Source organism: Strongylocentrotus purpuratus, unplaced genomic scaffold, assembly GCF_000002235.5.
Source record: "Strongylocentrotus purpuratus isolate Spur 01 unplaced genomic scaffold, Spur_5.0 spur5_contig_832, whole genome shotgun sequence".
NCBI lineage: Eukaryota > Metazoa > Echinodermata > Echinoidea > Camarodonta > Strongylocentrotidae > Strongylocentrotus > Strongylocentrotus purpuratus.
Window position 1 is genome coordinate 57,090 of NW_022145538.1, and position 60,948 is coordinate 118,037.

Genomic DNA, 60,948 nt, shown 5'->3' on the forward strand with positions numbered 1-60,948 from the left:
TGTATATTGTACGTGACCAAACGATTAACAAAAATGAGCCCCAAGCGTTTTATTACCTCTTTGTGATTTACAGATTCTTACTTTTGCCAAATTTATAATCTTTCGTATGTCCGAAGAATTTTGTCATGATATTTTCCAGGGTACATGTATGGTTCTGCCAATTGCGTGTAATTGTTTCTTTATATCTTTACTTCTGCGTTTCGTTTTTCAATGTTTTTCTCTTCATGAATCTTATTTGTTGTGTTTGCATTCAATAGCCTAATTACATTATATCCCATTTAAGCTTTATTATTGTTATTGAGTAGGGAACGCTACTGTACCTAGCACTTGGTTTGGGATAACCGTCTTTGGAAAAAAAGTATTGTTTAATCCTTACAAATCTAATTTAGATTTTAGTTGAATCGGTTGATAATAATGTTATCAATTTCTAGTCATCTCGACCAAAATTGAGGACCTAACATTCAATGAATGATTATATTTTTCTATTTCATGTATCATTGTGCCTTTCCTCAAGCTCTCACTTTGTCATAAACACTACAAACAAGATTAATCCTAAACTGATTAAGGAATATCATGTAATGGCAGAAACTGAAGAAGTGTACAAATACCATCTGGAATTTTCGATGTAGTATGTCTGTGTCATTAAATTAAGGTCAACGGGAGTATTGTGTCATGAGTCAATGCTAATTGTACAAGGATACATGGATACATACAGAACACTTTGGGATGTACTTGATAGATATTGCTTGGTAATTTTTTTTCCAGTGTTACTTTTTTCCTTCATATTTGAATATTTTTACCGTTATCGATTACATTTAACATCACGTCAGCTTCAGTAATCTGTGTTAGATATGTAAATTGTTTCCACCCCATACAATGTTACTAATCGGTGAATCAATTGTAAGTTATACCATTCTTTGAATGATATTTGATTAGTTGTATATATTATGTAAATGGCGTAATGACTTCTCGATTTAGTTCAATTAATGGAATCGTTAAATTCTACTGAACATGTTCATTAATTTGACTTTTGAGTTTAGAAATAACATAACAATAATTGTGACCCCGAGGAAGAACAAATCAACTTCATCGGTTGATCCCTCGATTTTGATTTTCATTTCATTTTTTTATTTTTTCTATAGAATAGTCCATGTAAAATATTTGCGTGTTTTGTTTCTTTATGTGTTATGATGTAAATTGTTTGTATTTGATATTTTATGATCGTAAATAAAACCAACCTATAACTGATTGTCGTTCGTCTTGATATTCATAGCATGAGATACTAGTTAGCAATCGCTATGTCAGAGAAAAAACAGCTATTGTTGGAAACATTGCTTGCCTTGATCTATTTGCACACTATCCCCTTTGTCCATAAGTAAACACTTATGTTTGCAACTATATAAACCATTGTCTTTCTTTTTTGCTTTACGTTCCGACAATTTTCCCAAATTCTAAATAATTTCACCGCTCCTTGTTTATTATCGCTTTGTCTCTGTTTCTCCCCTCTGTTTCTCCCCTCTCTTCCTCTCTTCTGTATGTCTGACTGTGTATGTAGGCTATGCATGTAGACGATCAGTTTTGCAAACATTGTAACCATGGCGTCTTTTCTGCATTCATCAAATTGCGAATGTTGAATACATTTACACTTTTTTGAGAATCGAAGATATTCATGGCTCGGAAAGTTTTTCTGTGGTTAACAGCTAAACGAATTAACCATCAGTATGTTATATATTTCGAAATCAATTTGAGAGAGAACAGTGTATTACACACGATGTGGCGGCCTCCATGGCTTGACGTACCATATGTTGAACCAATTACAAGAAGGTGTTAACAGAAAGGTGTTTAGCAATTAAATGAAAAGCAATTACCACAACAATCTTCCATTGAGACAAATTTCATTGGGATAAAATCTACACAGACTCGTGCATGTGACGGGTGTAGGGGTAAAACTTATGACCTTTGATTGGTTAAAGGGAGACTGTCGTCACAATAATCAGAAATCCATCAGATCTGATGGTGTAATTGACAAACGGACAATGACCAGAAAATGTGAGAAGCTTTAAAAACGAAGTTCAAAGCCAAGTCTTTGATAAATAATGTCTGTATTAAGCTTTCCGGTTAAAACAACGGTAACAAACGTATATAGACATATCATTTTGATTTGTTAAAGAAATCTTTTATTCTCGAAATCTATAATATGAATTATATATATTTGGAATCATTAACTTGTGCTTACACGTACGTATGTTTTTTTCTTTCTGACGGATTTGTTTTGCTTGAGAATATTTTGCAAGAGTTTGAATGTTATAAGGATGTTTCAACATTGAATGTGACGTACCTCAGAACAGGTCACCAAACAGTCATACAAATCAGTATATTTGTATACCGGAGTAGCTATGGAAAGCCACTTGTGTTTAGGCGTTCATATAAGAGCGAGTCAATCACAACATACATTACGACGCCATCGGTTGCTAACATCACCGCAACAAATCATGGCAAACAGTAAAGATGTAGTTTCTGCGTATGGATAACTTCTCCGCCAATTCGTGACAGACCAATCGTGAAAGAATTCGTTGCTCAAGTTCCGAGAAACATATTGCGTGTATATGGTATTGGAGATTTTAAGCTATGGTGATCAGCAGGGAACCTTATGGCAGAGAATAAGTGTACACATATTTATTCCGTTTTAAGTTATAGAATAATCCTGTCGGGAATTATAGATACAAAATCAATTAGAAATGTATATCCATGAACATTTGCTCTCTCCTTCAGACTCCCCCACCTCCTTTCCCTTTCTCTCTGTCTCTCTCTATGTCTTTGAATATTCATGTTTCTTTCTTTCTCTCTCTCTCTCTCTCTTTCTCTTTCTCTCTCTCTCTCTCTCTCTCTCCCTCCCCTCTCTCTCTTTCTCGCCATGGCCCCGTTTCTGCACCTACCCCTCTCTCTCCGTTATATTACTAAGTTGATAATAGGGACTTTTAGATTTGCGTGGACTGATACGTGTGACGTCCATTCAAGGCAGTGCATTAAAAGGACGTCGATCGTAGCATAGACCTATTGTCTTCGTGCGAATCTAAAAGTCCCTAGTGGTGCTGTGCCTCATGCGAAGTGTGCATGGGTGCGTGCGTGAGTGCGTGTGCGTGTGTGTGCGTGCGTGTGTATGTGTGTGTGGTGCGTGCGTGTGTGTTTGCTTTAGCTGATAATACGTGGCGCAGTTAGTATCAAACGGCAAACCCGATTTCGCAGTTTACAGCCAAAATAAAACGTAAAGTATAAACAATATGGTCAAGATTTTCCTCGTTTCTGTCTTGTGAGAATGAAAAATTTGTTACAGCTTACTAATTAATATGATATGTTTTAATATATGTTCTTAACGGAGAGTAATTAAATGACAATAAAAACATATTTGAGTAGGATTGAATATCTTGTTTGATTCCCCTTTACCCCTGCCATCAGGCCTAGTAGCAATAAATGTGTTCAGGTCGCAAGTGTGGCATACTTCTTGTTACATTAGATTGGTTCAATCCAGTACAAATCTTGATTCTGTTGATCGCACCCTTGCCTCATAAAATTGAATCATCTCTTTATTTAATGAAAGATGGTGACATGGCTTCCGTAACCGCTGAGCGATAATATTATCAATTTGCAAAAATGTATCTATTCACTTTTACAAGACAGGTAGCTGGTATCAGAACTAATTCATTTAAATGATTAGGAGCTATCTCTCTCACGTTTCAACACCTAAGTTGTGACGTGTTTTGTTTATCTCGCAGTATGAACGTGGTGGATTCATGTACGTGCCGGATCAATTACTAACATTTCAAATAAAATAATACGGGACAAGATACGTACGTTTGTAAGTGTTGATAAAACATGATGCTAGATTCTTATGTGTGTTACCTTATGTAATGTATATTGGTTGGAGTTGGATTACGAGTATTTCAAAGTTGAACCTAAAGAGAAATCTAGAGCAAATCCCCTCTTTGTCTTTATTCATACAAAATGAGGAGGGATGCCAAGTTCAGGAGATTACAAAATGTAGAATGGAAGAGGAGGGAGAAGGGATGTAGAGCAAAAGAGAAAGAAAGAAAGAAAGAAAGAACGAGAAACAGTAAGAGTAAGAGAGACAGGCAGACAGAGAGGGGGTGAGAGAGAGGCTGAGAAAGAGACAGAGACAGGGACCCCACTGACACGCACACACACAGAGAAATAGAAAAAATATGAATAGGTACAGACGTAAAAGGGAGAGAGTGAATCAAAGAGAGAGAGAGTGAGAGAGAGAGAGAGAGAGAGAGAGAGAGAGAGAAACAGACGGAGAGTGGAATGGAGCGAAAAAAGGAGAGGAGAGAGATACAGAAAGGGGGGGGGGGCAAATGACGGACAAATATCCCTTACAGGCTCCTGATATCATATAGAGCAAGATGGAGCGAAGCAGACAGCCTGTTCACTTGCTGACATACTTGATGAAAAGCGTAGAAAAGAAGTGTACAAAAATGGGAGACCTGAAAAGGGAAGGAAAAAAAAAAACTCCTCGCGACCTGCGTTTTGGGGTTTTGGCCTCGCAATTCATCGCCCAGGGAGGCCTTACTCTTTCCCGCTGAGAATGAATTTTGAGGAAAAATGTTTGATGAAAACTTGGGGTGCCCTTTTTGACTGCTCAATAGTAAATGGAACAAAATACATATGAACTAACACGATAATAGATAGCCGTGTCACCTAAACTTTGTGCAAATTAATGTCATGGCTTGTCTAACCTGTCAAACCTTTCTGAATAATGGTAATATCTCATCCTGTATAAAGTTCCATTTTACATTATTCACTGTTTTTCAAGATTTGCCATGGTATTTATCAAAATCTTTACCAAATATATCCAAAATATATTACAACATTAAATTTTTGAAGATAGTAAAACAAGATTTGATGTTCAATATTCTCTTCGTTCTAGGTAGCTCAACTTTACTCTTTGCAACAACATAAATAAAATGTCCCATCATTTCCCCCAATCGAATATTATTAACAAACGAAATTACGATTTGACGATATAAAGGTGATAAAAAAAAAATGAATATACTGATATCTTTTCTAGTTCAAGCTTATTTGTGAATCTGTTTTAAGTGAACATTTGACGCCTCTGATGCCCTCCATACGAAAAAGCTATAAAAAAACTCGTTTGGAAACAATTATTGATCTAATACTTAGAATAACAATATGATATGAGCATCATTTCGATTCGCACAGTGCCAACGACAACATAATATATGCTGTTACCATAGAAACACTATGCGTACCCCACTGTTTGAATTTAAAATGCTTTAAAAGGACATACAGATTAGCATTTGAAAGTGCCTCAAAATCTAAATCCATATTCCTTTCTCCCCACTGTTGTTGATATGATACGAATACGATGATCGGCCTATATCTTTACACATTATATTGTTCTAGGCCTTCTCTAAAAAAAGGAAGACGCGGCTGCTTACTTAGTATATATATATTCAGCCATTTTCTCATGTGTGGTAATGTTCAGACGACACAAATTCACCGATTTATTCCTTTTCAAAATGGAGCCGTTTTACATTGTTTAAATCTATTATTGTGTCTACGCATGGGCATCTTTGCCAAAATGTGAACATAGTCATACATGATGCCTTTACTCGCTAATGAGTGCAAGCATTTGTGGGGTCATTTCTAAGTCAACGGGGTCAAAGGTCAAGGGTATTGATTTAAATATATGCAAATGCGTCAACGACTGCGGTTAACCGTAAGGTCAATGTTATTTTTTAGCGTTATTTTTCTTGGCAAAGGTTAAAAAGACATGGGGGAAAGGGTCAGAGTACGTTGTGGTCACAGGCACCAATCCGTTTTAATTTGAGGACGAGGGAAGGTGTGTGTGTGGGGGGGGGGGGGGGGGGGGCGTCGCCGGGATAAGTAAACGAGTAAAAGCAATAGACAGTGTTATTGATACTAACTTTTGACAATTATTTCTGCATCGAAAAAAGCTTTGGGATAACGAAGGCAGAAATATTGTATACATTAATATTCTACAGAATTTGATCACTAACCATAGAAAAGTTTAAAGGGCAATCTAACACTTTTAATAAATTGATTCGTATGAAAGCGGAAAAGTAACAGAAACAAATGTGCAAAAGTTTGAAATGAATCTGACCAATAGTAAGGAAGTTAAGAATGTTTGAAATATGAGATCACTAAGTCTATGCGAATCTCAAATTGGTAGTCAGTGGATTGTGACGTAAGACGTGGATAACTCTCCAATTTGGCGTATACAAAAGTATCTTTAATTCCTGTTTTTTCTCGTAAATTCCTTCTACCTTGGGGCACTACTCAAAAGATATTTATAGATAGTAAATTAATATATGCCCTCTAAAAAGAATAAACCCTCCTCAGCAGTGAATTTTTGAAAAATTTAAATTGTTGGCACTTTATATGTTGGAACAGATGGGAAAGTAGTCTGGCACTACATTGACATTACCTCGTCAGCCAATTTGAAGTGCCCATACATATAGTGATTACAACTTTCACAAATTCATAATTTTCTCAATCTTATATTTAGTCAGATATAATTGAAACTCACATCAGTTTGCTTCTCTGATTTTCTGCTATCTTTTAGAGAAGTTGGATTATTGTAATATTGTACAAGTATCTACACCTCAAAAATGGTGTTGGGATAAAGGTTCCCCGTGTTTATACTCATTAGGGTAAATTCAATTTCTACATGCGATTTTAGAGTTTGTCTTGTTGATACCCTGCGCTCGGCTCGGCTCGGGCAGTCAGTTCATTTGCTGCCCTGGCCTGGACTGGGCATGCTAGTGGTAGTAAATTTAATAAAAAGATGTAAAGACTCATAAAAACTTACCTCTGTAAGGTCCAAGATTACTTGTGAAATCTACTTTCTCACTCAGGAACAATTGGTACGGGACTGAGTAGCGTCCAAATAATAGAAAAAAGGTCCACCTTCAAGACTGGAAAATGTAGATAAGTCCAATTAGGGCTCCAACTGGTCCACACGACGCTCGTTCGATAGACTGAATTTGAACTGTCGCGTCTCGCTCTGATATTGGTCTAGAGAGGTATTACGGTGTCGGGTCAGACTTGAACTCGATCAGCTCACTCCTCATCTGAATACCCCCTCCAATGATCTCTCTCTCTCTCTCTCTCTCTGTCTCTCTCTCTCTCTCTCTCTCTCCTTTCTATGCTTTCTCTCCTTCTGTCTATATTTATCTCTATCTCAATTTCCATATATCTTTACCCATCCCCCCTCTCTCTCTCTCTTTTACTATCTCCCCTCCTCCTCCTCCTATTTCGATATATTTTTAGTCTCTCACTCCATATATCTCTTTATCTCTCTCTCTCTCACTCTCTCTCTCTCTTTCTTTCTCTATCTCTTCATTTTCAACTCACTAGTTCTTCCTCTCTTTTCTATGTTTCTGTCTCTCCCTCTCCATTTTGTTTACTTTCACACTTTTCATTCTCTCTGTCCCCTCTCTTCGAATTTCCATTCTGTCTGTCTCCGAAAGAATTCTTAAAAATCATTTGAATATTCCAGGGCCCCTAGGAAGAACAGTATTGAGGCTGGTGAGGCTCCCATGGGTAAACAAAATTGTTATCATTATCATTATTATTATCATTAGCATTAGCATTAGCTTTTCCCTTATCATTATCATTATTATTATTATTATTATTATCATTATTATCATTATCATTAACAATATCATTATTGTTGTAATAATTGTAATTATTATTATCATTATTTTCATTGTCTCGACTACATAACATTCTTTTTTCACAAATTCTTCTCCTTTTCTTTCGATTTTTTTCCAAACGTAATTTTAAAGACCCTTTCGGAAAAAAAAAGGAAATAGATTGATCATCCATCACAGAACGCTTTTAGGCCTTAGATTACAATAATATAAATTATATTCTATTTTAGTGTCTGTCAGAGGAGTAACAGCTCTCTCAAATCTCGAAATCTATAGCTTTCAAAATCGGAAGTTGTCGACCTAAAAACTAGCTATCGACTTGATGACATCATCTTAATATATGGAGGACGCATATTAAAAATGATTTTGCATCAATTGAGCACGACTCATCGCCTCAGCTATAGATAGCCGGCAAATTCGACCATGTTGTCCCGTAATTTGGAGAGGTATACGGAAAATGAGGTTTTAATTTGCTTTTGTGCAATACTGAAAAGGACAATAATTATGTATTGACTTCTTTATATGTGTATGTTACGTTCATTCAGCTTTTCATAGGCATACAGCCGTATTTTCATCGAATAGGGTATATGTTTCATCAGTTCTTTGCACTAAACAATCATTTGGACTTTGAATTCAAAATCTCAACAGCCGACGTTTGTGCATTTCTTAGCAACACCAGTAAGACAATTCTGGGAGAATTTTATTTTATTTTTAATGATAAACATTATATTAAAAAACATAGAATATGCATGGACCAAAGCATAAGCAAAAAGGAGATTAGATATAATATATAATTTCAAAGCATGAAATATTAAGAACTGTTCAAATGATGACCCACTTAAAACATAGGGGTGGAGGAGACAGTCAGAGAAAATAAACAAAATAATGTGAAGGGGTGTGATGGAGGGGCATGTGGACAGATTTATGAAAGATAAAGAAGGCAAGAAACGAAATTCCTTTAAAACATGAGTAAAAGATGTATTACTACAAAAAAGAGTTTGGCAGTTGAGTAGTCAGAATATTTTAGTTTATTCGATTTATTCATATACATAAATTTACATTATCATAATACAATAACTCAACATTGACATGATTTACAATGCCATTGCTACATTAAGTATAGTCAGCATGTTTGAAACATCCTGTGTAAAGTTTATGAAGTACATCACAATGCCAATTTTAAGGATGCCACACATATTTGTCAACATTAATGGAACAAGCGAAATGAAGCTAAATAGAGAGAGATGTAGAAAAGAGAAAGAGAGAGAAAAAGTCAGAGAAATAAAAAGTGGAAAATAGGAATAGAGGAAGAAAGAGGGAGAGAGAGAGAGAGAGAGAGAGAAAGAGGGGAGAGAGATAGACAGAGAGACAGAGAGACAGGCAGACAGAGACAGAAGGATGGAGTAAGAAACAGGCAAAGTTGAGAGATATGAAAGGGAGGGCTAACTCTAAGAATAATGTATTGAACAATGATCAAATCATTTCGAATGCAAATGCAAGCTGCTATTAAACGAATATCCTTTCGTGGATGTAAGAAAGCGCCATATCTTTTGAACGAAAACATATCGGAACCAATGTGAAGCGATGCAAAGGGTGAAACTTCCCCCTCTCTATACCCAAACATAATCCTAATCTTATACCAATCGATAGCCCAATTATACCCGCCAACTCTGTGTAGTAAACAATCCTGGCACGAATCAATGTTAATTGTCGTTCCCGTTAACGCTTCTATGTAAACCTTGTTTGGTATGAGAATAAACAACTTCGCCGGCGGTGAGGATAATACGTCCACTCTCAAAGGTAATTTTAAGTTCTTTATGATGAAAGAAACTGTCCATGAGTCCTTCTAATATAATTTACATAATTTATGTCATATATACATGTACATAGACTGTATGTCAATAGTATTCTTTTTAATTGATAGTAAAACAATTACATTAAAAACAATACTATCTGCACACTACATGAAAACAAATAGTATTCGCGTAATAATTTGATACAATGTATATTAAACACTTTAAGAATGGAATACTGCTAGATTATTTTATGCTCTGCGAAGTTTGGCAGAATAAGAAAATTTGCTGTAAAAACCACATCCCCTAAAACGGGCGTAAAGATAGAGATAAAGTCAAATGCCCATGTATATATATGCGACACGATTATTGCTCTAACCTGCGCCCTCATTTTACTCGGCCTCATTATTCAGACATAAAACTTCTTTTCTTCAAATTCTCCCAGCAGATTTGTTTTTATTCAAATATTTAGAGAGACTTAGAGAGGGACTTTCTTTAAGCAATAATTGTTTTATTGCTATTAGCACAATTCAAGACATGACAGGGAGATCTTATTACAATTTCTGAATAATCGCTTCGATTCCGTTTCATTTTACAATGAAAAGTACTAAAATAGCTTAAATCATAACGTTTATTTTACTAGTAGATCATAATCTTTCTCCAAAACAAACAAAGATATAAGACCAGAAATTGTTATAAAAAATAAAGAAAAGACTACGTTAATGTAATTCAAGGACATTATTGTGGTATTTTCGTGATATCTTCTTCTATACTTTCGTATGAATCCCTGCTAGTTTGTTTCTTCCAATGCCTACCTCTCTATCCTCCCACCCTGGCTAATTACGGTATTACATTATAAATTAGATCCTTCTTTCGAGTACTGGTAACTCCCTTGGGAATAATGACTTATTGTCAAAGCTTTTTTTTGTAGTGATAGTCGTCAGTGTGATCGAAGTTATTGATTACAAGTAATCCCCGTATATTCTTTGCACACACCGGATTCAGTCAGCAGCTCCAATAAGAGGGTAGAAGAGCAGCAGTGGGGGGCAATACCTCACCCCATCCCTACCCCATTCTATATAGGATGTAGTGCCATGAAGAGAGGCCATATGTCCAGATGCGTTTCAAACAGGATTAGTTTGTGCGTACGTGCGTGTAAGACCATGGAGTTACAACGTTTTAGGATTTTATAGCTCCACCTGTAAAGCCATGTCCAATGAAATTGTGTATTTAACGTTTCTTCAAATCTCACATCATTAAAATCTGCTAGATCATGTGTGTGCCCTTTCCAAGTTTAACACCTACTGTTACACGATTTCAGACAATGTTAGAAGACATCATGTCCACTAATATCAGTATGAAGGCCCCTTCGGGAAAGCGGGGGGGGGGGGGGGGTGGGGTGGGGGGAGGCAGCCTTGTAAAAAAAACAGATCCTGTACACTATATACACAAGAGAATGTGACACAACTGAGTTCGTGTGCCCTTCTCACTTTGCTTTAAAAAAACAGAGTCATATAAGAAAGGAAATCATGTAGTTTTTTCATTTATATTGTATAATTTTTAATTTTTTTAGGGGGGGGGGAGTGGTTTAGGGATTTACCAGGGTCTCTAACCACCTGTACCGCATCAAATAAACAAACTCATAAGTGGTTTATAAAACCTTTACACTTCATCTGGTATACAAGAATGATGGGGTTGCCCTTAATCATTTCGTATGAAATAAACTCGAATAAACGCTAAATATTCTAAGGTAGATATCACATTTCAAGATGCGCTCTATCTTTGGGTTGTTGTGTGCACATCTGTCCAGGTGTTGTAAACATTCAATCATATATATGATAATCACACACTGTGAGATGTCAAGACGTTACATTTTGACGCAGTAGGTTTATGATTGTGTTCCCTAAATTTATTGACAATTCAATCCTAGTATTTACAATGCCTGTTTGATAGGAGGTCCGGCTCAGGAGGTCCTCGTTTCCAATGGCGTCAAATTTGGACGCAGTAGTTCGCCCCACGACAATCGGAAGGTCGGAAGGGTTACCATGCGATATGGGGGTAAAATAAGTGAGCAAGGTATAAGATAATGGTGTACCCAGGGAGTTAGGGCTTCAACCTAATATCTTATTGGGTGTACCAGAAACATAACATAGAAGTAACAGTATCCCTAAGCAAGCTGAGCTGGGTTTACGAGTTGGTCCATGGGTTGATGCACACCTGAAGGGGAAAGTTGAGTTCTGGTAAAAACAAGGGATAATTTGTGAGAGTTCTCATTCCTCTTATTCCAACCATGATGGAAGAAATTTCCTTTTCACACCCGACATAAGAAAGACCCAGGCTCCTACAGAAGATATATATCTCAGCTACTGGACCCGATGGTACTAGGCAGACTCAGTAATGTAGCCTACATGTGCTCAAGAGAAGAAGATGAGCTGTTTTTGTTAAGGTTTCATAAAGTGATGAAATATTTACATACATTCTGCTATTAAATATTAATGTTTTTATATCTGAGACTAATTATGTTCAGAAGTGGTTCAACGATTTGAATTAATCCGAGTTAATCCGAGTTATTCTGTCATTTATCACTTATCTCTTATCCATCCCTTTGAGAGATATAGTCTGAATAATATGTATCATTCTTGATATAACCATGCAAACATCATAGAGACTAGGAAAGTATTATTTGGATCTGAGAAAACATCTTCACGTGTTTAATGTGTTAAGCAGGGCTCCCACTTAGCCGAGTTGTATTAGCGAGTTATGGCGAGTTGTGGTGAGTTGCCTTAAAGAGGCACTCGCAATAACTCGCTAATAATTCGGTATGGCTTAGCATAACTCTTTACAACATTCCACGACTCTCCTCGAAGTCGCGAGCAGTTCCAAAATTTGGAACATGTTCAAAAAGTTTCCCCGATTCGTTGCAATTCGAGGTGAACTCGCCTACACTCGTAATATACACGCATTACTTGTAACAAGCTCGCGCTGCACTCTTCATAAGGTGGCGAGTTGCTACGAGTATATTACGAGTGTTAACAGGTTCACCTCGATCTACAACGAATCAGCGAAATTTTTGAACATGTTCAAAATGTTCACTGATTCGTTGTTACTCGAGGTGAATTAATTGTTACTCGAGGTGAACTCGCTTACACTCGTAATACACTCGCATCACTCGTAACAAGCTCGCGCTGCACTCTTCATAAGGTGACAATTTGCTACGAGTTATGAAAAGTGCAGCGCGAGCTTGTTACGAGTAATGCGAGAATATTACGAGTGTAGGCGAGTTCACCTCGAATTACAACGAATCGGGGATTTTTTTTTTAACATGTTCCAAATTTTGGAACTGCTCGCGACTTCGAGGAGAGTCGTGAAATGTTGTAAAGAGTTAAAGCAGGGCTCCCACTTAGCCGAGTTGGAACCTCGAGTTGTGGCGAGCTGGCGCGATCTTATGGCAAGCCGTTTTATTATTAATTGATATCAAGAAATCAATTCCTGATATCAAGAAATAATTTTACATTGTAAAGCAATGGTAATTCTTGATATCAAGAATTCGATTTCGTGATGAATTCAATTTCGTGATATCAAGAATTGAATTCTTGATATCAAGAAATATGTTTTAATGATAAAACTGCTTGCCATAAGATCGCGCCAGCTCGCCACAACTCGAGGTTCCAACTCGGCTAAGCCATACCGAATTGTTCGCGAGTTATTGCGAGTGCCTCTTTGAGGCAACACACCACAATTCGCCATAACTCGCTAATATAACTCGGCTAAGTGGGAGCCCTGCTTTACTCATTTTTTTTCGGTGTATGGTGGCGCTCTTGAAGAGTAAGTAGGTCTGTTTTCATCAGCTCGAGATTACCAAATAACCCACTATTTTAACTATCCCGATCGCAAATTATCCAGCTAATTTGCGTCTTAATCAGTCCGCAGTTGCAATTAGCGGGATATTTGGTCCAGATAATCATCCCAAGATACATTGTATCTTGTGCTAGTTTGTAAAATATCCCGCTATTTGGCAAAATACACCGCTAATTTTGTCCGGTGCGTTTTCACCAGCCCGAAGACTCGCACTATGTCTATGCGCGAACGCTGAGCAAAATATCTCGAGCTAATTTTTCGAGCTCGAGTTTCGAGGTCGAGCTAAGCGATTTGTAATTTCGGGCTTATTTCCCAAATCCAAAATAGCGGGCTATTTGGCAATCTAGAGCTGATGAGGACATACCTACTGATAGCCGATGTAGTCAACAGCCAAGCTTGTGACATAGTTTGATATAATTTCTTGGAGGGAGAGGAAGGGGGGGGGGGGCGGGAGGGGCTGGGGGCTGATACTATTTCTGAGTTTGCTGAGTTTATTTCAATGCTAACAAAATTATAGTGACATTTACCACTTTTGTATGTACGGAGATGTAGTCTCTCATATTAAAGGTCCCTGGTAACTTTAGTAGATATTAATAGATCTTGTCTGCATTAAAACCCTATTGTCATTTTGTGATGCAGTGCTGACACTATCTTGACCATACTTGTTATCATTCAGCCAGATCTAGCTCATTGTATCATAGAACTCGAATACTATCGAATGAACCATATAAGAGACAACTTATTTAATAATTAAAATAATTAGGCATGAGGGGATGAGTGCTATCGTGTGATCTTATTGTCAATACGTCCCTCTCTAAAGAGATCACGAAATTACTCTGGGTTTATAAATCTAATCATAAATTTGGTATGAATTGGAGACATAAAATAAAATGTTCCTTTAATGGGGGGGGGGGGGGAAGGGAATTAAAATGGAAATTAAAAAGAAGAGAGTTAATCTTGTCGTTTGTTCACCCAAACTACACCTCAAACATGTCAATATCCTTCACGTCAGAGATGAAGAATCTCCACTAGATCGGGGTTGAAGACTGTCTGTGATTCGTTTTTGTTTTATTCCTCTCTTTCCCAATCTTATTGATTTCCATCTCTCAACTCCAAGTCAGCGATGATTGATTACGGTACTTTCATCCAAGTTCATTTTCACTTAGAAACAATATGTGACTAACATTATTATTATAGGAGTTCTCACAATGGGGTAATAAATATTGTCAATATTTCTTTATCCCTTTTGTCTTTTACAAGTAGTCCTACAAATTGTTTATATATTGTCTGTTGGAAGCGAGTAGACGACCCTAAACGTGCTAGCGTGACGGTAAGAGGAATATGAGAAATTAAAAGTGTGGATATATCAAGCATAGATGTAATTCAGGCCCTGTGAGGGGAAGAGGGCTAAAAATGAGAGGAGTAGGCGGGCAGGGGGTCCATTTTTGGGCGACCTAAATCTTGACCTTTACATCATAACCTTTATCTAACAGTTTCAGGCAGCCGACAGAGTTTATTTGTACAGCCCGATCAGCGATGAGGTTATAACGCGCCATATATCACAGACATGATCCGCTAGAAGAATACCGCCAGAATTATGGAAAGGATCTCAAACATCTGACAAAAGAAGAGGAAAATGAAAGCAATTTCTTTGGAAAATGTTTAGGTGAGCTATGTAAAGCTTGAATATTTCGAATTTTAAAAGAACTTATCACACCAGACATCAGACTGCAACTTCACAAAATGAACCTTTCACTTGGGGATGTTAAGGAAAAAATAAAAATAAAATAAAATTGAAGCTAGAATTTAACGATAAAATTAGTTAACTCATATAAAGAAACGAAACAAGCATTTGTGTAACATTGGCCCTGTGCGGGGGGAGGTGAGAGTGCACTGGTATTTCTAGGTGGATGAAAATTAGGTGGATAGGATCTTGGCTGAAGTCACGCCATCATCTATCTATTCATGTTCTAATCCACTTTTTGTTCTCTACTTCTCCCTCTTAAGATTCCATGAAAGGAGTGGGGCGTGCCTCTCATCATCTTTAGAAGGTTTATGTCACTCTTTAACCATGCATTTTAAGGTCATTACGAGACATGTTTAGATGTATCTGGGTCAATTAATGTCTCTTTATTACTGACCCCTTTAATGATACATGTGTACTTACTTAATTTGCTTGTGTTTTAGTTATACACATTTTTTTAATGACAATTTTGAATAAGTTGTATTCCTATTCATAATTAGAAGATATAAAATGGTCTACATTCTGGAATGATGGTAAATAAAATAAGTACCTATTAAAACTCTTCTAAATTGCTGCTATCATCGTGGACCTAATGAAAAAGCATCACACTTGACTAGAGTAGACATACAGTTCATCATGACTTTCTGACATTTACTTACCTCCAATTTTGCACCAAGTTCTTAATGAATTCAGGATGTATATAGTCTACCCCTTGTGAGGAATGGGGCTGACGATGAGTTTTGTGTAGAAGTGGGGCATTTTGCATGTGTGCGTGTGTGTGTGTGTGTGTGGGGGGGGGGGGGTGGGCTGGAGTCCGACCTTAACCATGGTTTTGGCGCCATCAATGGGAGGGAGTCATATGACTGCTTGGTATTACCTTAAGGAGGGTGGAGTATTGGTGCAAATATACTGTACGTGCGCCATCGAATCGCGAAAAAAAATGGCAAAATTAGCTCCCTTCCCCCCCCCCCCCCCAAAAAAAAAGAAAAGAAAAAAGAAAAGGGAGAGGCATCGTGTGAACATTTTTTGTTAGGAACCCTACCTATTATTCACTCAGGCGCTGTTTTTGTTCTTTTACATTTTCATCCAGCCTCTTAGACAGGTGCCCCTCCCACACTTGGAACCCTCAGTGACTGCCCCACCCCCACCCTACACCCCAGGGGGGAGGGGGTACAAGATTCTGATTTAAGGCATTAGGTGTCAGTGTGGACGATCTCACCTCAGACCAGACCACCCAGGGCAGCCAGTCAACTCTAGACACCATAACGTCAACAATCTGTGTACCTGATCTCCCTCCAGTGGGGTTGCTCCCGTGCCAGCCAGCCAGCCAGCCGACCAGCCTGCCTGAGAGGAGGAGGCAGGGTGGATAGCAGGTGACGACACAAGGCGGGCGCCATCTCAATCCCTTCAGTAAACCAGGGGACCTAGTTAGCCCAGCTGCTCCCCCGCTAGCTATACCAGGAATCTTCGACTGAGGGAGGGAGGGAGGGGAGGGAGGGGACAGACAGAGTTCGCAAGTGGGAAGGGCTAGATGACACGGTCACCGTGAAATCAGATGGTGAAGATGGGGGGGGGGGGGGTGGGGGAGGGTGTGAAGTTGTGAACGATTATTATGGTAAACTAGTTGCATTTGACAGCAAACGACAAGACAAGTCGATAAGTAGAAGGTAATTATAGAGATTCACTTATAAATCTTTTTATATCTTTTTTTATTAAAGCACCAGAAACGTTATACATATCATGACAATAAAAACAGATGTGTTTTTCCCTTTTGGAACATTATCTTCATGTTGAACTCAAGAAGACGAGGTTCATACAAAATGGCTTTATAAACACGCCTGTGAAATGAAAAAAGAAAAGAAAATGTGACGTTTACGGGGAGGGGGAGTGTCATTAGATAAGTAAATCTTTGTCTTTACTAGAGTTTAACTTCTGGACTTTATTTCTCCATTTTCGGCAACAAATATGACACGATCATTATTAGGATCTTTCTTTTTATTTTTGAGCGATTGAGCAAACTTTTTTTTTTACAGACTTTCAGTTTTCTTACAGTTGAAAGTGAACGTTCTTTACATGTCAAAGCGTCAACACGGAATTCGACGGGCTAGCTCAAATTGTCCCGCTAGAGGGATCATCAGGCTACAGGTGCATACAGGCTCCACTCTTCGTTTAAAAAACAAACTTGTATGTATATTGTGCAAACTTCATTTCAATGTATACACGCGCCAACCATAAAAGGGCAAGTGCAATTATCGGTTATTGACCGTCTACCATGCATTATAAAATATTGTCCAATGTCAAACAGCAAAGGTTATATCAACAAGACAATAAATTCAATTATGGTTTTAATTGGGAGAGGCGGTCCTCCGGCAATTAGGGGACCTGGGATCGGATGCGTGCCAGGAAAGGGCTATCATGACAAGAAATTAGAAATAGAAAAATAATTAGAAAGTGAGAAACAGAAATATGGCGAGGTTTGAAAAGACAGGGGATGACAATTGAATGGAGTAAACAGAGTTTGGAAATAAATGGAGGGTTGGAGCGCTAGATGAAAATAAGGGGTACATGTATAAGGAGAGAGAGAGAGAGAGAGAGAGAGAGAGAGAGAGAGAGAGAGAAAGAGAGAGAGAGTGAAAGAGAGAGAGAGAGAGAGATCTTAAAATGATGTAAACATATTAGCATAGTTAGGAGTGGAAAAGCATGTTTTTTTTATTATCTATTTTAATGTCGTGTTGTCTATGTAATGACCGAGTTTTGTTTAGATAGAATGACAACAATAATGCGAGGAGGAAACTCTAGCGGGAGTAATATGGCGAGGTTTGAAAACAGAGTTTGGAAATAAAAAGAGGATTGGAGCGTTAGAGGAAAAAAAAGGGGGTACATGAATAAATAAAGAGAGAGAGAGAGAAAGAGAGAGACAGAGACAGAGACAGAGAAAGAGAGAGAAAGAGAGAAAGAGAGAAAGAAAGAAAGAGAGAAAGAGAAAGAAAAGAGAGAGAGAGAGAGAGAGAAAGAGAGAGAGAGAGAGAAAGAGAAAAAGAGAGAAAGTACAAAGAGTAATTATCAGAGGTGAAAATGGGGCACTTCTTACACCCTCAAAAAGAGGCACTCACCAGGGATGAAAAAAGTCAGTCATGAGAATAGGAAACGGGCATTTATCGACATAAAAGGGGCCCCAATCTGATTTTGATAGGGATATTTATAGGAGGTGAAAAGGGGCATTTATGAAAAGGGGATAGGTCCCTTATTAGAAAGGAAAAGGTGCACGTATCATTGTTAAACGGGAAATTATCAGAGGTGAAATATGCATTTATCGTACCTGAAAATGGGCACCGATCAGATTTTAAAGGGGCATTTATCGGAGGTTAAGGGGGCACTTATCTGAAGTGAAAAGAAGTAACTTCTTGTACCTGAAAAGGATCATTTACCAGAGAAGGGACACTTATGAGAAGAGGGAAGGGGTCTTTTTTAATGGGGCACTTATCACAAAGGAAAAGGGGCACGTGAAAATATAAGGTGCGCCTATCCGAGTTAAAATGGGGGTAGTTATTAAAAGGAGAAGGGGAATTTGTTACAAAGGAAAAGGGGGCACTTGTCAAAGTAAAAGAGGCACCTCTCAGATTTGAAAAGGGCAATTATCAGAGGTGAAGGGGGCACTAATCAAAACTGAAAAGAGGCACTTCTCGTACCTGAAAAGGGGCACTTATACTAGCGATTAAAAAGGGCACTTATGAGAATGGAAAATGGACACTTATTGCAAAGGAAAAAGGAAACTTGTCGAAGGAAAAGGGTCACGTGTTCAAATAAAAGGGGCACTTATCAGAGTTGAAAAGGGGAAGAGGCACTTTTACAAACTAATAGGGGCACTTTTCAAAGTAAAAGTGGCACTATTCCTATGTAAAAAGGGGCACTTCTTACAAAGTTAAACGGACACTTTTCGGGTGCTTGAAAAAGTGGGGGGGGGGGGAGGGGCACTGTGCCCCCTCCCCCTCTGGGAAGGTCACCTCTGATTATACCCTTAAAAATGGCAAAATTCATTAATAATACCAAATAGATCTATTTTTTTCCTTACTGTATATTAAATAAAAGGGCGCCATCACATGTGGAAACCATGCCAACATACCTGACGCTATTGAATGAATGAGAGAAAAAGGGAGCCGAAATTTTAAACAAATTCTCTAATAACCAAGGTAAGGAACACATTTCGTGCTATTTATGACGAGGTGAAAGGTGTAATTGATTTAATTGAAATGTGATATATTTATATAGTTTTAACCTCTATCAACAGCTACATCCATCGTAATTTTGAATTTCAGCGGCTTTCAACGGTCTTTTAGTTATTTGACTCCGCCGAAGATTCGGCGTAAAGCATTGTTGAAGTGTGGTGATATGCATGTGAAGCTTGTAGACACCGGCCACCCCAAGGCAAAAGTCAAGGTTGAATAGCAGTACACCGCTGTATTTTTGTTTATAAAAGGATCTAGTCTTTTTTTCCATTTAATACATCTAGTCTTTTTTCCCCATTTAATACGATGTTGGACCTATAGCCATAGGAGAAATGCTTTGCAGTGTAAAGTAAACATATTAGACCTAATCTGTTATTGTTAATTTTTTTTGTCGTCTTCACATGACTGGCATGTCATGAGCTTAGTCGGCGCTAGTGTACTTTCGTATCCATTTTTCAACCGTAACTCCGGCGTGGAGATACTATACTAAAACGTACCAAAAATCAACTAAATCTTCATCAATCATGTCAATTGTTCAAATAATGGTCATGATTCAAAAGTCTGTTTCTTTCCTGTTTCGTGTCAATTTTCTATCTCTTTTGGAGTATTTTTCCTAAAAACAAAGACATCATAATATACACTTTCCAAAGGTTTCACGGCAAACCGCTGCACAATTACAATACAATTGCATACCGTACCAATGATCATCATCAGTTATAATGTGAATTAGATCTAGAGTACCCAGTATTCGGTCACTTAAGGGGAAATCACTAATATTTTGAATTCTTACCTCTTTCATTGGGCAATCTACCCATCAAAAGAAAAGAAATTTATTCCTCTAACAGGATTTTATAGTCACTGAAAATATAGAATAACGATAAGCAAAAGACTTCCGAAAGAAGACGGAGCATTTTTCTGCCAAGAATTCGGTCGCGCCGACTAGAATTCGGTCACGCGATTTGTGCGTGGTATCTCCGTTGCAAAGGAGCGTAGCGTATTTGCGCACTATTTTCACACAATTGCGCGATAAAGCACTGAATGTCAATGCGTTGACCGAATACTGGCTGAGCGATACCGCATGGCAAGGGTATCGTATAAATACCTCTTGCACATCGCCAAGTGCGTCATTTGCAAATTCGCTGCGATGGAGCGAACACGGAAGTGATTCTCGTCACACACATACTAAATTCATTGTGACAGCACACGTAGTTGTTTCGCAACAGACTTCTACATATGGCTATGCATGTTAGCGCATGTGCTAAGAGAACGCGAAAGTGCGGAAAGTTGTGCGACACTGACCAATTTCGAGCTAAGTTGGAGATCTTTCCGGGGCCCTAAATCTGATTTAATTTTGAGAGTTAAGAAAAATTGTTCAGCTGCCTGATTTGTGCAAGTTTCGTGGCTCATAAATTATTTTTTAAATTGTTACAGCTGTTGAAACGGCTGTCTGACCGAATACTGGGAATAGACCGAATACTGGGCGCGCTACCCTACATAAATTTAATTCATGAAGGAAGATGACGTCATCTATCATCGATTTTAGTCCAAAGTTTGGTGGCACAATTGTGCCACCAAATTTCTTACAGAAGACTCTATGGCCGGCTCCTCTCTCTAAAGAGAGGAGCCGACCCTACCCAAATAAGAGGCTAACGAACAAAATAGACCAAAATTTTCGGTCTACTCTCAACCATGCTATAACTTGATAGCTTTAACTTTTGCTCCGCAATTACGCATTGTCTTGCCTTAATACTAACATGTTCAATTTTTTGTTTTATTAGACTATACGAGGTAGCATTCTGATTTCAGTAAGTAAAAATCAATGAGGACTGAATAATCCAGCTTTTGTTCTTCTCCATTTCTTTGAATTCAGAATTGTGACATGGACCTGTCAATCCGAGGGGGGCCGACCCCTCGCCAAGCTCGTGTCTCAAGTGCAAAGGGGAAGAAGCCAAGCAAGACAAGCGGATCGTTATACGACACACCTGAAGCACCGAGGCAAGGAGCTAGACCTCCTGCTGGCAAACCACCAAGATATGAGGTAATAATTAAAAATGGTCCTCTGCTCAAGGGCCTTGTGTTAAAATTGTAATTTTTTTGAAATCTGCAGTGATGTGATGTGCCGCATGGTGTGGAGCATCACTGTTACCTTGGTATTCAATTCAATTTATTTCCACTTTAAAAACAAATGAAAACAAATACATCTGAATACGGGATCATGAAAAGCACTAATTGGCTGATTAAGATATATATTGAATATAGTATGGCACTTATTTTTGAATTTTGATATGTTACTAAGAGAATGCAGCTCTCTTCTGTGTCAGTGAGACACTATATGTAAAGTCTAATAATTGTCCTTTTTTTTTTTCTTCACCCTTGTTAATTACTTCCAGGGTGGTGTGGTGACGCAATCTCAGGTAGATCAGTACAAAAGACCAAAGAGCCGTGGTCCCAAACCAGACAAGTAAGTTCTTACTATTTCTTTCTTTTACAGTTTGCTATGTGTACTTTCTTCATTTATGTTTGATTTTTCTTTTTTAGAAAGGAAAAGTAATTGTGACACTCAGTTTAATTTTTCATCTTCAGGAGTGAAGGAGGCAGATTATGACGATGAAGAAGAAGAAGAATTACTCATTTAGGAGTACAACATCAGTCTGATCATAATTAGTACCAACTTAGTAATGAACCTATTCAAGAAAGAGTAGGCCACTGCTACATGTACCTGTGCATATGTTATGTATCATGTTACAAGTCTTAGTTTCTTGTTCATTTTACGTTTGCATCAAGTTCAATGAGCTTCTTGGCATGGGTCCATTGGTCCATACATATTGGATAGACTTTCACTCTTGCAGACCCCCTCCCCCTCCCCCTCCCCTCCCCCTCCCCCCCCCCCCCCCCCCCTCCCCTCCCCCTCCCCCTCCCCCTCCCCCTCCCCCTCCCCCTTCCTTTTTGATGAACTTTTTGATATCAATGCACTGTCTTACTCCACTTTTTGTTTACCAGTGTACCATCTCTAGACCTTGCTCGGCTTGCTGACTATGATATCACAGCATCAAAACCGATCTTGGACTACAAAGAGAAGATTTCAACTCCAGATACAGCCAGTACTGTCAGGTGAGAAGAAAGAATGAATTCTGAAAATATCTTTAACCCGCTAAAACAAGTTGTAAATAAATGCACTTCAGCACACATTGAAGAATACCGTTTTAAATAATTAAAAATGTCTGAATACTGTGGATTAGCCCAGGGCCCCATTTAACAAAACTTTTCATCAGTGACAAATGACAGTTTATGTTATAAGTTACTGAAATCTTTGCTTCTGATTGGTTATAAGCCGATTTGTCATTGATTTTTATGCCTCCGTTACGAAGTAGCCGGAGGCATTATGTTTTCGGGTTGTCCGTCCGTACGTACGTCCGTACATACGTACAGACGTACGTACGTCCCGTTCTTGTGATCGCGTTATCTGAAGAACCAATCGATGGATTCCTGCCAAACTTTCGTCATGTATGTATCTTGCAGAGCCGATGAACTGATTAGATTTTGGGGTCACGAGGTCAAAGGTCAAAGGTCACAGGGCTCATTAGGTATGCAAAAACAGCTCGTGATCGCGTTATCTGAAGAACCGATTGATGGATTCCTGCCAAACTTTGGTCATGTATGTATCTTGCAGAGCCAATGAACTGATTAGATTTTAGGGTCATGAGGTTAAAGGTCAAAGGTCACAGGGCTCATTATGTATGCATAAACAGCTTGTGATCGCGTTATCTCAAGAACCGATTGATGGATTGCTGCCAAACTTTGGTCATGTATGTATCTTGCAGAGCCGATGAACTGATTAGATTTTGGGGTCACGAGGTCAAAGGTCAAAGGTCACAGGGCTCATTAGGTATGCAAAAACAGCTCGTGATCGCGTTATCTCAAGAACCGATTGATGGATTGCTGCCAAACTTAGGTCATGTATGTTACTTGCAGAGCCGATGAACTGATTAGATTTACTGGTCATGAGGTCAAAGGTCAAAGGCCACAGCACACATTATGTATGCAATAACAGCTTGTGATCGCGTTATCTCAAGAACCGATGGATGGATTCCTGCCAAAATTAGGTCATGTATGTTACTTGCAGAGCCAATGAACTGAGTAGATTCTTGGTTCATAAGGTCAAAGGTCAAAGATCATGGGCTCATTATGTATGCAAAAATAACTTGTGAACGCATTCTCATTAGAACTGACAGATGGATTACTATTTTACTCAGGACATCTTGCAGAGCCAATGAACTGAGTAGATTTTAGGGTCATGAGGTCAAAGATCAAAGGGTCATATATATGTATATGAGAAATTGCTTGTAATCGCGATATTCTGAGAACCTGTCAATGGATTACAATTGAACTTGAATCCGAAAAATTTCTTCTGTTTTGGTTTGTAAAATTGCTCTATGACGGAGGCATCATTTTCGACTGCGCGCAGTCGAATTCCATCTAGTTTTCATTTGTCGTTGAAAAAAGGCTTTGTGAAACACCCCCAGGTTTTAGATATGATATACATAATGCTATGAGATACTGCCTCTCATAAATACTCCACTTCTATATCCTTTAGCTTTAATTTACTTGAAATAACTTCTTCCCTATTTTCCTGATTTTTCTCATTTTTCTCATTACTTGTCTTGTACAGCTGGGGATACCATGACTACAACTCTAAACCCTCTGGACGAAACAGCTCCCTCAAAGCTCCCTTTGCACTCCACCACACCCCTCAGACGCCCCTCTCTGGTCAGAGTGTGTCCTGCCGGCCAGCCAATGTTCCTAAGCTCAATATAGCAGACAAACAGAAACAAAAAGCAAAGGTAAGTTATGATGTTTCAGATTAGCTCCCCATTCTTACTATCCAGGTGAATTGTTTGATAATACATCTTTATACCAAGGGCAAAAGGAATACAGTCAAACCTGCTTTAGTGACCACTTGTCTACAAAGACCACATTTTTGTTTCCCTTGAAAATGGTTTCTCATTGAAACATGTATTTAAGGAACCTGTCTTCAAAGACCACTTTTTGTGTTTCCCTCAGGCGGTCGCTATAGACAGGTTGGACTATATGATGATGAAGGTTACAGGATAAGAATAGGAAATATTAACAAAACTAAAATACACAAGTGGGAGAGGGGGGCAGTGAAGGGGAAATGGGACAAGAAATGTAAAAGAATCTTTGAAGGGCATAAGGAATAAAAAGAGATGAAAAGGGAGACTTAAGGTGAGGAGAAGGAGCTTGTTCAAGATAGATGTACCCCCCCCCTTCATGAAGTAACACAGAGTTGGTCAAAGTCAGTAATTTTCTGAACATGTATTTTCTTGCTCATTTGATTGGTCTAATACCAAATCACTAATCACATTTCTGTTTATTTATTTGACAGCAATTAGAAAACAACAACGTTTAGGGTTCACTTTACGGGAAGACTTACCTGTTTTTTTTTCTCTCTCTCTTTCTCAATATACTTATTGTTTTTTCGATTTACATAGTTTATTTTACTTGTAATTTGTCATTTTTGTTGTTGTTGCAAACAGACAGCATGGGATGACCCTGCTGTTCCAGATAATATCCCCCCTCCCTCTGAAAGGCAGAAGAAGCAGTTCAAACAGAACCAGACTGAAGTGAAGCAGCAGTACAAACAGCAGCAATCACAAGGGGGTGCTGGAAACCAAGTGAAACAGCAAGAGCCAAAACCAGAGTAGGTTTCATCATGAATGCATCAGCTTACGTAGGGTTAGCTGTTTACAGTCATCATTTCAACATGAAGTCCCCTGCATGTTTTAAGTTAGATTTTCCCCTATATACTTGTTGAATAATCTTTCCCCACAAACTACCAGGGGAAAACACACCATTTGCAGATCCAGTGAAAACAACATCCTATTTTAGCCTTCCAAACATTTCAATCCACTTCAGTGCCTTTATTTTCCAATACATATCAATTGGAATTTTGTGGTTGGAGTAATTATGTTGGTCTGTATTAAAGACAACTTTTGATGTAACTAGTGTTATCTGTAAGTTGATGAGAGTAAATGTATCTGTAACATAGCACAACACTAATCAGTCATATCATTTGCCAACAACTTTGCATGATAACACTTTGAATAGATAGTAAAACAAAAGAAATTGTGAACCATTTAAAACATAACAATTCATATATAATAATAATAATAATAATAATATTGGATATTTATATAGCACACATATCCACCATGCATGGTGCTCAAGGCGCTCCAACTATTACCCCGGCTCTGCTAGACAGCCGATTTCAGCGCTCACAGCATTCAAGGAATTCCTTCCTACCGGTACCCATTTAACACCTGGGTGGAGAGTAGCAAATGTAGATTAATATCTTGCCAAAGGACATTAGTGCCGCAGCGGGACTCGAACCGCGGACCCTGTGATCAACAGTTTAACGACTTATCCACTAGACCACAACACCTCTATATGAACTGGCATAATTCAAATTTGATACAAAAATATTTTCTCAATGTTTTTCAGACCAGAGGTGGAGCTAGCTGAAGATGAACCTTTAAACACAAACTGGAATAATGCATCTCTAAGCACTAGACAGGAGGTCAACAAGAGGATAGCAGCAGTAAGTAATTGTATTCTTTGATCAGTTTTTTGTGATTTTTATTAAAGGCATCATTTAACAATTTTAAATATGAGATGCCTGGCCCTATGTGTTATCAGTGTCTGTGATATGGTGTTATATTGAAGCCCTAAACAAATTGCGCTTCAAAATAATCATTCCTCAAAAAAGTAAACATCTTTGAATGAACAGTTTTACCATACTCGATTTTTTCCAATAGACTGTAGTGTTATGAAAACCGTTATGAAAATGCAAAATTGGATTTTGATTTCCAATCATGAATATCTTGATAAGCAGACAAGCGATCGGCTTGTAGAAGTCAGGGGGTTACTGACTGACCTAAAGGTTTATAATTATGATTGCAGCATGAGCTAAATCCAGAATTTTGTTTCAGAATCAGAATACCGAGTCACCTTAATATACATACATTTTTCCTCTCTTTGTTTTGTTAAGAGAAGAGTTTCCATATCTTATGATCATTAAAGTGAATTTGATGTGATGTGATGTGATGAACATGGATGACTACTGCCCACTTGTTTCTTATGCAAAATGTTTGTCAACATCAATTTTTCTCCAAACAATTCTCTCACAATCCTGTGCACATATAATAAAGTGGATATACATGTACATGTATGCACATATTGGTAACTCGTTTGGGTAAGTATTGCTGTGAAAATGAGAGGGTGCAGTTTTTGAGAAGAATACACTGCATGTGTTGTTCCCTTTGGGGAATGTCATCAAAGACCTGGGCCCTGTTTCATAAAAATTGTTATCAATGACAAGTTACAATAACTGTTATAAGCTACTGAAATCGTGGCATTTGATTGGCTGAGCGCACATTTGTCATAGATATTTAGCATTTGTTACTGATGACAAGTTTTGTGAAACAGGGCCTGATTGTGATTTGTGTCTCACTTCTAGGAGTCTGTGGCAGCAGAGAGAATGAAGCAGCATATCATGGAAACAGTACTTGTAGATCAGCTATCAAGGTATTTAAAGTTCATTGTAGACTTTAACTTCATCTTAAAGGCCCACTGTACTACTTGTAGCTACTTGCTCCCTCTATATAGAAAACTTCCCCAATCGGTGCCCGTTGGTCCCCCATGATCCTTATTTTCTTATGTTAATTGAGAGCTGAGTTAATGAGATAGCCACCTGTCAGTGACCTAGCTGTGTGGTCTAATTCCTTCTGGCTGAACTAGTACAGCCGGCCTTTAAAGGTCATTGTAGACTTTAACCTCATCTTAAGTTATGAAATTCCATATCTAGAGCAACTAGCTTTTAGTAGATGAGCTTGTAGTGTATGAACTGTAGGATAATGACCTCATGGGCAAATAACCCCTCTGGCTATCTAGTTAGTCTATATTCTGAGTTAGTTGAGGGGCTTGTTGGGAGGTGGTAGCCTTTGAATAGTTTGTTACAAACTTTATCAACTTGTAGCTTTCACAATTCATTATGATTGAACCTCTGAGTTTGATTTATATTTTGTTTACGGTAAGCTATAAATAAAAAAAGTTTACATAAAGTTTCTCATTACCGGAACTAATAATCTTCCTTTAGTATTTGTCGTTTATAAATTAACCCATTCCAGAAATAATTTTCCAAGAGATTTAAAACCTGCTCCTTTCAACCCATTACCTATGGGAGCCTGGGCCCCATTTCACAAAACTTGTCATCAGTGACTAATGACAGTTTTTGTTATAAGCTACTGAAATCCTTGCTTCTGATTGGTTATCAAGCAGCTTTGTCACTGATTTTTGTCATTTGTCATTGAAAAAAAGCTTTGTGAAACAGATCCCTGTTCTGCTCTGTATCAAGGCTATGGGAATGAGGCAATTCAGTCCTCAATGTGTTAATGGGAAAATTTTGTAATTTTTTAGCAGATGTCCTTAATCATTTATTGACTTTGTTCAATTGTTAATTACAGATAATCTTTTTAATTCCTTTCAGAGCTCCAATCAGTGACCCAGAACAAGACCAGGTATCAACACCAGCCTCCAGTCATCGATACTACTCACAGTCTCCTAAACCTCGTAATCTACATGCTACAAAGTAAGTCAAATCCTTGCTACAGCAGCCTTTAAGCAAGGCATAAATCCTAATTGATGAGGTTTCTAGGAGTGGGCTAACTGATATGTCCATATTCGTCGTTTTGTTTGCTCAAAACAAAAGTATACTTATCCTAATATTCACTAGTTTTATACCAAACTAAAGTTAGAAATGTATAATATGTGATATAGTAAACATGTACTATATAGAAATGTTTGACAAGATTAGATTTTGTTTATATAATGCATTTGCTTTGACTACAGCCCCAGTGACTGAGAAAAAAATGCTTACCAAATATCTTGGCTGAAAGTTTGCTGCATTGCTTGTATGTATGAGCAAATTTTTGCTTTGTATCATATGAGGAAAAGTAGATTTTAGAACATGAAGTGAAGCTTAAAGGTATAGACCAGTTCTGGTCGTGCGATTGCATTGTGAAAAAAACGTTGTGGAATCGATCAGAAAAGGTCGACCATTCATCAAATAAGTATTGGTGTGTACTGTAAAGTAAAGTACTGTAAAGTTCTGGAATCATCAAAATGATAAGAAATTTGGCCCAGTCTTGGTAAAGTTACAAGCAGTGTACACAGAAAGATGTATATGGGACATCACAAACATGTGAGTAATATATTTAGCATAAAATGATAACGCTCACAAGTTATTTTTCACCTCTTTTCAGAACTTAACCTTCTCTTTAAGCTTTTTAAAAAATAAACTTTTTGCTTGCTCTGTTCTGTTCTCCAGGGCTAATCCTACCAACTCAGTGACGGAGAAGATGCTCGCCAAACGTCTGAGTTTCAGCTGTAGAGTGGTGTCAAGGAGCGGGAACATGGCTCTCAGAGAACTCTGTGGTTTCTACTTTGCTCTAGATAAGACTATGACCATCTATGAATTCAGACAGTTTGGTAAAAAGTAAGTATGGCCAGAGCTGAGTCTGGCTATAGGTCTGCAAAGTTCCTGTGTTTGCAAATTTGCAAAACTGTGTGATTCAGATATAACAAAACTTGTAACAAGCAATCTTTGCTAATACAATAATTGTGGATGAAAAATTGAGTGTAAAGATTGAGAAAATTTGTAATTTCTGCAGTTTCATTTGTAAGGCTTGAAATGTCAGAAATTGTATAAGAACTCGTGATATTTGTATTATGGTAGTCTACTCTTCTACTCTGTATCCTCACTCTTATTTTGTCATATATAACTTGTAAAAATGTATTGTTATAAAAGGATGTATTTTGTCATGAAAAACAGCATCTTGATGGATGATTAACAATCGGGAGTGATTTCTTGTTGATTGTGTTTACTTAGAGCTTCAGCTTTACCGTTCATCAAGAGAGACACCTACAGGAGAATGATTGGAAGAAGAAAAGGGCTTCTATACACAGCACAGGACTTAACAAGGGTAAGAAAGAACTACACTGTTGAGTTTCACTGAGTAAATTACATGTTGGTGGCCAGGAAACCTTTGCAAAATGGAAAAAAAAACATTAATGAAAGTGTCTTTAATGAGGGATATGTAAATGTTTTTACAGGGAAAAGAAAACTTCTGCAGTTATGCTTGGACATAGTCAAATGTACTCTAAAAGAACAGAAATATTTAGATTCCGGAACCTTTTGGGAATTTGGGATGACAATGCTTAGGAAAGATCACATGATAATTTGATGACCTTGACCATTTTTTGAAGTTTTGATTTAATTTTTAATCCACATTAATCATAAGATACCTGTATTTCTATCAACTATATCATTATGATGTAGATAACTCTTTATCCTTGCTTGCTGTACTATTCATTTGTCTTTCATGTATATCCTCTTATTGTGTTGTTCTTTGATGATCCACTTCTCTCTCTTGTCTGTTCTTCTCATATTAATTTTTTTCTCTTATCCTCAAGCGAGGTTTTTATTTCCATAATTTCAATACATATTTACATTAATTACTCAATGATTGAGTGAAACATAACATAGGCTAAAAATTAAAGTATATTCAACAATTCCTCCAGCTTAGTATTATTTTCTTTGCTAACACATCCATATCTTAAAAATAGTCTTAGCAACGACTTCTCATCTTGATATTCCAGGGTGAAGATCTTAGTTTTGAGACGGAGGACCAGCCCTCTCTTCCAGAGTGTCTTCAGAAGAAACCAGTCGCTGTTCTCAGAGTCACTGATGTAGATGAAGATATGAAGAAAGACTTTATGTAAGTCATGCATAACACTTCCAGAGTTCAAAGCAGAAAACAGGTGTAATGAGAACTTGAAATCAAAGATCTCATTGTATGGCACTTAAGAAAATAAACTGTTTGTCTAATACAAATCCGCTTCAGTGGAAGTTCCTCAAATAGCATATTTATCTTGTTTTACATAAGAATATGAATATTTGCCTCAACCCTTTAGTAACTGAACTGCCCAAAACCGCCCCTCCTTTTACTCACTGAATGGCCCATCCGTTTTCAACATGCTATATTTCTAGGGTCTACTGTGATAATGTTATATGTGCATAAACCTTACGATGTCTACAGTAGGATTCTGCATAGGAAAATAGTGCATGTTTCATATTGTTCAGAAAAATGTCAAAATGAGATCAATGTTGAAACATCTTCCAGTAAGTAATAGGCCACTTTTACAAAATAATTTCCCCCAGTAGTTAGTTTTTAGCGTAGAATGTAAATCTGTAAACCTTTCTTGTTGTCCTGGACCCTTCGTTCTTCCAGCTTTGGAGACAATGTTCCTTACAATGATGTAGCAGTGAGGAAGGGTATGCACCCACAGAGGGCTAGGCAAGAAGCAGAGGACTGGAAACTCATTTCTAATGTACAAAGTGAGTATCACGACAACTTCTCACTCTTGTGTAGTTCAGACTAAAAGCAAGAGGTCGTGTTGGTCAAAGGCTAATTTTGTTCTCACTTAAATTTTCATGTCAATTGAAAAAACAAATACATACATCAATTGTAACTTTATTTGGTTGTAATATTTAAGAAACGGCTCCTGTAGCAGACTTAACATTAATTATTTTATTGTATTTAATTGGATTGGATTCAATTAGATTGGATTTTATTGTATGAACTGAACATTTTATACACATCAACCACCAAAATGTCAAACGTAAACAGTTGTGATGCACACAGATCTCCAATATTTGCTTTAAAAACCTGAAAAAAGGGTTAGTGTGGAGTCCCTTATGTATACCATAGTTGCTATTTCTTAGTAAATTAAAGACTTCGAGTCACTGTAATAGCTTACTAGGATTACAAACAATTGTTCCTTTGATCAGATGAAGTTCACAAGCAGATCAAAAGCCGAGCATCTCGGACATTAACAGGTCTCGGGAAACACTTCAAGAAGCTTGATAAATCAGGAGACGGCACACTGGATAAAGATGAGCTCCAGGAAGCACTGAAGACCTATCACATCAAGCTTGATAAAAAGGTGAGTCTACATTAGATGACACTCTGAATAATGATCTTCTTCTTATCGAGTCACTACACAAGTCCCGTCCAGTGCACCACACAGGCTTTGGCACGGCAGTTCACAGCTTCTAGGTCATCTTGGGTGCATGGCTCTGACAGTGGGCAGACTAGCAGGTGTTCCATTGTCTGTTGAATAATGATGAAAGTGCTGAAGATTTATCACATGTAGCTTGGCAAGAGATAAATGCTGGTATAGATATTAAATGCTAGACTTGATATTTCTCTCCGTGCGTTCTAAACTCGTCTGGTGTTACCATTCACCAAGTAAACAAACCTTTCTTACAACAACAAAAATTTGTGAAAATAGTTAATAAGAAAGGTAAGCTTTTCTGTCCAATCCAATCCAATCCAAAAGATATTTGATATACCGGTAGCGCCTTTTCCTTGTGGTTACAAAGCGCTGCACACACGCTCCACAGTTCTTTGTCTATAAAGGTTGAATACATGTACATAGTCAAAAGTTCGGTGGTTTAAACTTCCTTCAGAACTGAAAGGGTTGTTGCTGATAGCAAGTAGTTTGTGCACTGCCTGAAGAATCACCAATAATTCAGAAAGGTTTATTTTACACTCTGGCGGAGAGAATGAATAATCAAAATGTGACACATACACTTTACAGTATTGTTTCTTGTGGGACAGATTCGTTTTTATATTTTTTTGTTACTGACTTTCCGCTATATGGTTGGCTTTTATCTACATGTAAGTTTCAAATCAACGATGTGAGTGATTTGTGAATAAATGGATCTTATCACGTAGATGTATACACATGAATCTGTGTCGACAAATAAGATTTAGTTCATGTCTGTTTATTTCTAGCTCTTTGATCAGCTGTGGTTGATAATCGACCAGAATGGAGACGGAGCGATAGATTACAGTGAGTTCTGCAGAGCATTCATTGGAGAAATGAATGAATTCAGAAAACATTTTGTTATCAAGGTATGTTCGATTTTTGTATCATCATCAACATTTTTTCATTTTTAAAGCACGTAATATGGTATATGAATTTTATTTCATAGCACAGTGTCAGTCAACATCTTCTCTATCCCCTAAAACCCCACAAGCAATTACATCTTGATATCTCTGGCATTATGTGACTTTATTGCTTTTTTCAACGTTTAAGCTATTTCAGTGCTCTATAACTTCTTACAGTCTAATATCTTGAGGTTTTCTTGTCTGACAAATATAAGTTAGTCCTATATTTGCTAAATCAGGTTTAAGTCTTGGCTGTGGAACCTTAATGGTGGCTACCTCTTTTTTTTTTTTTTTTTTTTGGGGGGGGGGGGCATTATTGATGCTGAATATCTACATGTATACAGAAATATTTACTCTTTCTGGAATATATTGGTTTGATATGTTAGATGAAACCTGTGAACTATTTTACAGTTATTATCATAACATTATGTCTTTGTGTATGTGAGGAATACAATCCTCTTACCTGTATTGTTTGTGTTTTTTGCAGGCTTTTAAGAAGATAGATGCAAACAAGTCAGGAACTGTCGGCATTGATGAAGTCAAGAAGTTCTTCCGTGCTCACAAGCATCCACTTGTTATATCAGGTGAGGTTGATAAGGCCTAAAAAATCTGTGTGTTTTTTTTCCCCTCTTTGGGCTGATATTTCTCAGTTTTGAATGCTTTAATTCATTTTTTTTTTTGTATTCATTAAACATTTTTTTCTAAAAAATGGTAGAAAAAATATTTTAAAATTCCGACCGACCGACCCATGTTTTGGCACCTAAAGGGCAATACAACAATTTCCTTAAAGAGCTGACCATAGATTTCAAGATGTTGGGTTCGGTTGCCAAGGGCAATACAATTTTTTTAATTGTACGCCTAAGGGTGAAGGAAATCTCATTTTAGCTAGCTAAGCATGAAATGTCTTGAAAGCATCCAAAATGAAAAATGCACGATTGTAGAAAATCTGAAATGTTATTGCTTAGAGATAGAACAATGTCATCTTAACATACAGGCTGTAGAGCTGGTAAAAGAGCTCTATGGCTTTGATTAGGCTAAATGATATCAAAACTGCCATTGGGTTATCTCAGATACAACTTTCCATTAACCAATATCACCAGTTAGTGTGTGTGCCACTTCAATTTGTTTCATTAATAACATTCGCAAATATTTAATTGTTATTGTAAAAAAAAAGGAAAGATTGTGATATTGGTCAGCCAGTTTTAGTGAATCATCTATCATTACATTATTTGATTATGTTTTTCAGGCAAATCAACAGAGCAGCAAGTACTGAACGATTTCTTGGATGTGTTTGGACCTCGTGTGAAGGAGATATCATATGGAGAGTTTGAAGATTATTACGAGGGCGTGAGCATAGCTACAAAGAGTGATGATGACTTCATGAACTTAATACAAGGATGCTGGACATTGTAAGCAAGTGCAGAGTTACAAAGATACTCTAAAACAATTACTTATAATTTCAAGCCAGAATTCATCAGCAATTGCTTGCCTTGTCACCTTCAAACTTGCCCCACTCGCTCTTCATCTTCTGTATGGTTGACTGGGCCTCACTCCAAGAAGCGTGCTGGAGACGTTGCTTTCCCTTCGGTTGCTGCAAGGTTGTGGAACAAGCTACTCACCACCCTGAAGACTGCTACATCTGTGGACCAGCTCAAGAAACTTGAAGGTCATTTCATAAAACAGCATGGATTTCTGTGTTTTCAATTGGCTCAGCTGGTCATTTTGAAGAGTTTTATCGTTGTTTTAACAGCCCTTATACCACTTTGTGGAGCGAATTATGAATTTTGAATAGAGAGGGGATCATCTGGCAGCGTTTATCGTGGGTATATGTGGAGCTCTGTGTGTCGACCCCAAGCCGGATGCTTTCTACAAAATAATTAATTAATTCCTTTGTAAGACTTTTGAGTTATGTAAAAATCGAAAAGCCATTGATTGCTATCTTGGTTAAGTAGAAGGAACCTTCCAGTTTCTCACATTGTTAACATATTTAAGACTGAACAAATTATATGCCATGGTTCCTTTATGCCTGTGCTTCCTATCAATTATGGTTTCCTTTCTATTTGTACACTGCTACTTTCTCTGTATAATGTTCCCATAAAAACAAGTAGAAATATCTCTACATGGTCAAACAGTAACTATAGTTAAGTCAAAGTGGAAATCTTAAAAGTTTGATTGGTTTTCTATTGGTTTTGATTTCCAACTAATTAATACAATTTCTACTACCAGTATATATGAACCAGTAGAGAGCTTCCCATTTTATTCCTCATTTTTTGAAATCATACCTTTCCATTTGGACATTCAAGGACTTCAGGATGCGTATTGTGAATTATGAATGTATGTACAAACTGTGCAGAACGGCCATATTTATCCCTTCAATTTCATTTACATGTAAAAGTGATATAAATCTGCTGTATGGAAACAGATTTGTTTCAACTGTCTCCAGATCTGAACATTCCTTCTGTCATTCCAAATCATGTCTTATCATTTTCTGTAAAACAGAAACTATTTAAGTGAATCAGTTAGTATAATCTTTTATGAACATATATTGTAAGTATGATGTATTCTTCATGTATGCTTTCAAGATGGGTCATTTACGTTGTACATTGCAGCAAGGAATCTGTCATTGTAGCTTTCATGTTCATGTATTCAAATTTGATTCATAATTATTACTTCAAATATGTATTCTACTGATTATCTTCACTACCAGAAAGCTGTCTCTTACAAAGCTGCATTATTCCAGGATTGTCTGACATAGCAACTTTCATTCTAGCGATTGACACTCTTACAATGCTTATTTCAATGTGCTTGAGAAAGAATCATCTTTATATTTGTTTCAGTATACAGGTTCTTAAAGAAAATGTAACTGTAGTATGAAAAGGAAAACTATGAATATCTCAGAGATTGCCATGAGGGCCAGATTTCATGAAGGAGGTTTAGTTTGAAACATGGTTACAACCTCCAAAAGGGTAGTATTTGCATGGCCTTGTGTCTAATTAACAAGCAATGTATGCTTGGACATGTTTGTATATGCTCATTTTAAACTGATAGTGGAAGTTTGAGACATGAAAACATCCTTTGTGGACATCAAAATGTAAACTCATATATTTATGTAGAGTCAAGAATTTCTGACAGAATAGAAGTTTAGTACCATGTTGTAAGTACTATTCACAAGGACTTGTGAGAAATATTTAAAGCAGTGCAATTTTCAAAGTTTCAAGATTTAATCTTGTAAAGTTAAAATTATTGATATCTTTTGTCATCAAATCTTTACATCTTGAACCCGGCCCCCTCCCCCCACTCCGTAAACGGAGGAATATCATGCGTGTTACCAAAACGTCCGGTAAAGGGGTAGTTTTCATGCACCAAAGTCCGCCTTGTAGTACACAAAAATCCGGCCCGTATTTACTTTACACACCGGACTTAGTGGGGTGTTTTCAAAAGGAGGGAACATGCATATGCGTACCCTAATTAACACTGAGTGGAGGGGCCGGGATCTTGAATAAGCTAACATTTCATCAAGTTCTTTCAAAAAACCACCTCTGGGTCATATCCCATAGAAATCATGTTTGGATTATCCGATTAATCACATAATGCTTCATAGTAACATTTACGAAAGTTGACGGACAAGGCAATTTTTAGAGTTTTCTGGTACTGAGTCTTTACTACTGTGTTTGATCTAGCTTTTGGTAAATCATAGTTCAAATTCATGGTCAGTACATAAAAGTTTTTAAAAGATTGTGCTTTAATATGTATATGGGTTTATATATTCTTGCCATTAAGGATAATGAACAAGTCTTTTATGATGTAATCACTGTCAGTGTTGGTAATGAAAGTAATGTACAATGAAATAGAAATTTAACTTATTATCATGCATAATATCTGTATATATGAATAAACATAATTGATATAATGTATTTTGTTTTCCCTGGAAGCTTTCTTGTTTCATTTTTTGGTTATAAATTTATTGCTATGGAAATGTGTTATTTCCCAATTCATGTCAAAGTAGGGTTTATCTCATGCTTTTTCATTTTTTTTTTTTTGTTGGTAGAAGTAAGCAATAGCTATAGTTGCATAACCGTGTTTCATTATAACAGCAATTGATTGAACTACTTGATAAATTTAGCAAAGCCAAATCTAGCAAAAAAGAAGAATTTCCACCAGAACTGATTTCCATATTTGCTAAATCAATGGCATAACTTGTGAAATCAGCTTGGCATAGCAGCTTTTTAGATATTATTGACAGATTCTGGGTGAATATGTTGTGCCATACAAATTGGAATTGAACATACTCTGTAGATGACAAGACTAAGGCAGCCTTACAACCACAAACGGATGGAGAAATAGATAGAAACTGACAGACAGATATATAGATATATATAATTGCAGGGCCTGTGACAAGATTTTGTTTACATACTGATGTGGCCACCCTAGGTTATGGAGACCATATTATTATCGTTATTATAGATAGATTTGATGGATAGATAAAGAGCTGGGTGAAAGAAGAGATTAGAGATAAATATAACGAGAGAGAGAAAGAGATACAGACGAGAGAGAGAGAAAGAGATACAGACGAGAGAGAGGGAAAGAGATACAGACGAGAGAGAGAGAGAAAGAGATACAGACGAGAGAGAGAGAAAGAGATACCTCAAAGAAATGAGATGCAAAAAATGAAGAAAAAAACAAATATAACTGTTTTCAAATATAATAATCTTTATTAAATACAGTTTCCTTTTTTATTTTACACATGTATGTTAATAAAACAAATACATGTATACAGGGTGTGATATAACTTTATATTATCTACACCAAACTATACCATTCTCATTACGTTGAGTAGTTACATCAGAGTATGAATCACAGTCAACTCATCAATTTCACCTAGGTACCTCAATAACAAGTCAAGATGCCTCCATTCTAACATTTGTATCATGCCGGTCAACTAAACCTCTCTGAATTATATCATTTGCTCTATTAAACAAAATAGTGCAACAACATAAAAAAAGCCAAATCAACATCTGTTAAATATGTCATCATGGATAAATTTTGTTAATTAAAACACTGATAAATTTACGGTCTCTATAAAGCATATTGTGCTTCTCAATGGGAAGTAGAAAAAAGGATGTCTAAGATTGACATGGATACCCTGTGTATAGAGCAGTTCATTCTTAAGTAAAACTCATGCTACTGCAAAACAATTTGATAAGGCAACACAACCTTGCAGAGGGCCTAATGATATCAAACATGTTTAAACATATCTAATATACTGAATAATTGACTCTGACTCAATAGGAATTCTGCCTACAGAATAGATTTAAACTATATCTATATCAATAATAATATGATATAGTAATCTCTTATGGATGGCCACCTTGCTAATTTGCAATATATAAATACAAAGAAACATCAACAAAATACAAAAAGAAAGTAATGATAATAAATAAATAAATTAATTAATGAATTAGATGAATTCCTCTAGCAAATGGCCAATTACTAATATCCTAAATATGATCATATTTATTTCTAAAGGGAATGATATTAAACTTGTTGACCTCAACTTCATTCGCCTTGAGTTGAATAAACTGTGTTGAATGTGTAATAATTTAAAGTAATACTTGTTTCTAGACCTACTGGCCAGTATGCATGAAGGCATTATTAGTTTGGTCAAGGTTTACACCCTGACTAAAGTGGGGGGGGGGGGGGATTTACTTCCTAATCTAATGGTGTAAAAAGTGTCAGCCTCTTCTTCCTGTCAAAATTATTATAATTCTGTATAATAAAAAAAAAGGACAAACAAAAATCATGTAATTGTGAAGTCAATTTTTCATTTTTTTAGGGGGTGTAAAAATGACAAAAGGTATTGCCCTTCCGACCCAAAACAGACAAGAGCGATATCTTAGTCACACCACAAGACTAACTCCAAACCTGACTGACTGATTGGGGGCAATGTAATTGTTTATTCCATCAGGGGGGTGTTTCACAAAGATTCTAAGTCAAACTTAACTCTAAGTTGGACTTAATATTATTGAGAGCCATTTGTAGCCTTAAATAAAATATATTCAAAAGCGAAAATTCAAGTATTTTAGACTTTTTATAAATTCCACATCAACAGCATGAACTCTCCTTGATAATAGAAAATATGAATGATTTGAATCGACATTTTATGCCTTTTAAAATAATTTGTACAAAATATTTTCATAGATGCTAACGGCTTTCCATAATTTTTGAAGTCCAACTTAGGATCTTTGTGTAACACGCCCCTGTTGTCGGTCTGGTATCGGTCTCGCTGGTGTGACTGGGCCGGGTATACATTGGAAAGCCAGTACAATACAATGTTTCCACAAAATAACATTTTACAATCATTATACTCACTAGACTATCAAATAAAAGATTTTCATATGACTATTTCATACAAACTAGTCCCCACAAATAGAAAATATATAAATTCATATTTGGATTAGCATACATAAATTAAGTAAATGTTATTAATACTGTTATTAATATCAGCCCAACCACCATTGAAATGAATAAAAGATGATGTTCTAATGATGAACACAATAGAGAGATATTATTCACTAATACTCTGTTTTTCATTTATGGAGGGAAAAACTCCATTATGGTTTTGAATAGTGTTTGCTACATGTATTTATCACAAAAGAAAAAGAAATACTTACAGGAGGCTTACGAAACTTGACATGCACATGTATAAATGTAGGTCTAGGGTTTAACAATTTAATAGAGTCCCTAACTTCCATGAGCTCATGTCATAATCTGCACATAACAGAGGTACCTACCTAAAAGGTCTTTAACATACAAATATTTAACATATATTGAGGGGTCAGTGACACAAAGACGTAACTCCATTTTGGACAGGAGAACGATTTTAGGCACGCTAATGTCTAGGGCGCCTGTCAGCATTGAGCTCTGTATCAAGCGATTGTTTCCATCTAAAATTTACCAGGTTGACCTTTTCCACAGACACATTACCTTGAGATAAGCTATCCTCTTACAGTTCTCATGGCTGTTTGATAATAATAATAATAATAATAATAATAATAATAATAATAATGGTGGCTTCTTATATCTAGCGCACATGTCCATCACGTTGTAGATCAATGTATTGCGAAAGGACATTAGTGTCGCGATGGGACTTGAACCGCGGACCTTGTGATCGACAGTCTGGCGACATATCCACTCGACCACGACACCTCTAAGTTTGATGGAAATTTACTACCCTTTTGGTCTTCAACCATCCAAAAGAATCAAGAAAACAATTTCCACTGAATCCATGACCTGTTAGGATACTTTGTGACCTTTAATCTTGTCCTAACAGAACCTGAGAAACTCTACACATAGCATGATTGCAAAGACTGTCAAGAAACCAACTCAAGGAAGATTTCATTACCCTGCTCTATTACTCATAAAACTATCTTTGATTATGTAATATATCATTGTAATTTTCACACATTTCAAAACGTGATGAACTAGTCGATTGATATTGCGTCAGGTTGACTTCTTGAAAGCTTGAGTAATTGTGTTACAATAAGTATTTCAAATGGCAAGCTACAAGTAAATGCTGTAGGTTTACTTTACACAGATATCATGTGAGTCATAAAGTAATTCACAAGTTGTAATATCAAGCAAAATATACATACTTGATTAATATAAAATGAGTTAATTACAGGTTAGTATTCCTAGACTATCAAACTACTAATTATATTTCATATTCACAATAATTCCTATCTTCACATAAGTTGCAAAATGCACTCAAGGCAAGGGATTGCAATTTTCCTAAAGTTTACAGAAAGTTTCAGTACAGTCCAAGCTACTGCTTAGAAGAAGGCTAAAACAAAATACATCTTAACTTTGTGGATATTTGTATGATTTTTTCTTCTTCTATTTGGTTTTATTTATCTGTTTATTCCATAAGATATTTCAATTTTAAAATGCACTTCTGAATACAATACATATATGTGATATTGTTGGGAGTATGGTAGTGCTTACATACTCAAAGATAAGGGAAAATCCAAAGAATCAAATGAATCAGACAACATTAAACTTCAGTGGAATATGTACATTTTCAGCCATCTATTGAAGGAGGCAGGATAGGTTACTTCTGTTTCTCTGATGCAATGTGGTGTGCGGCTATCTAAATGTATATCAAATTTTGTAGGTGAGGATAGCTGGATTTGGGAATAATATGTTTTCCAGTGATCAGTTTTTTTATTAAAGATTACCCCTAAATGAATAATTTTCAGGGATACACTTGTATATTCAGGTACCAAATGTTAAGATGCACAATGCACGACAGAATGCATAGGTAATGGGAAGAGATCCCTACTCAAGATTATCCCTAAATGGATAATATTCAGGGATACACTCATATATTCAGGTACTGAATGTTTAAGATGCACAATTTTAAACAGAATGCGTAGGTGATGAGAGGAGATCCCTACTTAAGAGCAAAAGATTGTATCCCAGATCCAAAGATTATCTACAGTAGCAATGTGACTGAATGCAATGAATAGGAGAAAGGTAAGAGAAAGGATGACATGGGAAACTAGAAGAGAAAATAAAACAAATTATAGAACAGAACCACTGTAATCATTCCTCTAACATATTCATATTGCACCTAAAAATAATAAATTAAGACAGAATTTCAGTAATTTCTAAACATCTGTTTTATGCAGGAAGAAATATTACAAGAAATTTACACTTCTTTCATTGATAGCACCTTTCATCTAAATGTATATTTATGGGTACATTTTTGTTCTCGTTTAATACTTTTACATTTACACTACATTGTAAACAAATGCAAATTGAATAACAGAAGTATTGTCTAAATTAAAAAGAACATCAAAACAAAAAGAAATTCTCAAATGTATGCATTTTAACAAAATGATAGTGTCATCATCACCCCCTTATAAATATTTGCATCTGTATTTATTAGGATGCTACTTCCTTCTTGAACCGTTTCTTATACCTTGTAACAATAAAAAAGAACAGCTAAGTCATCAAAACCCTCCCACCTTGTCTCATACTTTAATAAAGGAAAACAAAAATAACCTCTGAATTTCTATGTAATCCCAAATTCTCTTCTCTTTTTGCTATGATCCTTACAGGTACATTAATCCTTATCAGTTTCATATCATTCTTTGGAAATTGCCTCTCATACAAAATATTCTTAAGCACAAAGTTCTTACATCGATAACGGTACAAAGTCTGGTGATTTGGTGTTCCTAACGGAAGAAGAGGAAACCCCAACGTATACTTGTTCAAAAGCAGTTTAGGAACCAAATTCAAACTTGAAAGCTTGAGCTTTCTGAATGTTTGCACCGCAGTACAAACTAACCAACATTGCGTTTGAAGATGTTTGCACCACATTACAAACTAACCAAGGTTGCGGTTAAAGATGTTTTGCACCGCAGTACCAACTAACCAAGGTTGAGTGCGGTTGCAGATGTTTGCATAATGGTACAAACTAACCAAGGTTGCGGATGAAGATGTTTGCACCACAGTACAAAATAACCAAGGATGAGGTTGAAGATGTTTGCACCGCAGTACAAACTAACCAAGGTTGCGGTTGAAGATATTTGCATGTCACAGACCACATACTATCTTCAGAGTAGCTTGTTGATCAACAAATTACCAGCTTGAAATAAAGTCTTCCTGTATACAAACGTGGAACTTGAGCATCCTGCTACAGAGTTGTAAAGTGGGTGAATGTGACGAGGAATCAACAGGCAGGTTCAAACATAAAAATGGTGCACATCTATCTTCAAAGCAACTTTCCCCAAGGCTTGTAGAGCAGTTGTACACAAAACACAGGCAAAGCTGACGTTTGGAACACCGCTGAAGTCCTTTCACATGTTTGATGGCTTGTATGTCTAGCTTAGGGTCTACTGTTATAATACACCACATAATAGTTTAGATGCTTTACTTGGAATTCATGACCTCAAGTCCATATCTTGGCTAGATATCGGCTCCAGGCAATGGTTTGAAGTTCATCAGTTTATTCTTGAGACTTTTATTCCCTGAACAGTAGCTCATTCATCTTGACCCGAGAGTTGCTGCTGCCTTTGGGTTGGTTGCTGAAGGGTTAAACTCTCTGCCGTCTCTACGACCGGTTGGGGCGGAGTCACGCACATCACATTCACCCCTATTTGCATTGGGAAAGGGGCGTGTCGGTCAATGTTTAATACCACAATCTCCTGCAAAACACAAAGAAATGCCATAATAATTATAACACATTCATCCATCCACTTTCATGAGGCATAAGTAACTTGCAAAGAAGGATTTACAAGAAAAATACTTAGGTTTAATTTTCACTTTCATAAGGCATATGTAACTTGCAAAGAAGGATTTACAAGAAAAATACTTAGGTTTAATTTTTCTTTTGAGGGTACAACCAGGGGTACCAACGATGTAATACATATGTCATTGCATACTTTCAAAATATTGCCTCAATGTTATTAATCACCCCCCTGGAATGCTGTAAGACAACACTATGCATGCGATTCCATTTGGACCAAGGCTAATCGATGTGCTGCCAAGATGGATGGACAGTAACCTAAAATTTGCTTCTGTGATGATTCACTCTGGCTTTACTCCTTCAAAGGTGTAAGGTTAGGGTCTAGTCCTGGGTGGTTGACATTTCGAATTGAGGTTAATTGACCTTGAGCAATGGTCCCAGAAGCAAGTGGTGTACAACCAGGGCCCCACTTCACAAAACTTGTCAGCAGTGAAAAATGAGTCTTTGTTATAAGCTAGTGAAATTGGAAATTGGAATTGAAACTAGCTTCTGATTGGTTATCACCAGATTTATCACTGATTTTTTGTCATTTTTCATAGAAAAAAAGGCTTTGTGAAACAAGTCCCTGGGTCCTGTTTCATAAAACTTTTTATCTACAACAAATGCTAAATTTCTATGACAAATTTGCTCTCAGCCAATCAGATGCCATGATTTCAGTAGCTTATAACAGTAGCTTGTAACTTGTTATTGATATCAAGATTTATAAAACATGGTCCCTGGTGGACACCTGCATCTCTAGATGGGACTCACCTCATCTTTGTGTAGCGCTAGTGGAGTTAAATCACTCAGCTTCTGATACAAGATCTGACCCTGACTGTCATAGGAAACAACTCTTATTCTGCAGGAGAAAAGAAAACCCAGCATTAAAGATAAAGTTGAGTTCTGGTCATGCGATTGCATTGTGAAAGAAACGGTGTGAAATCGATCAGCAAAGATTGATCGTCTAGCATACAAGTATTGATGTGTACTGCAAGGTTCTGGAATCATCAAAATGATAAGAAATTTGGTCCAGTCTTGGTAAAGTTACAAGAACTATACACAGAAATATGTATATGGGACTACATAAAAATGTGGCATAAAAATCCTTCCCGATTTGTATGCTGTTACATGCGATATTTAGAATATTAAGGCATTTGAAGAGCCATGCTTTTCAGGAACATTTTTTATCTGATGTTCTTCCACACTTGCATATTTTTCACCCCTTCCCAGAACTCAATCTTCTTTTTTAAAGGTCATGTACAATGTTGGTAAGCCTCAAAACTTCTCAGTCAGATTTCTATGATTTTAAATGATGAATAGCAATACACAAGCTCTAAATTATTAAGGTCTCAGGTTTCTTCTTCTTCAAGCACAATATCAAACGAATGAGAGGTACATTTAACAAGGAATTTTAAGCCCACTACATAATCCAAAAACATCAGACATACCTAAACATGATATTTCTGCTATTCTGTAGACTGACACTAGCTGTGACAGGATGAGTACCCGTATTCCGCCTCAAAATAATCAACCTAGGTTTCAAATAAAAGAAAACACAATATTAAATACCAAGATGGGGTATAAAGGGGTTAATATATCGTCGCCTGGCTGGCAGAAGGGCGTTAGCTCGAATTTCAGGTAAAAAAATGAAGCGTTAAGCAGAAGAGCGTTAGCACTAAATCGCCTCAAACTTTTATAAAACTGACTTATTTCTTTAAAAAAATTGTGGCAGTGTTCTATTATAACATTTCTATTAGTCTTTTAAGTTTTAAACCAATTTTCGGGACGGAAAACAGTTTAAATATAAAACAAAGCTTTAAATGTGAATAATTCGAAAAGTAGTTTTCGAGTCGATATACACCTGTGTCAAAAACACTATTGCGAAGACTTTCAAGAAATCACCGGCAATGTAGGACATTTTCAATAAATTCAACAGCATCACCTTTTGAAAGGTACAAGCATTACAATGACATATATATTGCACAATCTAAACATTCTAAAGTTGTTGAGTGAACCTGAGCGCTGTTTCATAAAACTTGTTATCAATAACAAGTTACAACAACTGTTGAAATCGTAGCATTTGATTGGCTGAGAGCAAATTTGTCATAGAAATTTAGCATGTGTTTTATGAAACAGGCCCCTGGTATCACGAAATATAATATGTGAATTGTTTTTTTATCAGAGCTTGATAAAGTTAAATCCATTTGCCATCTTAATCCTTTTATCGTGTGAAAAATTTAGCACAACCCATTCTCCCTTCAATGTTCACTATTATTATTATTATTTCAATTACATAACTTTTCTTTATATAATATATGTACCTGTGTACACCCTTTTTACGCAGCTTTCATATATGGAGAAGCTTTTATGCAATGCTTAAGGCTATGTATAATCACCCTGTGCCACATTGTATGTACCATGGCATCATGAAGTTGTGTAATCTATAAAATTCTATTAAGATGCCATGATGAATTTACATGTAAGTTAACATCTAATTTTTCTTTAATCTTTAAGTATGTTGAATTCCTGATATAAACTTTAATTATTTGTATGCGCCTTGATCATCTCTAGAGATGGATATGTTGCGCTTTATAAATATTGTTATTATTATTATTATATGTTTCATTGGGTTATTTAAACTTACCTATTTGTAAATGTGACAAGAAGATCAACTCCAAAATTGAACCCTGTCCACCTCCAGCAATACTGCAAGAATAAAGGAAAGAGAAACATGTACAAACATTTTCAGAAAGGAAACCTGTAACATATGGTCAAACCTATCAAACCTGTATATAGCGACCGCCAAAGGTAAACATAAAAAGTGGTCTTTGTAGACAGGTTCCTTTAGTACATGTTTCAATGAGAAACCATTTTTAAGGCAAACAAAAATGTGGTCTATGTAGACAGGTGGCCACTAAAACAGGTTTGACTGTATATCAATGCCCAAATGCAGACATAAAGAACTAACTAAACCTTAGGGTATTTCATTCTTTAAATCAGTATACTTCAAAAACATATTTGAAATATTTCACAGGTCACATCATGTGAACATGCCAACAAATCTGTGATACATCAAAGACAAAAATGGGTGGAGCTTGTAAAGGGGGCGTGGCCATACCTCTGCGTCTTTTTTGATGATTCGTCCACATCTCATACTGAGCTGATCAAACTGATCTGCAGAGACCGTCTCATCCTTCGGCCTGTCAAAAAGAGATATAATACTTCTTTTATAGAGAAAACATAAGAATTGGGTCCTTTATTTGACCCTACACTTTAGCCAATATATTGTAATACTCAATACAGCCAAGCTTTCATAACACTAATGCATGTATGTGGGTCAAAAGAGATACATGGTGATAAAATACCTCCTCTACTATCTGCACTAATGTTACTGACCCGTACATGTACATTAGGAGATGATGAATACACTACACATCATTTTAAGTGAAATTAAAGGTGGTACATGTATGCATATATCTATTTTTTAAATGGTTTTGAATGGTTTTGCCTCTCCTGTTTTTCCAGGCATCTATAAGCATGTCAGTTCCACAATTTGATTAAAACAATTATTGTCAAAATGTGTCATGTTTGGTAAAAATGTTAATTTTGCACTTGTCTATCTTGATGAGGTTACAAGTAAGGCCTAAAATAGAAGAAGATGTATTGCCCTTTAGGTGCCAAAACATGTGCCTGTCGGTCGAACCCAAATGCTCACCCTAGGTCCTGGCCATGCTCCACGGCTAACATGTGCTGCCATTGCTGTCTGTACACTGGCAGTAGAAAATCTGAAAGAAACCAAACAACATTCAGTTTAACATTGGAAATTCCTTGGATGGTTAGTACTAGCACTTTAACTTGCTTCTCACATACATTTACTGTACGTTCACCATTATATATTTGCTGTCCAGAGAACTTTCAGCACTTTTGGAATGAATCTCAAACACTTTTTAGAATGAGATCTACCCTTATGTTTATATTTTCACTAGACGTGCACATTCATATGATTGGCAGAAGCTATTTGTAAAATATCAGAATTACAAATCAGATTTACAAAATAAATGTTGTCATTGAGATCACACGGTAGTGCCCCTGGGGGTGTTTCACAAAGATCCTAAGTTGGACTTACCGATTATGGAAAGCTGTTAGTATCTATGAAAATATGGTGTAAAAGTGATGTACAATGTCGATTCAAATCTTTCATATTTCCTATTGTCGAGGAGATTTCATGTTCTTGATGTGGAATTTATACAAAGTCTAAAATACTTGAATTTTTGCTTATGAATATATTTTATTTTAAGGCTACAAATGGTTCTTCATAATTTTGAAGTCCAACTTAGAATATAAGTTCAAATTAGGATCTTTGTGAAACACCCCCCTGGTCGACTGGAGGTTTATGTGCTTCAGTGATGTATGATAGTCACAATTTACCTTGCATAATAATCTTGTCATCTTCTACATGTCTACAGGAACTTGGCTCATTGATGATGCTTCCTAATCTTAACACAGAGAAGAGACGAGCGTAGGGCGCCCCCACGTCAGACTTCAGAAAACAACCTGCATCTGTGAACCACAGGAAAGACAGAGGCAGAGGCAGAAGCAGAGAAAAGAGGCAAATAGAAAGATAGATAGTCAGTGAGAAAATAAATAAATAACAGACAGAATGTAGGAGAGATACGCAAAACACAAGACAGTATCCTGTTCAGGACCATGATGTAAAACAGCTTTTGTATCTACAATGTATATCTGATTCTTGTTATCCTGAATGAATATATTTCAATAAAAAAAGAAAAATAAAGTAGGATAGATGAAGAATCAAAATTTAATTTGTTCAATAGGTCATGTAACAGCATTATGTCATACAGGTCTTTATACATTGAATACTTCTAAGGAGCAACAGAACACTTGTATGCTCTTCTGAAACTGGCCTTGTAATACTCCTCCTCCTCCTCTTCTTTCTTCTCCTCCTCCTTCCTTCCTCCCTCCCTCCTCTCTCATCTCTCTTGTCTTTAACCATGTACCTGTACTCTTAACTTACTGTATCTCCTGAAGTATTTATCAGCTTCTCTTCCGAGCATCTTGGAATCTCCCTGCCATGAAGGTGTCAGCTTCAAGAACACATACTGTAAAACAAACACAATAATTATCACTGTTAACTAACATGTGATCTACATACCTTTCATTTCATTTCAATCTTTTATAAATCTTTTATTAATTTTGTATTTCATTTATTTATTGTTATAAATATACTTATGGTCTTGGGTGTGAAGATAAATTGTAGATAACCTAACAAGCTCCAAAAAAGAATGGATCATGCTTACAATAATGACAATTAAAACATTTCTTCAGAAAAAAAAATCTGCACCGGAAATAATATATCATTCATCTGAGTCTGTTCTTGTGTAACTTTGCAATAGAGACATGTTTACACTCTCATGGCCATTGTTCAAATATGCCCATATCCCATGTTCCTTGTCTAGTGCTTCATTCATAACTTTGTTTGTGATGAATTGATGTAATACGTGCCATATAACATTGTCTGACAGGATATTTCTTTAACTCTTTACTTGCCATGGATCAAAACCCTATAGACTGTCACACTGTTTTGAGTATATAGAACATTTACACTGTACTTGTGATGAGAGTTGACTGTGGCAGGCCAGTATTTGTTCTACTAGTCAATCTAAGCCTGTAAAGAGTTAACTTCATGGACTCCCTTAATTCTAATCTAACCTTTTTAACCATAGAGTAGACATCCATCTCCACTTGTAGCACAAAGAGGTTGGGAGATTGGATCACTTTCTCAAATAACTCAGAGCTGTAGCGGCAGGGCACATATGAGAAGTAGGAGAGGGAAGAAGAAGAAAAATACAAGAGAGAGAGAGAGAGAGAGAGAGACAGAGAGAAAGAGACAGAGAGAAAGAGAGAGAGAGAGATAAAGAGAGAAGGGAGAGAGAAAGGGAGAGAGAGAGAGGGGGATATAAACATAAAGAGAGGAAAAACAGAATGGATATTTTTTCCGAAGGGAGAGTAGAAACAAAGAGAAAAATACTGTTAAAAGAAATGTGTCATTATAAAAGGTTTTACAAAGTTGTAATGTATAATGAACTCCCCTTTATTTGGAATACCTTGCACAAATGGTCAGACATTCTAATGCTCAAGATCAAGTCACAGCACTGATACACATATCCTTCATGACAGCCAGAAGGGTATAAGAGTATTTCTTTTAAACAGGGGTGATCGTGAGCACTAAAAAAAAAAAATTCTCTGAGAGAGGAAAAAAAACACTTTAACCTCTTGAGTCCCTGGAGTAAAAAAAAAGATTTGTGAACAAAAATGGCATCTAACAACATTTCCCGCCTTTTGAGTAAAAAAATTGGGAACAAATAGGGGGAAATTGGAGAGAAAAAAAATTGGTAAAAAAAAAACATTAAAAAAAATAATAATCAGGAAACTAATTTAAATTGGGTAATTATCAGGCCTGTTTAACACCCTGCTGGGTCTATTAAACAAAGCAGTAACTCACCTAAGTTCCCTTAGTAATGTTGGTTTCTGTGCAACCATCAAATTCAGCTCCAACCACTCAAAGCAACTGCATTTAAGTGAATTAAAAGAAATACAATTAAAAGATAAATACACACCATTCTGAAGAAAAAAAATTCCTTCTTTGGATGAGTGGCACATTTAACTATTTCAAACATGCACAAGAGGGAAGAGAAATTACCATGAAAATGACCTTACCTGGAAATTATCTACAGTTTAAGTGATTTAAAAAAAAAAGCCTGTTAATTGAATTTACGAAGAATTTCACTTATATGCTCCTATTGTCTCTGTTCTTTTGTTTGTTTTGCTTTTACTCACAGATTTTCAATCTAAGCCATACAAATGAAATCCAGAGGAGTTATACTTATAGAATTCCATGTTATCTTAGAATTAATGACAATCTCATGAATACTGGGAGACAGAGAAGGTGATAAGACAAATATCTAAAAGTGGTGCATCTTTGCAATCTAATTTACCTAATACAGGTGTTTAAATGCAGAATACCCTATCATAAATCAGTGCAATATATTAAATGTATTAGGGTTGAATTGAACTGAATTGAATTGAATTTTTCCAAATTTGCATTAAATATTCTGAAACACAGTTATATACAAAAGAAAAAGTATAAAAAGTAAACAAACATAAAATACATGCAAATTAAGAAGATAAAAGGGGTTGGGGTTAGGGTAAAGATTAGGGTTAGAGTTAGGGTTAAGGTCATGCAGGGCTAGGCCCTAGGATAGGGTTTAGTGGGGTTACCTAGTCTGCAAGCTCAGACCTTAATTTGACACTTAACAACAATTCCTAAAGCCTTGAGCAAAGCCGACATCTGTCAGTTTCTGATTGTGTCAAGTACATAGCCTATTGGAGTCTCAATTTGCAGACACTGTTACTTGCAATGATAGACAAGGGTTTGTCCCTGCAAACTAGGAGTTACCGGTGTGGGGGTAATTGTAGCGGATTGTAATTTGCGACCTGCAGATCGCAAACACGCTCTCAAACAGTCCTCAAACACGCTCTTCTAGGGGAGCGATCATTTACTGCCTGTTCATCGAGACTGTGGAATGGTCTCCCCCCAATTTTTTGCTCTTGCCACCAGTTATCCACTTTCCGAGCTCAACTTAAGACATACCTATTCAGATTGCTGACAATAATGCTGACAATAAGGCACTGCTTTTTTGTCTTTCCCAGTTAGAATCATGAACAAAGATTTTTAGTAGTTTTTCAGTCGCATCAGTGCCTTTGATTAAGCAACTAGATATTGGCGCTTTATAAATACTTTGATTGGACTGGACTGGATAAATGTTAATAATACTGACCTCTTTGCCACTTGTTGTAAGCCATAAGATGTTGCTGCTGAATGGTAGCTACACACTGTCTTCGGACTAATGGTTTCAGTCATAATATCAGCACACTGTTGGATAAGTCCTTCCTGAATTATAGAAAGAACAAATATTTACATATTTAAATTATTGAGATTCATTTAAAGCCCCACTGCACTACATATAGCTACTTGTGCCCTCTATATAGCAAAAAATGCTTAATCGGTGCCTGTTGGTCCCCATGATCCTCTTTTTCTTATGTTAATTGAGAGCTGATTTGATGAGATAACCACCTGTCAGTGACCTTGCAGGGAGGTCTAATCCCCCTGGCCAAACTAGTATGGATGGCCTTTAAAGTTTATTTGTTCAAGTAACATTATAGATATATTAGGCAGCATTCAAATATTGGGAATATTCTTTTGTGGCATGAAATCTTTGTGCATCTTCACCACTCATAAAATTGGCAAACATTTAATCAACAGCAAAGTTTCTGACTTCACAAATTTACCTTGGCCCACTTGACCAAATATTGCATATAGGCAGCCCATAATAACGTGGGCAAGTTTCCAGACTACAGGACCCTGTATCATAAAACTTGGTATCACTAACCAACTACGATAACAGATACAAGTAGACGCTACCGAAGTTTGTGCATTTGAGTGGCTGTCAGCAGAATTGTCATTGGATTTTGGCAATCGTTACATAATATCTATTTTCTGAACATGTCCCTAAATAGACTTACTAGTTGAAGAAGTGAAGCGGCGGCAAGCACGGAAACAACCTTGACAGGTTCTATGAGTACGTCATCTCTGTATAACGAGCCAAGGGCGATCTGTAAGGCTGGGAAATCAACAAGTCATATCAAGAAGCTTTTAGGATCTTTGAGATTGGCATCAAAGTTAGACTTTAACAGAGTTTCTTGTTTGCAAATGTATTTGGATTAATATCTTGGGTGCTGAAGTGTATCAGCAAAAAGTAAATGATATTAAACAATTCAATTCAATTAAATTAAATTTTATTTCACATTTATTTCAAACACATCTGAAGATATTTAAACAAATCAGTATATATAAACAGGTCTGTAGCCTACTGTAAATTTATTTAACCCTACCCTGGAACTTAGACCATAGACTAACTACTTTTTTCAAACCCGACTTCCGACAAAAGTCGAAAACCAGTGTCAGGATTAAATTTTAGTATAATACAGTGCGTCCCAGAAAAAACGAAACCGAGAACTATTGACGTTTTATCATAACTTGGTCACATTTATAATTAATAAATGATACATATTTGGAAAGCTTAGATCCTCCTCTTTCATTTGATGCAACTCATATGATGCATATTTCACGCATGAGTGATTAAAATCAATTTGAAGAGAGGAAACCAAAAAGTCATTTGGCGAACGGTACCTGAATTTCAACGAGAAAATCACATTTCTAGAAAGTTGAGTATCTGTCCTTTCATTTGACACCTCAATCAGGAAAAATGAGCAAGGAATGACAAATTTCTGTTTGTTTAAAGTAGTGCTTGCATTTCCATAATTTTATCAAACGAATTCATTTTCACTGGCTGCCTGCCTTAGCAACACACGGAATTAAGAAAAGACTTAACTTCATTTCGTTGACAATCAGTAGTAGACGAAAGACTTCATGCATGGCTGATTGTCAACGAAACGGAGTTAAGTCTTTTATTAATTCTGTTTGTTTTTACGGCAGTCTGCTAGTGAAAACGAATTTGTTTAATCAAATTATGGAAATGCAAGCACTACTTTAAAGGTAATACAAAGTTTGGGGAATTTTAGAAAATTGGATGGTGGTGATTCTTTTCAATTTTGATATATTTGGATGCCCCTGTGGATTTAATATAAGCAATAGAAAATTTAGCCCCTAAAACACTTCTGCTTTCGAGAAAAATCGAATATAAAAATTTACCGGTGCTCCCGGTAAATCCTGATAAATTTCAAATAGCGCCGTATGGCCGTACAATGGTAGATGCGACCATGAACATTGCAGAATATTTAGTTGTGATATATAATTTCCAAACGGGAATAGCTAATCGGTCAATTTTAGTCAAGAAACATTGTTTTATAGCTTAATTAATATCTTGACCTTAAGAGGGAGCTATACACCATAAAGAGTCTATTATTTATAATTTCATAACTTTAGAATTGATTTCAACCGCGACAAAGATCACTGAATATTGTAGGATCGCTTATGCTTCCAATATGTTGATTTGAAATTTCCAAATTCATGACCTCATACCAAAACTTTGTATTACATTTAAACGAACAGAACTTTGTCATTCCTTGCTCATTTTTCCTGATTGAGGTGTCATAGGAAAGGCCAGATACTCAACTTTCTGGAAATGTGATTTTCTCTTTGAAATTCAGAAACCGTCCGCCAAATGAGTTTTTGGTTTACTCTCTTCAAATTGATTTTAATCACTCATGCGTGAAATATGCATCATATGAGTTGCCTCAAATGAAAGAGGAGGATCTAAGCTTTCCAAATATGTGTAATTTATAAATTATAAATATGACTAAGTTATGATAAAACATCGATAGTTCTCGGTTTCGTTTTTTCTGGGACGCACTGTATTGTCCTTAGAGTTTACAAGTTATTCTTCTTTTAAAAAACTTATTGTCTTTAATAATCCTATATGCGTATGATGTGGTATTAGATTTAAATTACAGTATATTAAATTTAAAGTCTTGTTTAATTTTTGTTTAATGTTTAGCTTATTAATGCTTGAATTTAGCATGAACATGTAATTCAGAAGCTATATTAAATGTTGTAAATAAGAGTGACATTGACTTACCCTCTTTATCAATGTTTGTGTCTGGTACATCAATATCTATCTCGGTGAGCTTTGATTCTCTCCATGACCCATTGAACATACTCGCAAAGTAACTCGACTACGTACAAAATTAAGATACAAGAAAAGACAAGATTTAAGGTTGAATACCAATAGTTATACTCTACAAAAATAAAAATTCAAAAAATTAGAAATGTGTATACCTGATGTATATGCTCTATACATGTGTTTGAATGAAGAATGGACCTGTAATTAACCTTGTTGGAAAAACATACCCAAGCTTTTGACACACTCTTATATATATGTAAATGATGGCAAGTATAGGAAGAAGTATCTAGTGTAACAAAGGCCCTATGTGCACTCACTGATTTGTGTGTTAAAAGATACAGAAAAATGTAAGGTACCGGTATACTACAATTAAGTGATTTCATTTTTGTCAAGATTTGTTCTCTTTCATTCTTGTTGATTACCATATTTGCCGGCGTAAAGGCCGCAGTATTTTTGGAAGAGAAAATATCAAAAAGTCGGGGTGCGGCCTATGCGGCGAAAGAGTAAAAAAAAAAAACTAAGTCAAAACCAGCACAAATTTGCACATATGGGACTGAGAACGGTACAATAATTATACCACTATGGTATAGGACATTTCCACACATCTATCTTTGCATTGTTGACATGAAGACGAAAATAAACTCCCAAAAACAACATCTGCCGATAGATCTTGATCTAAGTTCGTGCCAATGCATTGCAAAAGTAAAAGAGGGGCCCGTTAAACGGAGCTGCCGCGAAGCATCCAGCACGCGAAGTCGCTATTTTGGGCGAGCAGTCTAAGGTGGTGATTTTAGTCACATCAACATTTGTACGCAAGAGATCAAATCAAATATTTGCCGGCAAATACGCTATGTGGATTACTGCCCACGTAAAAACAAGTCTTAAAGCCCCTCTAAAGTGTTGAGAGCCCCAAATTTAACAAAAATTGGATGGCAAAAAACTTCATTAAAATTGTATCATAATGTGAATGAGAATGTCATTTAAAACACACTTCTACAAAGATCCCCCCCCCCAAAAAAAAAGTGCTTGAAGACAAATATTGATAAAAAAGTGCTTGAAGACAAATATTGATAAAGAATGCATAATTTGGGTTTTCTGCTGTGTGCAGAAAACAAAAAGTGTATATTCTTTCATCAACATTAGACTTCAAACACATTTGTTTTGAAAATCCTTGAGAAATGTGTCTTAAATGACATCCTCTTTCACATTATGATACAATTTTAGGGAAATTTTGCCATCAAATTGTTGGGGGCTTTCAACACTTTAAAGGGGTTTTAAAATCTCCACACAATATCACAACTTGAGTTAAACACTGAATAGAATACAAACCTGACAAAGATATATCTTGTGAAGAGGCCAGTCCTTCCCTAGGGCATGTATTGAGATGTCAGAATTCTCCCCATTCACAAACAGTGCATTGTAGATGTACTTGGAAGTGGACTTCATCTTTTTTCTGAAATAATAAATAAGTTTATTTTAAAGGGGTACAATTGCAACAGCTATTGGCAAGACTACAGCAAGATCAAGTTACTTTCAAGATCTCTTGTTCTATTGTCCATTACATGATCAACATCCTGGTAAAGTTTCTGAGGAGCTGTAATTGGAGGAGCAGCAATTGGAATTACTGCACCAAGTAACAAGCAACAAGTACATGTCGGCAAATGAAATTAAGCCACAAAAAACTTGATCCACATTACACACCTACTCTATTTCGAGTACAGGAAAAATCCAGAATTTTTTAGTGTTGGCGATATGAACCAATATTTTGGTAGCCAATTTTTTTTCTTGGTCGAGTTGTAATTTTTGCTTAGAGATTCGAGCACTGGCCCACTACCCGTGGCCAAGAAAGGCAAATAAAGGATATGAAGCAGCTCTTTGACAATAGATTTCAATTTCAATTTTCTCTGATATTGGTGAGTTAAATAAATTGTATTTTCCTGCTAATTGGATGTCATCAATTGTCACAAAAGTGCAGATTTTGAGTGAACCCTGGTGAGTTTTGCACAATGGTATTTAAGAGTTAAACTGATAACGTCATTACTAGCTTGTAGCTCGCGCACAGGTTTTCCTTCATAATTATTTGGCCTTCGGCGTAGACTAGAAGGGATAGAATTTAGAATAGAATAGAGTTTAAAATACGGCTGCAAGATTTTGAACTGCATGTGAACGAAGATTTTTAGCTCTTTGTTACGCACATGCACGATACCATGTAACATACGAGAAGTCTGCATAATTTTGGACTGATAGCTTCAGTTTGAGGTGCAGGACTATAGCGTAGAGATGGTACTGAGCGTTGACGTCGACATCGAAGCCCTACACGAAGGTTTCCCGATGTCGGATGTGATCAGAGCTACCAAGTATCTCGCAGTAGACGTGACATCACGCATTTCGAGGATCTGAAAATGCTCTTACGCACAACGCGCGCGCTAGATTTTGAAAAAACGCAATACCTTATACGTGTGTTATAGTACCCTCGCACTCGCGCGCCGAATCATGAAAGTGTCACGCATTGCCGATCTTTGAACTTGGCGTCTCTGTGTGATCCAAATTCAGGAGGAAAATGCAATATATGATTAGACCTATGATTAAAATTAGTAAACAATTGGGCTAAAATCCTTTGCTAAGGATGGATATTAAACTGCTAAAAAGATGGATACGGAACTACACTAGCGTCATTTTATCTAGGGTCTAGACTAGTCTAGATCTAGATGATACGTATTGACTTTGCCATTGAACTTAAGTTGCGCTTAAGTTAAGTAGTCTAGGACCTCTCTCACTTAAATACAAAGCCACTCGAGCGGATCGGCCAATGAGAACGCATAAACTTACTGCACAGCGCTCAATGCGCAAAGTTCTACTAATTCAGCTACATACAATTCATAATCATCTTTACACATTAACAAAACACCATTCCATACGGGTGGGACTGTATCAAAAGTACTTCCTATTCGTGTTCTATTTACCGTTGCGGGGTGTGTAGAACTTCATTTGCCTCACTCTCGTCATCACTGTCATCTTCGTTAAGTGTTCTCTTTCTTCCTTTGATATCAGAAACTCTAGGGGAACGTGTGTAACCAGAAAAAGTGGAACCCATTTCAGTTGAACTAAGAATTTCCTTTCACAAGTGACATTTGATATGTTGTTTATTTACGAAATGTTTTTGTTTTCTCGCTTGGGTTTTTTTTCCAGCGAAGTTCGCAGCCCGAAACAATAGAATTCGCGATATGGCGTCTTCGAACAGAAAAACAGAAAATGAATGACGGTGATAAAGAGAAGAAAAATTAGATAAAAAAAGATAAATTAGATAAAATTAGAGTCTCGAATGTGAAAATAAAACGTGGCATACTATATAGCAGAAAAAATAACTTATAAACTTGTACATTTCAAGCGTTGAAAACGTCTAATTTCAATTTAAAGGTGAGATTATGATACACCCATTTAGGAAAACGCGAGTCTACGGAGTTTCGCTATACACAATATATATATTTTATATTATATATATATATATATATATATTTTTTTTTTGGGGGGGGGGGGGGGAGGGGGGAAGAAAAACCGAGCGTCAAATTTGAAAGAACACTGTAATGACAAAATCCTCTTTGTTTGATCAAAATCGGTTCAGAGACGGCTGAAATATCCGTAGATTTAACCATTTCTAATATTTGTGGTGCCCCACAAAATATTCGATAATTTGAGCCTACCATTGAAAAAACGAGTATTAGCGCTTTATTATACGTTTTATTCAAGCCAATTCCGATGTTGGCTTTTTGTTGTTAGTTACGATATACTTACAACCTGCCGGCCCGTCATGATTATTAATTAATTAATTAATGGTCACCATATTTTTTGAAAGTGGAGCTGAATTGGTATGATCGTATTGGCGGTCTAAAATAACCTTCATAGCAATTTTAGGTCCTAAAAGAGCATTCGAAAGCTCATATAAGAACAAGAGCAATAACAATTGCACTTTGAAGGCATTTGCGGTATAAAACGTCAAAGCTTCCGCGCTTCGCGCGAGACGGGGGAAACTGAATTCAGACGAGGATTAAAAAGTAGAGAACGGTACAACGAATCGTCTTCTTTCTCTAATGATTTAATTAAACGTCAAAGCTTCCGCGTTTTGCGCGGGAGGGGAAAACTGAATTCAGACAAAGATTCATAGTCGAAAACAGTACACCCCACTAAAAACGGTCTAGCGACGCCCCTGAGTCTACCCCTACCCTACCCCAGCTGTCCTTCCATCCTACCTCAACTACTATCCTATGTCTTCTACCACCCTACACGTTCATAATGCAATCGCATGACCGTAACTGGTCTTTATCTGTAAGTGATTCGCACACTTCGCACGCTTCGCTTACTCACCACCGCCCCCAAAATAAGAATCTAGCTACGTGCCTGCTGTTAAATATATAGCTCAAGCCCGTACAAGCTTTTAAGGAGGGGGGGGGGGTCTTATAGGGTTGCCACTTTTGAGCCAGAGGTGAGAGTGAGTCATTGCGAGGGGTGTAATGAGCACTTAATTTTTTTTCGTGAGAAAAAGTTTATCCGCGAATTAGCCGGCGAAAAGGCGGGGGGGGGGGGGGGGGGTGGGGAGGTGGTGGTGAGCACTAATTTGTACGGGTGTAGCTACGATGTTGACTAAGTTAACGAAATAAATCTTAATATATTCATGTTGTCGTGGAAAATGACCATGTGCCAATATCGCAAGTAGGCCTATTATACAGCGCGTCCCAGAAAAAACGAAACCGAGAATTAATCACAATACAGGGGCGGATCTAGCTTTTTGCTAAGGGGGGGGGGGGTTGACCAAAATAATGACGATGCGGAGCATCGTCCACGAGCCGCGAAGCGGCGAGCCGATTTTTTTTGGGGTGTTTCTTTGAACCCCGTAAGTGATGTTTTCCTGGCATCTATTAACACAATGGAGACCATAAAAAGCAGTGCATGATAACGTCTTTTTAAATCAAGTAACAGTTAAATACACAGTTATATCCAGAGTTATCATGACTTGTGTTTGGTTAAGTTACCTGATGAGTTGAATATCTTCTCACAATATTTGCACTTGAAAGGGTTTCTCTCCAGCGTGCGTTCTTTTTTCTTTCTTTTTTTCTTTTTTTTTCCTTTTTTTTTGGGGGGGGGGGGCCGCCCAAGGGGGGGGGGTTGCAACCCCCCCAACCCCCCCCCTGGATCCGCCACTGCAATTAATAAATGACATATATTTGTAAAGCATAGATCCTCCTCTTTCATTTGATGTAACTCATATGATGCATATTTCACGCACAAGTGATTAAAAACAAATTGAAGAGAGGGTACCAAAAAGTCATTTGGCGGGCGTTATCTGAATTTCAAAGAGAAAATCACATTTCTTTCATACGACACCTCAATCAGGAATAACAAAGTTTTGTTTGTTTAAATTAATGCTTGCATTTCCATAATTTGATGAAACGAATTGGTTTTTATTGGTTGCCTGCCATAGCAACGAGCAGACTTGACAAAAGACTCAACTCCGTTTCGTTGACAATCAGCCATGCACAAAGAGGACGACAGAGCCCCCAGAAGCTTAGGGGTTTGGGGCATTAAATTTCCATCAGATTAGCATCCAGTGTACCGCCTTAGGGCAAGCGAATCACTTAAAGAGCGCGCGTGGGGGAGGGGATGGGTGAAAGGCCTCCCGCGCGAAGCGCGGTAACTTAGACGTTTCATTAAATTATTATGAAAAGAAGACGATTTGTTGTATACCGTTCTCGACTCTTAATCCTTGTCTGAATTCAGTTTCCCCATCCCACGCGCAGCGCGGAAGCTTAGACGTTTCATTAAGTTATAATAGAAAGAAGACGATTTGTTGTATACCGTTCTCTACTCTTAACCCTAATTGTCTGAATTCAGTTTCTCCCCCTCTCGCGCGAAGTGCGGGAACTTCAACGTTTCATTAAATTATTAGAAAAGAAAGACGATTCATTGTACCGACTCTAAATCATTGTCTGAATTTTCAAAAATGTTTCTTTGTCCGATAAAAAGTCAAAGTTCGAAGGGAAAAAAAATTGCTGGCCGACCGACATAAAAAAAATCCCACCGACTTCAACCCCACACCCCCCCCCCCTTTAGCGACGCCCCTGAATGTAGAGTGGCCTGAGCGGGTAGGCACAGGGCGTGGTTCTATCTGAGATATCTGAGCCCCACCAACATATGGGGGGGGGGCGCTCAATGATATCAGAGTCCCGCCAAAATATTTGGGGGTTTCAATGATATCCGAGATCCACCAAATATATTTTTGGGGGTCAATGATATGCGAGATCCAATGTCTGGCATGATAGTTAGGGTTAGTTCTGACCGGAAAAACGACCCAAATATCGGATTATGGCTAGCTGCCCCAGGGCCTTGTCCTATATACGGATCAGGGAAACAATACTTGTCAGGTCATGTGGAACGGCGGGCTTGGGGGCTCAAGCCCCCCCCCCCCCCCCCACATTTTTGAAAAAGTATATTAAAGATAATCAAATAGAAAGAAATAGAAAAGAAAGTATGCTCATGTGACCGTAATTAAATGCCCATACCACTGAGCTTCCGGGGGCACTGCCCCCTGGACCCCACCTTGTGCCCTAAGGCTGGCCCCTGGATGCTCATCTGACCGTAATTTTAATGCCTAAAACCCCTGCGCTTCCGGGGGCTCCACCCCTTGGACCATACGCCAATTAGTGACCTGCTAGTGTCATGAATAAGGTATTAAAATATGCTCACCTGACCGTAATTAAATGCCCCTACCCCCTGAGCATCCGCCAATTTGTGCTACGCTCTACCTTATCTTAAATACTCTAGCCTCCCCCACTCACTTTCGACCACATTTTATTTCCCATTTAACTCCTTCATTAAACCTCGAAACGCCCCCAAATACTTGGGGGCGGGGCCTGGATCACGAGTATTATACTAGTAGTGAGTTGGTTGAAGAACGAAACCACGTACAAAAGGGGGGTAGTAAGCACATTTTTTTTTTTGGTCCTCCAAAATTTTAAAATTTGCACCCCCCAAAAAGGTAAAAATAACGTGATTTTACATGATTTTTTTCTCAAAGGGGGGGGGGGGGTCTGCAGGTACAAACCCTGGTCAGTCGTAAAAGAGAGTCTGCACTATAAGACCAAAGGCCATGTACTCTAGCTGCTCCTGACACAAGTAGGTAGCTGGGCTAGGCTTCTCTCAAGGCACAATGGTTTTTTGATGAAGTGTCAAATTAGGGTCTGTGTTTGCAGAATTACTACCACCCTACCTGTCCTTACTACCTCTACTACTATGAGTACAATCCTACGTCTACTACTTAGCCACCCGCCTACCCGTTCTTCCATCCTTCCTCTACTATTCTATGTCTACTTTCACCCTATACATCTACTACCATATAGGCCCTACTACTAAAATAAAATCCTAGCTACGCGCGTGGGGTGATAGTGATAGTGATAGTTATTTTACCTGACAGCTCAGAAAGCAATATATGCTTGTTAGTAAGCAACCAGAAGACCG

At 37.1% G+C, this 60,948-nt stretch overlaps 2 protein-coding genes across 2 annotated transcripts; one reads left to right on the forward strand and one right to left on the reverse strand.

The window, feature by feature from the left end:
- The first annotated feature begins 19,205 nt into the window (after nucleotides 1-19,205).
- On the forward strand, nucleotides 19,206-34,599 carry LOC579381 (calcyphosin-2). Its single transcript, XM_030983880.1, has 17 exons — nucleotides 19,206-19,300; nucleotides 21,207-21,374; nucleotides 21,727-21,797; nucleotides 22,337-22,447; nucleotides 24,006-24,177; nucleotides 24,892-25,055; nucleotides 25,856-25,952; nucleotides 26,871-26,938; nucleotides 27,900-28,001; nucleotides 28,740-28,907; nucleotides 29,301-29,394; nucleotides 30,071-30,189; nucleotides 30,703-30,809; nucleotides 31,263-31,417; nucleotides 32,272-32,391; nucleotides 32,915-33,011; nucleotides 33,674-34,599. The coding sequence occupies exons 2-17, from the start codon at nucleotides 21,216-21,218 to the stop codon at nucleotides 33,838-33,840; spliced, it is 1,971 nt and encodes a 656-aa protein (XP_030839740.1). The 5' UTR covers nucleotides 19,206-19,300; nucleotides 21,207-21,215; the 3' UTR covers nucleotides 33,841-34,599.
- A 5,180-nt stretch (nucleotides 34,600-39,779) lies between these two features.
- LOC115918583 (germ cell-less protein-like 1) lies at nucleotides 39,780-56,583 on the reverse strand. The gene is made up of 15 exons (XM_030983885.1): nucleotides 56,403-56,583; nucleotides 54,769-54,892; nucleotides 53,395-53,491; nucleotides 51,320-51,417; nucleotides 50,575-50,687; nucleotides 49,239-49,304; nucleotides 48,446-48,530; nucleotides 47,751-47,835; nucleotides 47,144-47,275; nucleotides 46,431-46,500; nucleotides 45,834-45,915; nucleotides 45,360-45,421; nucleotides 44,164-44,247; nucleotides 43,487-43,574; nucleotides 39,780-42,635 (listed from the first exon to the last, which is right to left on the reverse strand). Exons 1-15 carry the CDS (start codon nucleotides 56,531-56,533, stop codon nucleotides 42,471-42,473), a joined length of 1,482 nt encoding a protein of 493 aa, XP_030839745.1. The 5' UTR covers nucleotides 56,534-56,583; the 3' UTR covers nucleotides 39,780-42,470.
- Nucleotides 56,584-60,948: the final 4,365 nt, after the last annotated feature.

Excerpts from the sequence above, each read along its gene's own strand:
- LOC579381 (XM_030983880.1), top strand. The coding sequence starts at position 21,216 with ATGGACCTGTCAATCCGAGGGGGGCCGACCCCTCGCCAAGCTCGTGTC. Across the intron at positions 25,056-25,855 it reads CAGCAAGAGCCAAAACCAGA|ACCAGAGGTGGAGCTAGCTG; the intron begins GTAGGTTTCATC and ends AATGTTTTTCAG. Across the intron at positions 31,418-32,271 it reads ACATCAAGCTTGATAAAAAG|CTCTTTGATCAGCTGTGGTT; the intron begins GTGAGTCTACAT and ends GTTTATTTCTAG.
- LOC115918583 (XM_030983885.1), bottom strand. The coding sequence starts at position 56,533 with ATGGGTTCCACTTTTTCTGGTTACACACGTTCCCCTAGAGTTTCTGAT. Across the intron at positions 48,531-49,238 it reads ACATTACTAAGGGAACTTAG|CTCTGAGTTATTTGAGAAAG; the intron begins GTGAGTTACTGC and ends CTGCCGCTACAG. Across the intron at positions 47,276-47,750 it reads TAAATACTTCAGGAGATACA|ATGCAGGTTGTTTTCTGAAG; the intron begins GTAAGTTAAGAG and ends TGTGGTTCACAG.